This window comes from Carettochelys insculpta, chromosome 23 (assembly GCF_033958435.1).
Source record: "Carettochelys insculpta isolate YL-2023 chromosome 23, ASM3395843v1, whole genome shotgun sequence".
Lineage (NCBI taxonomy): Eukaryota > Metazoa > Chordata > Testudines > Carettochelyidae > Carettochelys > Carettochelys insculpta.
The window spans coordinates 16,967,532-17,039,620 of NC_134159.1; the positions used below are offsets into that span (position 1 = coordinate 16,967,532).

At 42.9% G+C, this 72,089-nt stretch overlaps 2 protein-coding genes across 2 annotated transcripts; one reads left to right on the top strand and one right to left on the bottom strand.

Annotated features, from left to right (window-relative positions):
- Positions 1–3,479: 3,479 nt before the first annotated feature.
- Positions 3,480–38,082, top strand: CALML6 (calmodulin like 6). The gene is made up of 5 exons (XM_074975800.1): positions 3,480–3,596; positions 30,370–30,544; positions 30,718–30,862; positions 34,787–34,887; positions 37,825–38,082. The coding sequence occupies exons 2-5, from the start codon at positions 30,421–30,423 to the stop codon at positions 37,869–37,871; spliced, it is 417 nt and encodes a 138-aa protein (XP_074831901.1). The 5' UTR covers positions 3,480–3,596; positions 30,370–30,420; the 3' UTR covers positions 37,872–38,082.
- Positions 38,083–50,205: 12,123 nt separating this feature from the next.
- Positions 50,206–56,998, bottom strand: TMEM52 (transmembrane protein 52). Its single transcript, XM_074975584.1, has 5 exons — positions 56,799–56,998; positions 56,382–56,425; positions 55,400–55,444; positions 52,140–52,309; positions 50,206–51,503 (listed from the first exon to the last, which is right to left on the bottom strand). The coding sequence occupies exons 1-5, from the start codon at positions 56,850–56,852 to the stop codon at positions 51,184–51,186; spliced, it is 633 nt and encodes a 210-aa protein (XP_074831685.1). The 5' UTR covers positions 56,853–56,998; the 3' UTR covers positions 50,206–51,183.
- Between the last annotated feature and the right edge of the window lie 15,091 nt (positions 56,999–72,089).

Below are 72,089 nucleotides of genomic sequence, written 5' to 3' on the forward strand. Positions count from 1 at the left end.
GATGCAATGCTCATGAAATGTACAGTTTCGCGGAAGTGAGTGCCAAGATGGCTTGGCCCTGACACTAGATTGAACCATTGTATGTTTCAGAATGCTTTGGAAACTCGACTTTAAAAATAAGCCAGTTTTGTGTTATCATAGATGATTAGTACTTATAATAGAAGAAAATGGAAGGCTGAAGAACCTCAGAAAGAGACCTCTGAGCGGCACTAAGAAGGAATAGTTAAAGCTACATAAAGTAGACAGAAGACTCTAATAGTGCCCTTCCAGTATCTGGGAAAATACATTGGTGCAGCTATGTGAAGAGCAGAAAGAAAGTTGAGACTAGGTTCTCAGGCCACCACACCAGTGCAGTTGTGCCACAGTACTATTTCTAGAACAGACAGCTGAAGCCAACATGAGCAACAGTAGCTATGCTGGTGGGGGGAAACACTCCTCCCAACAAAGCACAGTCTATAGCAGTGCTTCAGTTGGTATTCTCTTCATTGCAGATGTTAGGTTTGCGCTTGCTCTCAGATGCTTCCAATACACATAAAAAGAAGAAGTGTATTTGAGACCCAGGCAAGCAGCTGGATTCAACATTATCAGACAGAGGAGATTTTCCAGGTTGGACCATGCATCTAGTGAACACAGAGATCATCTGCCCACTAAATTCTATGCAACATAAGGGCCTCTTGGAAAATGGAGAAGAGCAAGTTGAAAGGCAGGTGCTTTATCTGTGATTTGGCTAGCATATATGATCCGAGAAAGAGAGAGACTAAACTGAGTGGCTAGGCCTGGTGGCTGGGAAAGTACTTCTTTAATTTCCCCATATTACAGTTGGGGAATTACTTAGGATTTATTTACATTAGTGTAAAAGAGAGCAGAATGTGGGTTATTGCCCATACCTCTCCTACAGTTTTTTTTTTTCCGGAGCAGTTTACGGTGTATCAGCCAAGTGTTCTTTTCTGTAGTCTGGTCTACAACTTAAGTCAACAAAGCTATGTCACTCATGGTTTTGAAAAATTTATACCCCTGAGGCTATGTCAAGGGAATAAAGTTGAACTTTAAATTAAAGTCAACTTTATATCACTAGATTTTATAAAGTCGAGGGTGAGTATCCACACGTTTAGAAAACTGATATAGTGTGTACCTTTGCTAAGTTCGACATTGTCAGCAGTGCATTGCAGGTATCTATCCTCACAGTTTCTGCACCCCCATTGCATTCTGAGCTGCTGTGCCAGTGTGTTATGGGGAAAAAAATGTGCTGCAAGTGGTTGTGGGTGTCTGATGTCATCATTCCAGAGTGCATTGTCCTCGCACCCTGCTCCCAATGAAAACAAACTGCCAAATGCATTTTCATGCCACTTTTCCACAACCGCCACCCAGCACACACCATTACAAGGCTAGCAGGCCAGTCCTGAGAAATGTAAAATGCAGAACTCAAAATCTGATGTTTCTATTTGGAGCTATTGAAAAGTTGTTTTTTTGGTATTGTTGAAAAGCTTCATTTTGATAGTTTTATTCTGATTCATTTCATTTTGACCCAGTAGCTCTGCTGTGATGGGGGCAGCTGGAGAATCCAGCAGCCGAATGAGGGAGGGCAGCTGCATGGTGCAGAGGGCAGCCAGAGAGTCCAGCAGCTGTCTGGTGGGGGAATCAAATGGAGGGCAGCCAGAGAGCCTGGGCTGATTCCTGCTTCCTGTTCACCTGGGGCTTGTCTACACTTGCACCCAACTTCAAAGGGGGCATGTTAATCATGGTGATGGAAAATTACTAATTAAGTGCTGCAATGAATACACAGCACTTCATTAGACTAATTCTCCCCTGTGGCAACTTTGAATTATCAAACTTCGAAGTGCCGGCATGCATGTAGCTGCGGGCACTTCGGAGTGCCTGCGCTACTTTGAAGTGCCTTTACTCCCCGAAATTCACCGCACCACTTCATAAGTAATCTCCCATCGCCCTTATTAACATGTCCCCTTTGAAGTTGGGGGCAAGTGTAAAGCCAGCCCTTCAGAGCAGCAAAGGTGAAGTCGATGGTCAGAAAGGACACATTGGGGGCATTACGGGATACTTCTGAAAGCTAATAAAATCGATTTGAATAACTGTGTCTATACTAGCATGAAATTGACCTTGTACATTCAAAATTGGCATTACTCCTCATTAAAAAAGCTGGAGTAGAAAAGTAGATCTTAGAACCCCTTAAAACCAAGCTAAACTTGACCTAATGATATTTGTAGTGAAGACAGGTACATTATAAAATTGACCTAACTTCCCTAAAATTGACTTTATGCTCTAGTGTCAACATAGTCTGAGAGATGTAGTTAAGCCAACCTAACCCCCAGCATAGACACCATTAAATTGAAAGAAGAATTCTGCTGCCTCTTGAGCAGGTTCATTTACTACTGCAGAGCTGTGCCCCTGTGATGCTTATAGCATGAACATGCCCTTCCTCACATCACCCACTGATGTCAAATAAGGCAAATCACTTGAGTGAATCATGCAGAACTGGGAAGGAGGGGATGTGAGAGAGGAGGTTGGATGTTCTTGCTCTTTGGGAAAAGGGTTGATAGGAGTCCAATGGGAGAATAATTGGGAAAGCCACAAGGAGAGATTTAACTTTTGTCATGGGCCCTGAGTGTTGGCATTCAGTTGAGGAATGAAACACAGGAAACACTTAAGAGGGACAAACACTCAAACCAGGATGGGTGGAGGCTGCTGTAGCTGTGTTTGGTTTGTGGTTTTCTGTCTTCTGTTGGGGTATGCCTGGGAACCTGCTTCTGAGCATAGAGTGCAACTGTAGATGAGTCCAGGACACATTAAGATACTGCATTGATTGTTAGAATTGTGTGGGACCTTGGTCCCCAAGCAAGGGTGAGACTTTAAAGTGGTCTTGGTGAAGGGCTAAGTCATGAGATAAAGCAGACCGCTGTAGAGACAGAGTAGTTCAGTGTTTCTTAAACTTTTTGAGACCACGGAATGCCAATCAATATTTTTATGTGGAACACCTATAAAATTTTCTTTAAAATATTGTCAGACAAAAACAAAGCAAAACAAAATGAGCAACATATCAAGCAAAAACAAAATGAAGCAATTTAATCGGGTATCATAGCAATGAAGAAGTAACATTGTAAGTGGTTTTAATAATACAAAATATATACCATCAGTGTATGAGATCAAAAAAGTATCAGATGTTCACAGCACTTCCACAAGTTGTTCACTGAACATATTTTAAGAAATACTGGAGTAGTTGGTGTAGGGCATCAGATGAGAATTGCTTGCTGATATCCAGAGAATCACTCTTCTAAAATCTACATAAGAAATTTAAAGCTATGCAAGGGAATGTGAGGGTTCCTCCACCATTCATACAAAACTCTCTGCCTTCATTTCATCTCCTGTTTTGCCCCTAATGTTTGGAGAAACCTTACATGTTTACTGTAATCACAGAATCACAGAGCTGAAAGGGGCCTCAAGAAGTCACAAGAGTCCAGCCCCCTGCTTAACACAGATCAATTCCAGCCATGTCTATGTAAAGTTGGGACTTAAAAACCTCTAAGAATGGAGAATCCACCACCGCTCTAGGCAATGCATTCCAGTGCTTCACCCCCCTCCTGGTGAGTAGTTTTTCTTAATATCCAAATGCTACAGGACAAAGTGGATATGGCTGCAGTGAAAGCTGTGAGTTGAGGGTCCAGGGTTCAAGATTTTTCAAGTCTAGCTCCGGACTTTTAGGTGGGCCATTGCACATCTCTGACTTGTTTTAGCCCTTTTTAAAATGGAGATGATAAATATTTATCTCCTCTCAGTCAGATGCAAATTCATGTGTTTTTTCCCACTGTTGTATATACGTTTCTCTCTCTCTAGCCTCAGTTAATCCATAGCTGTTTCTCTCTCTTCTTCCATTTTACTCTCTTTTTAATGCAGAATGTGAATCCAATGATGTTAGAGTTTGCACCAAAAGCTTTCTGAGACTGTTCAAAATGGGACAAATCAAGTCTTCTCCTTAACTACCATATGGAGCGAATTGGATTAACCTTGTCTATGTTTTCACACTCACCCCTTTACCCCCTCCTTCCCGCCAGTGTGGGCTACCATCACTTACTCTGAAAATCCCATTGACTACCCAGACAAAGCATTCAGCATACTTGCCTCCATACCATTTGAATAATGAAGCATAAGCTGTGCTTTGAATAGACATCTGTGCCTCTGTAGGTTGGCCTGGTGTGGCTGTCTCTCTCCAAGGCAGGATGTTTACCTCACTGCAGACTGGGGTTTCTCCTCAGTTACTTTTCACCTTCAGGGATGTAAATTCCCTTGTGATGAAACTGTTACAATGGTGGGGTACAGCCAAGAGAAAGAATGCAGCTTTCTGGATGTCCTCTATCAAGGGCAGAAATTTCACAATACTCTTCAGAATACTTTATTAAATAAATTATTCTTCAGGATAGCAGGTGAGTGGTTGTATCCTGGCTTTCACACTTAGGCACCCTGATGCCATCTCGTGGAAGAACAGTGGAATAACAGTGATTGTATATGGGCACAGAGAGGTAGCAGCGTTAGTCTGCATCTTCACAAAGCAACAAAGCAGTCATGTAGCACTTTAAAGACTAAAAGATAATTTTTTAGGTGATGAGCTTTTCTGTTCAATGAAAGCTCATCACCTAATAAATGATTGTGTTAGTCTTTAAAGTGCTACATAACTGCTTTTTTGTTTTGTATATAGGCAAGAAGCAATTGTTCTCAGGCCATGACTTTTTATTTTTAGGGTCTTCTGACTAGCTAATAAAACTGATACTGCTAGTCTAATGGCCCTTATAGCTACCCAACTATCTTCTATCCGTTTCTCAAAGTTCTGAACGTTCCCCCAGTAATTACCCCTTCCCTCTTGGTATTGTGCTGTGGCAACTGTCTTTCTACCTTGGGACATTCAGGAGAAGCTGCTGCACTGCCAACAGCATTGTTGACTATCCCAAGGGTCTGAGTAGAGCCACAGAGCCCGTAGGACCAGCTAGACTGGACTCCCATGTGGCAGGTTTGAAAACAAGCTGCAGAGGCTGCTGAACAGTGCAGTGGATTATATATTGCAGAGCACGGCTCAGAGCCCTCAGAAAAAAAACAGATAAACCAATTTGTTCAGATTCCAATAGGTAAACAAGTTGAGTGGGGAGTGGTATTTTCGATCCAGATCTGCATTTGTCTACATTTTAATGTTCAGGTGTTAGGCTGAATCTCAGGATATTTGAGTCCCAAAATGTTAGCAATCTTACATGATCAGCTTCTGTCATAAAATATGTGCAATCTGATCAGGCAAGTTGCCACTGCTCCTGGACCTGCTTTTGTACTTCTCTCCCTTCAGCTTCTTTCCTCTCCCAATACATAGTCATGTTGTGTGATAAAGGCATCAGATACTGGGATTCTGGAGTCTTTTACTTACTCTAACAATTTCTTTAGGTTTCTTTGTGTCTCTCCATTTCCTTTAAAACCAGTGCTATTGTTCTGACACAAGCTTTACTGGTGCTTTGGCTGTCGTCCTCTCTTTCCCATTTCTTTTAATTCAGCTCCCTAATTCTGAATACCGTTAACTTAGCTCTTATGACTATCTCTCCTTACTTTCCCTAATGAAACTCTGTCATCTATAAGCCTTCTAAAAATGGGTTTTAGTAACCAATTTGCTTGGAAGCTAAACTTTGCAAAAGCCCAGCAGGGATTTTTGCAAGTATAAAAAGTGGGAAAGGCATCTAGTGTATCTCAGAGGTGCCTTTTATTCAGAGTATTTCCCTACTTCCCCCATCTCTCTAGTGATTCCTATAAGTTAAGCAGCTGTTGCCTGTTTGTAAGGCAATAGTAACTCAAACCTCAATTCCTAGATGGGGAAGCTCTCCAAGTTTATGTTTGTGGCTGTAATATGTAGATAAGAATAGGTGAGATTAAAGCTAGAGAGAAATAAGGGGCAAATCTAAAAAGAGAACATGGGATGTTTCAGATGTCCTGTTTATTCAGTGAATGAATAATGTATGATTTCAAAGTATCAAAACAAAAAAGCAGTCATGTAGCACTTTAAAGACTAACAAAATATTCTAAATGGAAGGTACCTGGTTTCTAGCATATAAGGAAATAGTAACATACTTTAATGTGACAGAGAGATAACTGTTTTTTTGTTTTGATAGAATACAGACTAACACAGCTATCTCTCTGTCACATTTCCAAGTATGTTACTATTTCTTTGTACGCTAGGAACCAGGTACCTTCCATTTAGAATTCTAGATGAAGGGACGAAGAAAGCACAAATATAAAGTCTTAAAATGGAAGGAAAGCTGAGTGCAATTTTTCCTTAGGTTTCCCCTGCCTCCCACAGCAACAGATTTTATACACTAGGGGCAGATCCTCAGCTGGTCTTAGTTGTCATAGCTCCATGGTTACAGTTGCCATAAACAGAATGAGCACAGCTGTCTAGGTTGTTCTCAGAAATGCTTTATATTAAGAATCCATATATAGTTTGTAAAAGGTTAATAAATGATTAATCATTTATTAAAATATCTCTCAGTGGTTACAGATGCCTTACAATTGTAACCTGTAGGTGAGGTGCTTATATGGCACCCAGCATTGTAGAATTTATTCTCACAACACCTTTGTGAGGTAGGGTACAGTTACACTAGGAGGTTAGGTCAAATTTGTTAAGGTTAATTATTTTAGCACCTGACTTTGTAATGTTGAGGGTGCATGTCCACACTGGCATATGAAATTGATGGAGTGCATCCTCATTAGGGTGGGCAGTTTCAACTTTGTCAGAAATGCACTGTGGGTACCTATCCCACAGTTCCTGCTGCCCCACTGCATTGTGGGGTAAGTTCTGAGCATCTGATGGGACAAAAAGGTACCATAGGTAGTTCTGGGTGTGTGTTGTCAGCTTTCCATAGTGCTCTTATCTCCTCCACTTCCCTTTGGAAAGCAATGGCAAAAAGTGTTTTTTACCCTTTTTTCATTGGGTATCTGTGCAGATGCCATTGCAAGGCTAGCATGGAACTTGTCCAGCTTCAAACTGTTGTGACAAGTATTATGAGTGCATCACAATATGGTGCTACGGTGTGTGCAGAGCCCAAGCATCCTTCAGAATGATGGAGACTGACGAGGGCATGGATATACACAAATGTGCAACACTGGAGAGGAGGAACGGGGAGATGTTGGCTGCACTCAATGCTTTGTACACGGTTGAGCGCAGCTTCTGGTGCCATGAAACAAGCTTAGACCAGTGGGACCACATTTTCTGCAGGTATGAGAGGATCAGCAATGGCTATAAAACTTCCACATGCATAAGACATTTATGGAACCCTTGTGAATGGCCTTCCCCTGTCCTGAAGCACCAAAATGAGATCTGCTCTGACAGTTCAGAAGCGTGTGGCAGTATCTCTGTGAAAGACTGCAGTGCCAGACAGCTCAGTGTATTTGAAAAACAAGACAAAACAAAAACACATGCACCCTGAAGGGAAAAAAGGGATGCAAAATATCTCACAAAAGTCTGTGTCCTTTGGCAGCCTGTCTGCCTTCTGAGAATGTATTGCACTATGTGTCTGTCTGTCATCAGCCTATTATTTCTTGTTTCATTTGTAGGCTACTGGAGAGCTCAGTGTCTCTGAAAAACAAGACAAACAAAAACACACACACCCTAAAGGGAGAAAAGGAAGTGATGCAATGTTGAACCACTGTATTGCTGGCTTTGAAACGGGCAGCTTTTCCACCATCCCTCTAAGTACCTGAAACACTAACTAGTAAGCATGTATATTCTAAAAGAGATGCCAAATATCTCACAAAAGACCTCTTTTTTTCCTTTTCCTTAATGACCCATCTTTCCCCAGAAAGCAATCTGCACTTGTCATGTGCTCTTGCATTTTACTTCTTAATATCACAATTGTCTAACATTCGTTTTATGCCACGCAATCAGAGCTCAATAAGGAACAAGGGAGAATCGGAAACAGAAACTTTTCCCAGGGGCGTTTTGATGCACCACAGTCCAGCCTTTTTGTGTACTGGATTTGATTTTTAAGATGTAGTATTCCATAAAGCATTTATTGCCTTCTCCATTTTTATAGACCATAATTCTCCTAAGATGCCTTCTGTTTCCATAATCCACTCTCAATCTTATTCAACAGCTTTACTCACAGTTTGAAGCTTAGTTGCAGGCAAACTAAGGAGCCTGAGGCATTTACAAAAAAAAATTAGCAAAACACTCAGTGAGCGAGGATGTTTCCAGCAGATAGGGATGATTAGAAGTAGAGCCAAGGAAAAGCAGAGTGCAAGAATCTGAAAAATGGATGTCTGCCAGCTATTTTTATTTAAGGGACCAGATTTTGTGTGTCCCACTCATCAGTGTAGTAAGCTCTGAATTTATTGCCAATTTTATATTTCTGTCTTAAAGCTCCACGTCCTGAAGTCATGTGGTCATTTGAGAATCTGATTTTTTTAAATGAAACTGAAGACACTTGGGGTTTTAGCCCTTAAAAAGGGCAAGAATAGCTTCACCTCACAAAAACCCTGAATTTATTTATTTATTAAAATTTTCATGACTATCCAATCAGATAAAATATTTAGGGCTCATAATACTCATAATATTGCACAGAACTGTGGCACTAAAACAAATCTTTGGTTGTGAATTACTGCAGAGAAGATTTGGGGTTTTTTAACTGTGTGTATGTCTAAGTAGCAAAGAACACCCACACTGGCTTATGCAGCTGACGCAGGCTCCCAGAGTTTGGGCTATAGGCTCTTTCATGGCTATGAAGACTTGTGGAAAGCCTGAGCTCAGAGACCATCAGATCTCAGAGGTTCCTAGAGCCTGTGTCCCACTTGAACGTCTATAAACAGCCCTGTAGCTTTGATCCCACTAGTCCAGGTCAGCTGTCCCGTGCCAGCCACTATGTAGACATACCTAATTTTCCGGGACCCAGAGAATTGTACCTGTGAAGGAGATGCAAGGTGAGAACTAAAATCCTAGTTCCATTTTGAAGTAAATCAGAGGGTGCCTTCCTGATTTCCAGAGGACATGTTCTCAGCAGAGATTGAAAAGGGACCAGCACTTGGCTATAACGGGAAAGTTGCTGAGAATCTCCTATTGCTTTTAAAGTCGTTAGTAGCTGAGGTTTCATCTCAGGAGGTTCTCCTCACCTGCAGGCTTAGGTCCATTGTACTTTGATTAAAGAGGAGTAAGTTGCATGCACAAACTGCTGCAAGTATGCTCAGCAGAATCTAGCTGCCAGCATCTTGATAGATCTATGGAACCCTCTGTGTTCTTTTTGTGGGGTGGATGGGAGAGATGCAGCAGGAGTTCACATTAACTCTATTGGGCAGTGCTAAGCATTCTTGGGACATAAGTGATGAAACTAGGAGTGCAGGGTGGGTTGGGAAGAGTGGGGACGGCCACACCCCTGACTTGAAGTGGTTTCCATCATCTCCAACATTTAGAGTTTGCTTCACTAGTTCTCTGAACCTCCACTGTACAAATTGTTCCAGGAGCCCTGCTTTGAGATGTCACAGCAGGCTTAGGTTCTAAAGCAAGTTTGGGGGTTTCATTCCTTCTGAATATGGATTCAAACAGTTCCTCTGCTCTGCTCCATGGCAGTGGGGGCTGGAACTGAAGATCAAATTGCTACTTTCTCATAATTATAGCTATTTGCCTTTTGAAGCAGTAAAAAGCTTCTGCTTTCCCATTTTGTTAGAAAGCGCATGCCTGATTCTCCTCTCAGCATAATATTATGCAAATGTTTGGAGCTAATCCTGATTTAGGGCCTGATCCAAAGCCCACTAAAATGAGTGGGAATCAGGAGCTTATGCTGCTTAAAAAGCCCCTTGGATCGAGATACTTTAGTAATTTCACATAGGCTTCCAAACAGTCTTTGATTCAAATAAGGAACAGAAGTGAAAGGCTCCGTATCCCATTACCAGAATTCCCTGAGCCAGACAGTACCAGAAGCACAGTGACATTTAGTATAATTTCAGCATTAAACCCACCCTCAAGTCACAGCTTCCATATAAAGCAGATGCTGTGCATCTTTCTGGAAGGCCAGCTCATGTTTGGCTCATTCCTTCATCTGCATATTTACTTTTCCCACTTACAGTCTCCTTCAGCCACTGATTTGCTTGATTCACTGGTATCTTTCCTTTCACAGCACTTGCCATTTGCTCTGTGAGGATCCCCAGTTTTTCATTGTGGCTGCTTACTTGGTCAGCTGGAGCTGTCTTTGCATGTAACATTTCAAGCAACTGCATTATCACTAAATCACCATTCCATTAAAGGGAAAAAAATGAATAAACTTCACACAGATTAACACATGCTCCTGCTCTGACACCCATCTGTGTGCCATGCTGAACCTCATTAGCTGTTACACTCCTCTAAGGAGCAGTATCAGCAGATTTCAGTCAGAACAGCAGGAGAAAACTTATTAGTGGCTTTTCATATCAAATAGCACCAATCCCCTGGACAATATACTTAAATAAACTTGCTCTTGAACCACTCCCTTTATTTGGCATTAACCTCCAAGGCTCCTTCTCCTGGGACTGGCATCCACCTGTTTTTCAATGGCCATTTGGGGAGTGCTGGCAGATTCTGGAAGGAACAGGTGGTGAGACGTGGGGTCTGTCACTTTTTTCCTCTTGGCAGAAGGTTATGACCAGGAGACTATTTTCATAAGAAGATTTACAGCAGCTAAACTATCTTGGGTTTAGCAAACTAGCAGTGTCATAATCCTGAATACTGAGCAGATAGCTTTGCTGTCACTGTAAAATAAGATGCCTTGTCCTTTGGTTGGATTTGTAGATGAGTATTTCTGAAGAGTGGAGGGTGCATGCTAAAACGGGTGAATGTTGTACCAGACCTGGCCCTTGTTACATCAGCCACCTATTCCTTTGCAAAAATCCCTTCATATTTGCAAAGTGGCCAAACAACAAACTCTCTTCTGTGGTCAATCTCTGATAATACACAATATCTTACATATGCAAGATATCGATGTATTAAACCCCTTACCCTCCCTTGGGGGAGAAGGTCAGGATCATCCCAACTGGAGAAAATGAGCTTTCATGGGTAAGACCTACTTCCTCAGATCTGGAGCAAAAATGATAATACACGGCACATATATAGCAGGAAGTGGGGAAAGGAAGAAGAAGAGAGGAAAAAAGAGTGGGTGAGAGTTGGGGTGGAGAGTCACCTATCATTAACAGGACCTGTAGAAGGAGTAAGTTAAGTGGGAGGTGTGCTGTTCCTGCACATATCAAAGATGGGGAATGGCACACATCCCACTTAACTTAATTTACTCCTTCCACAGGTCCTACTAATGACAGATAACTCTTCTCCCCCACTCTTTTTCTGCCTTCTTCTTTCTTCTTTTCCTCCTCCTGCTGTATATATGTGCCCTGTATTGTCATTTTTGCTCAAAATCTGATGAAGTGGGTCTTACCCACAAAAACTCATTCCCTAATAATAATCTGAGCTAAAATTTGGCTCAGGACCCAAGGACTGTACCTTTTGACAATATAGAATTAATCTAACCTGGGTGTGAGTAGCCACAGTGACAACCCTGCCCAACTACCTGTATTCTCACTGATGCGTCACTCCTCTGTGTGGCCCTAGGATGTCTAGTGGCACATCCAGAGATTCCTTGTGCTGCTTTAAATTGAGCTGCTTTATAAATTTTTCCCAGTAAATTGTGGGAGCAATTGTTCTTGTGGAGGAGGAGAACAGTGGGAAGGCATTGGAGGATTCTGAACAGTCTGGTTAGTTAGACTGCATTCTCATTACGAAGCAGGTGGATTACTAGCCTAAGCAAAAGTAGCAGTTGCACTTAGCTTATGGGTTGAGAGCAGCATTGCACTTTCATGAGAGGGTTTTGTATGTGGACAGAAGTGGGGAGGCTTACAGGCAATTCCTGATACAACTCTGCACTCTCAAACATGGAGCCTATTCCCACAAGGCACCCATTCACCCCTTGCCCAGAGGATTCCTCCTACGTAGTGTGACTACATTTCCCTAGGCCAAATACAAGACACCTGGCCTCCAGGGATGGGAGGCTATTGTCCCATGTCAGGGCTCCCCAGTAATGGGGGCTGCAGCCCCATGATTGGACACCAGGGATGGGGGCTGTACAGATTCCTAGCAGGGACCACTAGGGATGGGGGCTGTATCCTCCAGGAGGGGGCTGCCAGGGATAAGGAGTACAGCCTCATGGTGGAGCTGCCAGGGATCGGGGTTGCTGCCCCACAGTGTGACACGACAGATGGGGGCTGTGCAGCCTGCTGGTGCAGGGTGCCAGGGAACCAGCTAAGCATCCCATGGAGGAGATCCCCACTGCTGCCCCGAGGTTCAGGGCACCAGGGAAGCAGCCAGTCACAGAGGAGCTCCCCAACAGCAGAGGTTGCCTCCATGAGATGTAGGCCAGTGGGGAACTGAGAATCTGCCCTGCAGAGAGACTCCCCAGCAGTTGGGGCTGTGCCAGGGAATAAGGCAGCCCCTATGTGGAGGGATTCCCTGGCAGTGGGGACTGCCACCTCAAGGTGTGGGGTGCCGAGGAACAGGAGCCCTGCAAAATAGAAGACAGTTTGCCCATTTTCTTAAAAACGTCAGAATGCCTGTAACAGGTTTTAAGTAAAGACTGTCCTAATAAAAATGGGATGGTCATCCTACTCGTAAGACACTACCTTAGTAAATCCTGGCAATCACTCACAGATACCACCAGCCTGCTGACAATCTCCCTGGTGATAAGACACTCTTCTTCACATCTGTGGATACAACCTACAGAACTCAATGCTGAGATGAGGATATTGTCTCCTTCAATGCATACATTTACCGCAACAGTCACAGCTCTGCCAAGCTGTTCCAGTTAATCCCTCCACCATTCAGTAGTCATTCTTCACCATTCATTCTTTCCCAGCGTGCAGGCAGTGAGTGCTGCACGTAAGTGCAGAAATTCATATCTGTGAAACGCTACAGAAGTAATGGCATATTCCCCAAGCCTGATTCTTATGGCACCCCTTTTACTGATCCATTCCCATTGGCTATTGCCAACTCATAGGGTCAGACTTAGAGTTGTATTCCTGGCACTGCCTGTAACTGAACTTTGTATTTACTGGTTTGCAGATATTTAAATTTAGTCAGTCTCTACAAGTTTAAAGAACAGGGGTGCCCACTGGGCAATCTTAATGCTGCTTAACGAAGTTTGGGGGCACCTGAAAAACAAAATGTATCAGCTTTTCCATGTCTCTTCTCTCCTGCACCTCATGAAACAGTTTTCCAAGCACTGTCCCACTTGTGAGGGCAGGTGCAAGCACCTCAGATGACTGGAAGCCTGGATGTATTATCAGCTTTATTTTGTTTCCCACACAATCTGTAGTCTACACTACATCATAACCACTGATGAAGTGTTATGTAGTGGTTAGAGCAGAAAAAATGAGAGTGAGGAGTCCTAGATTAAATTCTTGCCTTGCTCTAGAAATTTAGGCCAAACTTTCAAAAGCACTCCCTAATTTGGGGATATTACAGTGTTGAGAGCACCTACCACCTACCTTTTACAACCAAAATCTATTGGCACCCCTTATAAGAGATTTTTTTGAAGACATGAACTTTAGCATCTTTGTGTCCCCATTTATCCAAAAAGGGAATAGAAACCTCCTTTTTATGCATTTCTCCTGTATGGTACCAGCTGCTATTATTATTTGTTATTTGTATTACATGACTGCCTAGGAGACCCGCTTATGAGACAGAAGCTCATGGTGGTAGGAGCTACATAGGCACAAAACAAAAAAAAGACCTTTGCCCTAAACTTTACACACATTTCTAAGAGGCACATGCAGTAAATAGGCTATGTTCTTGGGCTCAGATGAGATTTTTTGTTGTTGTTGTTGTTGCTGGCTAGAGGCTCCTCACAGCTCTGCAAAGTCAGGTGGGTAGGTAAATATTTATTGTCCCCATTTTACAGGTGGGGGAACAGAGGCAAAAAGGACAAATAACTTGCTTAAATTTGGAAGGAGCAGTGTCGTAGCTCTGTGCTGGGAGTTCCTCCTTCCCAGTCCTGTACTCTTTCTCAAATGCCTTGGTAGACCTGAATTCTGCCACTGCTGAACACATAAGTCTTACAAACCTCTAAGCAGGTTTTGTTCAATGCCCTGAAATTTCTCTGCTATCAGTGCCTAACAGATTCCTTAATCTGTGTGCTCGTAGAGCAGAGCAGTTATGGCACATTTGTCCAATTACTATATAATCAGTTCTGGCAATTACAGTACATTCAGTTCTGGTTCATTGGTGCTGCTGTTCACTCTCCTCCATGATGAAGTGATCTGCTCCAATCTCTGTCATTTATGACAGCTTGATTTGAGCAGTTCAAGCAGAATGGGAGGGGAGGTTTCCTGGTTGTAGGTATCCACCTGCCGAAGCCAACAACGACAATCAGGGGTAAAGCATTTTTTCCTTCTAAAAAATAATGCTTTTTCTCCCACCTCATCTCTCACACAAAGGAGAAATCCAGTAGTTTATATAAGAGCTGAATGCATCCCAACACAACTGCCACAAATATCCAATCAAATAAATGATTGAATTTGCTTGACTTGTGTGAAGGCCCCTGGCTCACTGACTTCCTAGTAGTCTTTTAGACTACATCTAAATGGCGTGCTGCTGCTGGTAGGATCATGCAAATGAGGGCACTCGACCATGCAAATGTGGCACTTATTTACAAATTGTGCACCTCATTTGCATAATCTTGTGTGATTGTTGTCCTGGCAGAGGCTTCAGTTGCCACAAAACAAGCTGTGTAGACAAAATGAGGGATAAGGGACTGTCGACAAAGAGGGTTTTGGACAAAAGAACCCTGTCTATGTGCCTCATTTGCATGACCCTGCCATCAAGATCACGCCTTGTTGATGTAGCTTTAGTGAACAGGATTATAGGCAGGACTTTGTTTCTAGACACAGGCTGTTGTATACACCTATCAAAGAGCATTGATGGAAACTGAATTGTGTATCTGTGAATCCAAAAGATTCACATTGGAAGTGTGATCCCAAGAGCCATGTTCAGCCAACCAAGGCTCAGAAATACCACCATGTGACAGTTCATTCACAAAAAATTACGCAACCCACCTTGAATTTCAGATGCTTGTGCATAAGTTAAAGATCAAGAATCATCTCAAAGTTATTCTGGTAATAAATTTTTGAAATAATTTTTCAAAGTAATAAGAGAAAATTGTCATGTGATTGTAGATAACTTGGGAAAAGCTAAAAAATTGCTGTAAATTATACATTCAGCTTGAGATATGAGTTTAGTTCAGATCCTAAACTGGTGTCATGATGATTTATGTTAAGTGGTATTATGCTGATTGAGGATCTGCCCCAGTATTAGGTGATCCTTTCTTCCTAAAGCTCTTTCTGAAGTATGTAAATACACTCTCATGTCATCCACTGTTACATGCAGCCACCTCTGGGCTGGAAGCTAGACAGACTACTAGTGCAAGCCAATTGCAAAAAGTTGGTGGAAGATGCATGGGAAAGGAAATACTGTTTCAGTCAACACAAACAGGGCAAATCCTACTTTTATAAACAACTTCAGATGATGTTTTGATTCAGAGAAAATGTGATTTTGGCTCTAAACATCTTTTCTGAAAATGCTTTGCAAGATAAGCTATATGAAACTCTATCGCCTATTTTGCCAAAATAAAGGAATGAACCCTATTATTATATGCATTGTGAAAGCATCTTGGTCAGGAGCCCCACTTTTCTAGGCAGCATAGAAACTTGTAGGCTGGGTCTACACTAGACAGTTTTGTCAACAAAAGGCCCTTCTGTCGACATAACTCAGGGCATCTACACACTTAAAGCATTCTGTCGACAAAGTCTCAACAGAACTCTGCATTTTCTTGGACAGTTCATTCATTCATTTGTGCCATGATGATTAGCGTAGGCGATCATGACCCTCCACCCCTGTCTATTATGAGTACTCTGGAGCATCTCCACAGTACTGTGACAATGCAACCATGAAGTGATACTATCCAATATTTTCGCATGTTGTCTACCTTGTCCTCGCTTTCCATTATACCTTCCTGTTGTCACTAAATCTTCAAGTGCAGACTTTCTAATTATATGGCCTATAAATTTTGCCTGCCTTGTTCTTATCCTGTTTAACAGTGTTCTTTTGCTGTTGGCTTCATTTAAGACAGACTCATTCGTCCTTTTGGTCGTCCATGAGATGCACAACATCCTTCTTAAAAACCATATTTCTGTGGCTTCGATGTACTTCTCAACTTGTTTACTGATAGTCCATGATTCGCATCCATACATGAGGACTGGTTCTACATAACATAGTAGCACTCTTTTCCTAATCTCCAGTGATAAAGATCTGTTTGTGAGAATGCTTCTCATTTTCTGAAATGCTGCTTTTGCTTGAGCGATTCTGCATTTCACTTCAGTTAAACACCTACCATCGGATGTCATATAGGATCCTAAGTACTTGAATTTAGTCACTTGACCAAGAACTGTTCCATTTGCTAATATCTCACGTGTTGGCAGTACCTTTGTCTTTGTAATAACCATTACTTCCGTCTTCGAGATGCTCAGCTTGAGTCCCTTCAGCTCACTTTCTTTATTGACAACGTTAACCAGTTCCTAAAGATCTTTTTCACTTTCTGCTATTAAAATAGTATCATCTGCATACCTCAGGTTGTTGATGTTACAACCTCCAATGTTTAATCTTGGCAGACCTTCTATTTTGCGCATTATTCTTTCACTGTACAAATTAAAGAGATCAGGTGAAAGAACACAACCTTGTCTCACTCTTAGTTTTATCTTCACATATCTTCTAGGGTTTTTTCTGACCCTGATGGCTGCTGTCTGTTCCCAGTAGATGCTTTTAATTACTCTCAAATCCTTCCCATCTATATCCAGTTCTTCCAACAGTTTCATCATTTTTTCATGTTTCTTCATTCAAAATGTTGTAAGAAACATCAGACTTGATCTGAAATTGCTCCAAACAGATAGAGAAGTTCGAGATCAATTTGCTTCAGCAGTCAAAAATAGATTCAGCGCCTTAAGAGACCTAACTGATATTAACAGACAATGGGAATTATTAAAAGAATCCATTGTTACACCTGCAGATGAAAACATTCCAAGAAATAAAACCATTATTAAGGAGAAGTGTATGACTGAAGAAATTTTGCAACTCATGGAAGAAAGAAGAGTAAAGAAGAAGAAATCTTCTGAATATGAAAAATTGAACAAAGAAACAAAGTTAAAATGTGCAGCTGTAAAGGAGAACTGGTTAAATGAACAGTGTAAGGTAATTGAACAGCAACACGGAAGTGATACAAAAGAGATGCATATATGAATCCAGGAGGTAACAGGAAGGAAAACATGTTCATCATCTGGCTGTCTGAAGTCGAAGAATGGTAGTATAATAATGGAAAAGGATAAAATTTTGGAAGGGTGGTCAGAATACATTGCAGAACTCTCTGATGATGAGAGAGTAGAAAAGCTGAGTCCCTCTAAGTATGCAGATGGTCCACCTATACTCAAGGAAGAAGTAAGAAAAGATTTGAAATGCATGAAAAGAGGAAAAGCGCCTGGTCCGGACAAACTCGCAAGTGAGATGTTGGAAGCCTTAGAAAACTTTGATACTGACACAATTACAAAACTCTTAAATGATATTTACAGTACAAGGCACGTCCCAGAAGATTTATCAAGAGCTGTTTTTTTATTGCCTTGCAGAAGAAAGCATGTGCAACTGAATGTGAACAGCATAGGACAATCAGTCTCATGAGTCATATGACCAAAATTCTTTTGAAGATTATTATGAACTGGATTCGAAATCAAATACAGTCTGAGATCTCTGATGAACAATGTGGATTTGTGAAAGACAGAGGTACTGGTAACGCAATCTACATTTTAATGTCATTAATCGAAAGAGCACTGGAAGTTCAAAAGGACATATATTTGTGCTTCACTGATGATGAGAAGGCATTCAACAGAGTAATACCTGACGAAATGATGAAACTGTTGGAAGAACTGGATATAGATGGGAAGGATTTGAGAATAATTAAAAACATCTACTGGGAACAGAGAGCAGCCATCAGGGTCCTCGACAATATTATCCCTCAAAAATTCGAAGCATAACAATCTCTGGACATAGTACTGTTGACAAAATGCAGTGTAGCCTCTTCCGTCGACAGAGAGGGCTTCCAGTTGCTGGGTAGCCCTCTTTGCAGACCTGCCATTCCGCTTTCTGGCACCAGAGGGCAGTACAATCTGGCAGTTCTCTGTGGACAGGGCAAGTTGTGCCTAGATACAATCTGTTGACAGAGTACTGCGGAGATTTCCCTGTCGACAGATAATTCTAGTGTAGACATAGCTGTAAAGAAACAATCCCTGTTTCAAAAGACCAGAATTGCTGAGATCAGAACATGAGTTCTAGGCAGTCTAGGTATTTCAAACCTCCTGCTCAATCCACAAAGCCCACTCCTGAATAGTATATAGAGTATCTCATTGATAAGGAGAATGTATTTTGCATAGTGAATAAATGATATCTGGGGGCGATTGAGCAGGCAAAAGCAGGACATGGGATGTCTTCTCAATGCTTCCACTTGCATTTAGTGCATACTGATGTTTCACTTTGGATGTTGCAGGTTTATTACTTAATGTTCTCCAAAGATTATATTGGAGTGATCATAAACACCATTGTGAATATGCCACTTTGATATTGTTAACCAGCTTTACTATAATGGGGCATGAACTTAAATTTTATGACAGACCCTAGGTATAATTTGCACTGAGCTATAAAGGCCTTCAGTTATTGAGACAATTTATTCCCTGCCTGCATTTCCAGCCTCATCAAGCATGTGTTATTGTTCTGCAAGCTGCTGACAGCAACGCAGGCGCAGACCTGCTCCAGCAGCATCTCTTCCTTCCCATCACTGACCCCGGCACAAGGCTGGCAAATCACAGCTGTAAACAACTGACAAAATCAAGCAAATTGGACAAATGAGAGGAAAATTGTATGCTGAAAAGGAAAAACGTAAAGGTTCTGAGAGCCCTTCATTGGCGCTGAGGGGATTTCTCTAGCAAATACAGGATGGGGTTTTACCCTTCATCTGAAACACCACATGGGGTGACAAAGTGTGTGCATACACACTAGTGATTTGTAGAGAAATTAGTGATTAGGAATGAAGGCTGGACTGCAAGCTCAGAAGTTTAACATCTTTTAGCCAAGCTGTGGATAAAGTTAGTTTATGGAACCATGTCTATCACTTTTTCAAATTAATTATATGCATAATATTAGCACCTAAAGAGGTCTCAACTGAGACCAGAGCCCCTTTATGGCAGTACAGTATAAACACAGAGACATTACTTGCTAAACAGATGAGACAGGATGGGTGGAGAAATCAAGACCCAGAGAAGAGGAAGTGACTTTTTCAGGGGCAGCTAGCAGGTCGGAGGCAGAGCTAACACACACACACACGTGTTCTGTCAGAGTGTAAACTCTGCTGGGTGCAGACTGCATCTTCATGGGTGTTTGGCCAACATTAACACCACAGGTCCTGGTCCTGACTGAGACATCTCAAATCTCAACAGACACATAGGCAGAAGCAGGCAAACCTCCTCACCACACTTAATTTGGGAGGCACCCTTTTGGAGCTGCCTTTCTTATGAAGTAAAACCATTTCCCACACCAGGGCTGCAGGTAGTTAACTAGTCCCAGCAGCCTTTCAGAAAGCATGCTTGGGATCAAGTGGAATCTGGTCTCAATGGCCTCACCAAAAGTGTCCCACCATTGCTAACTCTAATACAACTCTAGCATAGTGCTAGTTCTGGCACTGTAAATACTACATCAATTAGTCCTAGCTCAAGCTGTTAAAACAACATGGTGGTTTAGAGTCAGCCTGTCTGCACCAGCGGTTCCAATACTATCAACAGTGGGAAAGGTTCAGACTTCCCTTGCATAGACAAAGCTAGAATCACTTCCTGTAAGAGTGATCTAAATAGTTTTTCCTGTCTTCACTAGCACATAAATCATTTTTAAAACTCGTGGAGAGGCAACTGGAGGGGTTAACCCATCAAAAATGGCTGATTTGTATAACGTAGGTGGACTTAGAAATAAAAGGATTGTATAGCATATTTCATCCTTGGTGTTTCTTCTGAATCTGCAAACAAGAGGGTTGTAAGTGGGCTAGTAGTGTCCATTTTGTAAAATAATTTGTCTAGAGATACATATCTTGTACATGCAGGGGAGCTGCAAATGGTAAAAGTGTTGGAATAGAAACCAAGCTCAGAACGCCGGAACCTAATTAGGCTTAAGTGCCTTGTCCCCGACCCCATCTCTAACACAAACCATCCTAAACATAGAGCCAGATGGCTAGGCTTCTCCTCCTTATTTCTCAGAGTTCCGATTGAGCTGGCCAAATACAATTAAACCAGATTCATGGCCATTTAAAAAGGAAAAGTCTGCAAAGTCTGAAAGCAGCCCTGGCTTTCTTTTGTTGAAAGAATACATCCCTGACCTGGTATCAGAGAAGAGCAAGGTCCAAGAGCCATAAAGCAACGTCCTGTTGGTTGAACTATTTTTATTTCTGGTCATAAGGTTATAAAAACATTGGCTGGGTCTACACTACAGAGTTTTGTTGAAAAAAACAGGGAGCATCCGCACTACAAATGCATTCTATAGAGCATATGTTGACAGAATGTAACACTTTTCCTGGCAGACTTCTGTCATGACTCTTCAAGACGTAGCATCTCTGTCGATAAAAAATATCGTAGCTGCTCCAGGGAGCCCTCTGTTGACATACAGGGCTTCTAGTTCACTGGGCAGCTCTGTTTGCAGAGCTTCTGGCTGGCTGCTCTGTCGACAGAGAGCTGGGCAGTCTGGCCACTCTCTGTCAACAGAGAGCATTGACAGGGGGAGCCTCAATTAGGTGTGGATGTGTTCTGTCGACAGCGGTTCTGTCAGGAAATATCTGTCTACAGTGACTTCTGTTGACAGAATGCTGTAGTGTAGATGCAGCCATTATGTTTAATATCCCTTTAATGTTACTGCTTTCCTAACTTCATGTCCTCAGGCCCTGACATTTATTTCATTTTCTTTCTTTCTGTTTGAATTCAAGCACAAAGAGACCATCATTCCAAGAGGCTTATTCTTTCAGCGTGGCCATTTCGAAATTTGGGGCTAGTGTAGACGTAGCCCAGAATCTGATTTTAAGAAGAGCTGAGCACCTGACATCTGCACCTGCAGTTCAATTCAGTAGGTGCTAGCTGCTCAGGTTCTCCATGTCTTGAGATGGGCATCCTGAAATTGAGACTCTTCAGATCATTAGCCATTTTGGAAAGGGTTTGGCCCACGTGACTCATCTGCGGTTACAAAGCTGGATTGTCAGCCTTGTATACATTATTGATGTGTCACACTGCTTTCTTCACCTTTTAGAATACCAACACACCAGAAAGGTGAAGAATGTAAAGAGAAAACTACCCTTAAAAGTGGATGTTGGCTGTGAGCTGACAGTCTCATGTACTAAGCAGATGTAATTAGAAATAAGATTCTTCCAAAAATAGAGTTCCCTGTCTTAAGCTCTTGAAGCCATAAAAGGTTTCCCAGAATCTTCTGCCCCCTGAGGAATGATGGTCTAACCCTCTTCTATGATCTAAAAAGGAGAGATCACTTTCCTTCTGGGGCCAGACACTACTACCAGTAGGTTACTGACATCTTGTCCAAGCAGTCTTCCAAGACACTGCAAACATGGTGAGTGCACAGTCTTTCCTTACTATCCCAAACTGTAATGATTGGAACATTTTTCCCAGTACCTGTGATATTGATTAAATACCTTTTAACCAGCCTGTCCAGGATGTCATGTGAAAACTTATTGCAATAAAGACCTTCTTAAGACAAACAATGTCAAAGCAATGGTGAGCAGAACTAGCAGACAATAGACTCATATTTTGTTAATTGTCTCATCTAAAATTATTTGGACATGATTGAATGACTACCTCATTAGAGAATTATTGAATTTTTTAGTATGTCCATTTAAATTTGTTTCTCTTGAAAACTTAAAAAAGTGTTTAATAATTAAAGCATTTTCTAGGAAAAATGTGCAGGATTAATTCTTTATGAGTGGAGATGTGGTGATCCTGGAGCTTTCTGAAAGGTTATTTAACACCAGCTCAGCATGTACTGTATGTTTCACAAAAGGAAAGGATGCTGTTTTAGACATTCAGAGTTCAGATGACTGTAGTGCTAATAAATAATTACTGGCATTTATGCTGTCTTGTCCAAAGATCTCAAAATACTTTAAAAGTTGACTAGAAAAACACTACAAACACAGAGAGCACTATTCTCATTGCTGAAATGCAGTCACCTCTGGGGTAGAATATTGTGGCTGTTTAACAGTACACAGCAATATTACACAATACTTTGATAGAAACCAGGAAATATCCTGTCATCATCATAATCAATAACCGTGGGCTCAGTGCCTGTTGGTGTCTGATGCCTCTCTCACTATTTTGCAGTTAACTGTAAATACAGGAGAAAATTACTAAGCTGGAAGAAATGAAACAATAGAAATCAAATGAATTGTTCCTTTGTATTAAGGGTCTGTTCTTGCATCCATTGACCTCAACGTGCAGAATCAGATCCTGAATGAAAATTGGCCATTTAAGTTCCAAACACCTGCAGCAAATTACCAGGGAAACAGCCATTTTGGGGGGAAATAGTAGCTGACATACATGAATAATCATAACTGCATCAAATTAAGTGCACTAAAATAAATAAATGTGCCCAGGTTTGGTGGCTTCAAAAATATATGTTTCTTTGTTGGGTTTCACTGCTCTGCCTTTGGCTCTGTTAAAGATTTCAGGGACTGTAGAGTCCAATATACATACTGATGGTTAAATGCGTTTAGCATCAGGACACAAGCAAAGAACTAGGAGATCAATGCATCTTTAGGCCTAGTTTCTCCCTCATCAGAGAACAGTGGAGCAGGAATGGCAGACAGAGCATTAGTTTCCATTGCATGTTCCCAGCTTTGGTCAGATAATATTATTTACAATTAGGAGGTCTCTTTTTAATTTGGTTTGTCTCCAGTTGGGGTCCAAATTCATAAACATTAATAACATACACAAGTTCAAAAATCCCATATTTTTCCCAGATTTGCCCTTTTCAGTACAAGATGAAGCAAGCAGCTGATTGTAAGTAGTTACGATGAAGCTTGCTGCCATTTAGGATATTATGAGCATTTGGAGAATCAAGAGAGGCTGCATCAACTAATGATTAGAGCATGGTACTGGGCTTCCATCTCTGACATCTACATTGGTGGTTGTGAAGACAACTGATACGTATAAATCACATTGATCTCTTCAGAGTGTAGATGATAGATAAATGCAAAGTATTATTTGCACTGTTGGATGAGAGCTCCTTGTTTGCTACAGGAGTTGAGGTGGATTTCCTGAATCCCTCATTCACAGTCTCATTCTCTGTTGACACAAAGGCAGCATCTACACTTGCATTCCTCTTTCGAAAGAAGCATGCAAATGAGGGAGATTGAAAATGCAAATGAGGTGCAGAGTTACATATCTGGCACCTCATTTGCATATTCTTCTTTCGAAAGAGCTTCTTTCAAAAGAAGAAAAGCGTGAAGATGCTGCTCTTTTGAAAGTAAACCCCATCTTTGAAAGAATCCTTCTTCCCATAAAAAAGGGTTTACTGTACTTTTGAAAGAGCAACGTCTACACTACTTTTCTTCTTTTGAAAGAAGAATGCGCAAATGAGGCGTCAGATATTTAAATCTGCACCTCATTTCCATTTTCTATTTCCCTCATTTGCATGCCTCTTTTGAAAGAGGAATGCAAATGTAGACACAGCCAAAGTGTTTTCAAAATTTCTAAGGTGAGAAAAGCCTTTTAAATGAAGATTTAAATGGAGAACAGCTGCCTGTATCCTAGCATCTGCTGGTCCTCTTAGGAGCTATATGGTGATGTTTGAAAGCTGCTTAATGCAACTTTCCATAGGAACTAAAATTTAAGAGATGTGGAGAACATAATTCTGTCTTTGCTACCCACACCCAAAACTCTCATTGACATCTATTGCCATATGCGGACAAGAGAATCTCTGCAAGGTCAGGACAGAATAGAGGATCTGCATGGGCATAAGGACAAGTAGGAATGCACAGGGGAAAAATCATATACATTGCACATTATTTATAATAATCATAACTTTAGCCCCAGTCTAGTCCTTCTCATTTTGAAGGATTGATTACAAAACCTTCTACAGACCACTATTTCAAAGGACCACTCACTTTTTACCTAAAGGCCAGAACGTAGCGGTAACATTAGGGAGAAAACTGGCTGGCAATCTCAGCAGTGCCAGATGAACTGGAATTCATATTTAAGAAGCAGACTGTTAGGAGGGGAGTGGAGGCAAAAGTAGGAAAATGTATCATAGTCTCACTATCTGAAGCAAGCAACTGGTTGGGGGAGACTATTTAGAAAATAATAAAATACTCAATTTCCCTCCAGCTAGGAATGCAGGAGCCATACAGCAAGTCTGTGCCTTTTCTCCACACTATTTGAAACCACATTTTCTTTTTTCATTTCCTGCACAGTCATCAGCTCTTTCCCCAGGATCTACCTTGGTAATGAGGAGGCATGGAGATCTTTCTTGCCCTGCACTCTGGACCAGGGGAATGATGCTATAAACTGAAGTTCTATGGTGAAATGCAGGATAGATTTCTATCCATAACAGTCACTTTTAGGCTGGCTTTGCAGAGCTGCCCAGTTGTGAGGCCGACACAGCCCCTAAACACAGATGTATTTGGGCAAAGTATTTGGATCCAGATCTAGATCTGGATTTGAACAGCCCTTTGGAAACCGAGAAATGGATCTTCTGAAGTCTTGCATGCAATGGAGGCTTTCTGGGGTATCTCTCTGCAAACGTTACCTCCACTAGGATCTGTCAGTCCCCAGACTGGTTTTGGTGATGACTCACAAACAGAAAGAGTTGTAAAAATGAAGCATTCTGATGAAGGGAGATCAAACTGGAATTATTATTCCTTCAACCCCCTTAAATAGCCACCAGCCTCGCTCAAGTCAGAGGACCTTTGGCAGTTGCAAAATTGAGTGTTTGCATGGCCATTTCCTGTTGGCAAACCCATTTTCATCATTGATGTAACTGTGAAAGTCACTGAAAAGTGCAGCACCGCCCTCTAGTGGCACCTACTGGATTTGTTGTTTGCCCAACTATGTCCCGTCGTTCTGTGCAGCACTGTACATGTGGCGAGGAGTTTCACCCCAGCAGCTTTGATAGGTTCTGTCTCTTACTTAGCTGATGTTCGCAGCGATAGAAGATGCAAGATAGAAACACTCAGTGACTAGTGTCAGTATTTACCACTCTGGAGAGACATTAACATGTTCAAAACCAAACAAAATAGAAAGCAATTGGTGATTATTCAAGCTTTGTCGAGTAGGATGTAAGAGGTATGTTGTTAGAACAGTTCAGCTGTCTTGGGCAACATTTTTACAAATAGCTCAGTGGTTTAGGCTCCTACATCTCATTTTTCAAAAACTAGTTTAGCAGTTAGGAAATAGTACCTCTGTTGCTTTTGAAAATGAGACTTTGGCTATAGTCAGTTATTCCCCATAGCATCTCTCTATAAACTTGTCTACCAGAATCTTCCCTATAATCTCTTGGGTTCCCCTTCAATATCTTACTTCTATATTGCCTTGTCTTTTAGAAAATACTCATAGATGTATTTGGCATTGCCTGCCTCTTTAACTGAAGTAAATTTTTGAAAATAAATGAAACATAGTCATGCTTTTTTCAGTTATAGTCTTTTTCAAAAATGAGGATGAAGGCTGGAATGAGGGTTCAGGGGTGAGGAGGGGCTTAGGACAGAGGGTTGGGGGGAGCTCAGTGCTGGAGGACATGCAGAAGTCAAGGCAAGTGGGAGGTATAGAAGTTAGGGAAGGGGCCTCACAACAGGAGCTGGGAGATGTGGGGGTTACTGTGGCAACTCTTCCCAAGTGCCGGGCAGCACTCTCCAGCCAGCAGCCCCTCTTGAGAGGGCCAGTGCTGTGCTCCCCAGCCAGCAACTCCTCCTGGGAGGAAGGAATCCAGGGCTGCATGATTGTCGGATGGGGGCTGGGGCTTTGTGGGCTGGCCACAACTCCAGCTCCTGTCCCCACTCCCCCAACTGACCTGCAGCTTCTCCAGGCGTCTTTGCTTGAGGTAGTGGCCACCTGGTCCTGCAGCCTGTTGGGGGCAGGGTAGTGGTCTGCAGAGTGACTCCAGCCTCCAACTGCCCCCCAGCCCAGCACCAGTTGCAGGGGGACAGCACTTTGGGGGCTATCCTGAAAATTCTGCAGCCTGTTTGGTGGCGTGCTCTGGGGCCTGGCCAGGCTCCAAGAGCTGGCCTCCTCCAGTGCCTCCTGCAGCCTACAGGCTGTCTAGAGAGGATCACGCTCTGAGGGGCTGCCCCACCAAACCTCCCTCCTCCAAGGCCTGTAGGCTGTTGAAGTGGGGGTGAGGCTTTCCCCTGCCTCCAGTGGCCCCCATTTGTCCTACAGGCTGCGAGGAGAGGCTCTTGAAGTGGGTCCCCAGCCTCCTGTGGGCTTCCCTACCTCTGCAGCCTGCAGGTTGTTGGGGGGCAGGCTCTCAGGGCTACCTCCCCTTTTCAACTGACCCCCCTCCCATTCAGCAGCCCCCTTGCAGCCTGCAGGCTATCTGGGGGCTGGCCCCCCTCCAGGTGTCCCCTGTTTACACACTCTCCAACTGCTCTCCCCCACTCATTCTGCAGACTGAGTGGGGCCAGGCTGCAGAGGCTGCCCCTTCTCCAGCTGCCCTTTCTCCAGTTACCTCTCGTGGTCTGCAGGCTGCCCCGCTCCAGATGCCCCCCACAGCCTGCAGGTTGTTTGGAGAGGGCCAGGCTCTGAGGGCTGTCCCCTTTCTCTGGCTGTCCCCCATTCCAGCAACCCCCCTCCACATGCCTGCAGGTTGTCTGGGTGGGTGAGGTTCCGAGGGCTGCCCTGCCCTTCAGCACCCCCTGTGTCCTGCAGGCTGTCTGGGGGCTGCCCCATTCCTATCAGCCTTCTCTGCAGCCTGTAGGCTCTCCATAGTGGGGCTGGGGAGGTACTTACACAGCCCTTGTGGTCGGCAAGATGGTGGAGCCCCCCACCCTGCTGGCCTCTCTCTTGGTGCTGCACCTGCCACCAGTAGCTACTTTCAGTATTACATCCCTCCTGTCTGTGCCTCTCTTTTTTGCCTCTCTCCTCCTTCTGTACCCTCCCTTTCCATGTTCTGGGAAATCCTTAGATTTTAGGCATTTCCCAGTTTCCAGGCACAACCAAACCCAACCTTAGTTAAAGTTAGGGTAAGAGAAAGCTAGTTCTTATACAGGGGTTAACATGATGGGGGCACAAAAACCAATGACTAGCAAAAGTGAGTGAGCAAGGGAACTTTCAAGAAAACTGAGAGGCAAAACACTTAAAGCTGATAAAGGAAATCCTATTTTCAGTACACACAACAATTACTCCGTGGAATTCACTGCTGTAAGACATCCCTGAGGCAGAGAGCTTAAGAGGAGTCAAAAGAAGATTAGCCTTTTATCTGGATAACAAGAACACCCACAATTACAGCAATATCAGACCAAGATGGTCTTATCTAAATGACATTTACTTCTCATGCTGCCGGGAACAAATCATTTTGTTAGTGTATAAAGTGCTACAAGTATCGGAGGGGTAGCCGTGTTAGTCTGGATCTGTAACAGCAACGAAGGGTCCTGTGGCACCTTATAGACTAAAAGAAAAGTTTTGAGCATGAGCTTTCATGAGCAGCCTGCAGACTATCTGGGGGCTGGCCCCCCTCCAGGTGTCCCCTGTCTACACACTCTCCAACTGTGAGTCTGTGCTCACGAAAGCTGATGCTCAAAACTTTTCTGTTAGTCTATTAGGTGCCACAGGACCCTTCATTGCTGTTAAAGTGCTACAAGAAAGCTTTTTACTTTTGTTCAGGGCACACCTCAACTTCCAACTGAGGGGACTGAAGATGAAATTTCACCTGTGAGACACCTACTCTTTATTATCCACTAAGAGCACTCTCACATCTGATTGAGGCCATTGTTAGAGATATAAACTAGATGGAAGCTGATCTGATATGTCTTCTGGGTCATGCAACAGACCATAGCTACATAACATAGTCATCAGCGTTTGTGCTCTAGTAATACCATCTTTAGCTATAAGTAAAAGTAGCAGAATGTTATAGGCTCTGAGGCCTGCTACTTTAGAGAAACAAGCACAGAATTCAGAAAACTAAATTCCCCCGCTGGGTTGCTATAACAAAGTGGAAAGTGAGGAAAGTGTGTCACCTTATCATTTATAATCTGTCAGTGAGGAGGACATAGCACTGCTTTTAGGTACAGGGACTATTTAAAAGTGTTGTTTGTTGCAATGACTGAAGGTGGGCTATCATAGAATCATAGACCCATAGGGCTGAAAGGGACCTCAGGAAGTCGTCTAGTCCAGCCCCTTCCTTCAAGCAAGATCAACCCCAACTAAGTCGTCCCAGCCAGGACCTTATCAAGCTGGGAGTTAAAAACTTCTACGGATGGAGAATCCACCACCTCTCTAGGCAATGCATTCCAGTGGTTCACCACCCTCCTGGTGAAGTAGTTTTTCTTAATATCCAACCTCCTCCTCTCCTTCTGTAGCTTCAGACCATTTCTCTTTGTTCTGCTATCTGACACCACTGAGAACAGTTTCTCATCATCCTCTTTAGAGCTCTCCTTCAGGAAGTTGAAGGCTGCTATTAAATCACCCCTCAGTCTTCTCTTCTGTAAACTAAACAAGCCCAAATGCCTCATCCTCTCTTCATAGGTCACGTGCTCCAACACCTTAATCATTTTTGTTGCCCTCCACTGAACCTGCTCCAGCACATTCACCTCCTTTTTACACCGGGGGGCCCAAACCGGGACACAATATTCCAAAGGTGGCCTCACCAGTGCCGAATAGAGGGAACAATCACTTTTCTAGATCTGCTGTAAATGCTCTTCCTAATGCACCCTAATATGCCATTAGCCTTCTTGACTACAAGGGCACACAAGGGCACACTGGATTGGCAGAGGGAGCTTCATTTTTAAGTCATTAGCTCTGGTCCCTGTGCAGTTGTTACCATAACATATGTCAGAAAACAGTCTTTCAAAAGCCATGTCAGATCTTTTTTCCATCACGGTTGCTTTGAAGAATATGGGGCTACCATTTAAAAACAAATACCTGAATGCTTGTGGACAGCAGCTACCTCCTTCAGCTATGAAGCTGGCCTCAGCAGAAAAGATCATCAGTCATGTTCTTATTATCCAAAGACCAACTAACTTTCACCCCATCCTACTCACTAATTAGCAGTGCTTGGCACTCAGACTCACTTAGGCTGGGTCTACACCTGCCACCAGCTTCAAATGGGGTATGTTAATCAGAGAGATGGAAAACTACTAGTGAAGTGCTGTGATGCATATACAACACTTCATTAAGCTAATTCTCCCCGGAGGCAACTTCCAAGTGTCAAACTTCCAAGTGCTGGCATGCATGGAGCCATGGGCACGTCTAAGTGCCCACGCTACTTCGAAGTGCCTTTACTCCTCAAAATTTTGAGGAGTAAAGGCACTTTGAAGTAGTGCGGGTACTTCAAAGTGCCCATGGCTACCCACGTGCCGGCACTTCAAAGTTTAACACTTAGAAGTTGCCACGAGGGAGAATTAGCCTAATGAAGTGCTGTGTATTCACCGCAGCACTTCATTAGTAATCTCCCATCGCCCTGATTAACATGCCCCCTTCAAAGTTGGGGGCAAGTGTAGACAAGCCCTTAGAATTCTTTTGATACTGGAAAGCTGTTCTGTTAGATAAATGTTTTTTGATAGCCCAAATTTTTGCCTGATCTGAGAGATCTGTAACAATTTCAAGAGTCCCAGCTTTCAAATTATGTATAGAATAGTGTACTTGGTGGGAGGGATAGCTCAGTGGCTTGAGCACTGGCTTCATAAACCCAGAGTTATGAGCTCAGTCCTTAAAGAGGCCATATAGGGGTCTGGGGCAAATAGACTTAAAAATAAATAAATCTGTTTGGGATGGTGCTTGGTCCTGCCAAGAGGGCAGGGGGACTAGACTCAATGACTTCTCAAGGTCCCTTCCAGCACTATGAGTTATGACTTGTGATTCATGAAATATCAGACCACAAATATCACTCTAGAATATTCTTTTGTATATACCCTATTTTCTGTACTTTTGGTTAACCCCTTGCCTGATGACCCCACTGGTTGTGTTTCATCCTGTGCATTGCTGAGCACATCTAGCTAGAAAATTACTAGAAGTTGGCATGGACTTTTTGGTTTATTCCTTTCCACACAGACTGAGACACTGACACCAGAAAAGATAACAGAGTACAAAGGCGTCTTCGAGATGTTTGATGAGGAGGGTAATGGGCTAGTAAAAACAGAAGATCTGGAGAAGCTTATGAGCTTGATGGGAATCAACCCAACCAAGAGAGAGCTGGTGACAATGGCAAAGGAGGTGGACAAAGACAGTAAGAACCTCCCCTGTCCTAACTTTTACTATATTTCCTACCCCAAAACCACTATGTTAAGCTGCCCAGGCTCTGTGTTTCACAAGAGGAATTCATAAGGCAGGACAGACCCCAGCTAGACTGCTTGTCAAACTAGCATGTTAATGTACCCCAGTGCTTTGTTGTTCTTTTAGATAAGGGCACCTTTAACTGCGACAGTTTTCTGGTTTTGATGGGCATTTATCATGAAAAAGCTAAAAACCAAGATGAAGAGCTGAGAGCAGCATTCAAGGTCTTTGACAAGGAACACAAAGGGTACATTGATTGGAATACTCTCAAGTAAGTAGCCGGCTTCCAGAAGGTATGAAAATATGGGCTTGATTTTGCATAATGCTGAACATACCTAACTCCCATTGACTTACAGGTCAGGCACAGGCCATGCCTTTAAATAGAAAGAAGACTGCTGAAGCTTTGGGAGGGCAGAATGCGTTCTGGGATCTCAGCACCGAATCAATGACTGAGCTTGCCACAAGATACCAGATTGACAAACTGACTGATTTAGACCCTGAAAATTAACCTGAGTGGGCCCAAATCGGGTCCAGAACCTCCCACATTGCTCTCCTGCCAGTGCTGTGTGCTGCTGCCCTGGTCTCTGGCCCCAGCACTAGCCCTGTGGGGCTTGTGCTTGATGGGAAAATTTCTGGGTGGGGTTAGCGCTGGAGTAGTGGCATGTGGTGCCAGCAGGAGAGCAATGCAGCAGGGCTGCCTGCTGAGCAGTAAAGCAGGCGGGGAGGTAGGGCCCCCATTCCTCCGCTCCCATTTCCAGGGCCTTGGATCCCTCCTGCGCCCCCTTCCCTTCCTGCCTCTCCTCCAGGGCACTAGATCCCACCTGCCCCCACTCCTCTTTCTGCCCTTGGCCCCAGGGCTCCAGATCCCTCCTTCCCCTTCCTGCCCCACGCAGACCACTGGATCCGTCCCATCCCCTCACAATGGCACTTTATCACTCTTTCACACTCAATCGTTCCTGCCACCCGCCCCGCCCAGGGCCATCCCTCACACTCCTCTGCCCTCCATCATTGCCCATCCATCTGAAAGATGGGCCCATCCACTTTTCTTCTTCTAGCTACGCCACTGCTGTTCAATGTTTCAAAAGATCAAAGCCCATCTGTCTGAATGTAAACTGACATCCAGATCTACTAATGTTTCGTTCCAAAGAAAACACGATCAACTGAAATAGTAATCAGAGCTGGTGAATAATGGAAATAAAAATTCTTATGAGTCTTCATTCAGATTTTTAGGTTAAGAAGTTTAGTCTGTGTTGCAAGACTTTTTGTTATCTTTCCAAGACTATGTTAGCAAACATGTTTACTGGTAAGAATGTTGGCAGAAACAGTAAAATGCAGGAAGACTATTTTCTGAAATTGTGAAATCAAATTGGAAACTTAGCCACCCCGCATGAACCAAAGATACTATATGATCGATCAAACCAGTCATCATAGCTCAAAGTTTGAACAGTAAATGAACAAACAAGGATCCAAGAATCACAGAAATGTATTCAGTTTGTCATTTAAAACAACTAATATTTTGGAGAAAAATCTTCAAACCATCAGAAGACAAATCTGTGAACAGAAATTAGTCAAGTAAATCATCTGTTCGGCTCTAATAGGAAAGAACATTCTCTAGACTACGTCTTTAGTGGGCATAAAATTACATCTCTCCCTTAAAGCTGTTTTTCACCAGCTGGCTACCAGTATAGCCAGTACTATAAGAATAAAAGAAAAAGGCAACGTTAAAAGAAAAAAGAATTAAAAATTAAAGAAAAAATTAAAAGATCGCTTCATAAAAGTAGCAAATGTTTCTACTCTTCACTTTGACATTAATGTAGATTTCCCTATTAATATGAAAAAAGATATCTGTTAGGCTGGAGAAGATTAATACATTTAGTTAACTCAAGGTCATAAGCAAATATTCCTCTTGTTAATCAACATTAATCAAGCTCCTGTTCAGAAATGCGTAAAAGAGAAGCCATGTAGCGTAGAAATTTTTGTATTTATCATTCAAACATAAGATTGCAGACTGTTTAAAAGCCTCAGAATTTAGCCTTTATCAGGAAGGAAAGCATTCTTTAATTTAAAAGCCTGGGATTTGCCTCAAAGCTTCAAGCTACCAAAGCTGGCAGAATCAGGAGCTACACAGTTTGTACTAACTACAGCCTACAGCAAGTTCTGAGAGTTAGTGCAGGTATCAGACTCTTGCAGAGTCCTAAAACAACCCTTCATTGTTATCCACTCGGAAGGAGATGAATATATTAACCATAAATCCACTGGGCTTAGAGGTATGATAATCTATGATTTGGCCAACAAGGCCAGAAAGTGCTCAGCACCCAGTTGTTTCACCTCAGGGTCAGATTTTCAAAAGATTTCAGTGTGTTGGATGCATTTCTTTGTGCTGGGTTCTTTTGAAAATCTCTCCCCAAGGGTGCTGAATGCTTGGAAATGTGGCCTGGAACTCCTTGGAAGACTTGGCTTCAGACCCCAGCCTGTGCTCTTGCGGTCTAATGATTTCTATTTTCATAGAATCAGAGAGCTGAAAGGAACCTTAAAAGTTTAAGTCCAGTTCTCTGCATTAATGGCAGGACCAAGTGCCATAAACCACCCCAACAGGTGTTTGCCTAACCTGCTCTTTAAAACCTGTTGTGATGGAGATTCCACAACCTCCGTAGCAATTTATTCTAGTGCTTAACCACCCTAACAGGAAGTTTTCCCCCAAGTCCATCCTATACCTCCATTGCTACAGTTTAAACCCATTGCTTCTTGTCCTATACTCAGACATTAAGGAGAATAATTTTTCTCCCTCCTCCCTGTAAATGCCCTTTAGATACTTGTAAGCTATTTTCATGTCACCTCTCAGTCTTCTTTTTTGCAAACTCAACAATCCCAGTTCTTTCAATCTTCCCTCATAGATCATGTTTTCTAGACCTTTAATCATTTTTGTTACTCGTCTCTGGACCTTCTCCAGATGCTGTTGCTTCTGTTATTTTCTCAGTTCACATGATGTTTCAACAAAAGAAAAAAGCTTTAAATATAACCTTGACATTATTTCAATTCAACATTGAACATTATTGCTGCCTTTATCCCCCTCACCCTTCCCAAAGGGAAAGTTTTGAAGATAACTGTAACAGTTTTGAAGATATTTCGTGACAGTGAGATTCTGACTGCTTTTACTTTTCTGGTCTGTGGATCATGGATGTGCTCTGATGATAAAAATTGCCTCCCTAACTTTAAATTATTCACCAAACACATGCCCAGCACTGTTGCTGGTACACATTACAACTCAGAAAGCAGAACATAGTAAGATGGGATAGGGGCAATAATATCCAGTACTCTTTTGTGTCTTATAAACACAAGATAATAGCAACCTTTACAAAGCCACAACAGCATCAGGGATACTTGGATAAATGTGTATGTGTTTTCTTATATTTACCAAACCTCTGTATGTGGAACTATCATGCCTTGGTGAATTAGGTTTCCTTTCATGCTGAAAGCTGCTGTTAGCTGTACATTTGCCCATTTCTACAGATACAGGACTAATTCTGTATTGGAGAGTTTGTTATTAGCCATTCCGGACTTTATTTAGGAACAGAATTTTCAGACTCATGAGCTAATACCATTGGTGAGATTTCAAGAACTATTTTTCGTCACTAAGTGGGATCACAACATCTCAAGTTTCTGTTTGTGCTGAGATTGAAAATAGACAGTACTCTAGAATAGATACTGTAAGGTACAATCCTTGCCCAGATGTCTCAGTAGGCCATTAACAACCTCTCATTTTTGTGATACTGTGTGCAGTCACTTGAATGTTTATTGCTGTTATTCTATGCCGGTTTTCCATTAGAATATAAACAGCGTACACCATGGGAATGGCCTGGCAGTTAGAGTAGGGAACTATGAAGCAGGATTTCTGGGTTTAATTACTCATTTTGCTACACTGGATATTTTGTGCCTGAGATTTTTCAGAGGTGCGGATCACTTGCAGCTCCCGCTTACTTTAAATGGAGTTCCAGGTGCTCAGAACTTCTGAAAATTAGGTCATATGTGACCGTGGCCAAGTCACGTCTACTCTATTCCTCAATTTCCCCACCTTTAAAATGAACCTAAATACATCTACCTTTGAGCATCAACAGGAAGACGTTCATATTTGCAAAGTGCTTTGAAATTCACATATGAAGGGCAAAGTAGTATCAGATTTGATTTGTATGTTTAGGTATGTCCTGATGAATGCTGGAGAGCCTCTGAATGAGCAGGAAGCTGAACTGATGATGAAAGAAGCTGATAAAGATGGAGATGGAACTATTGATTATGAAGGTATAGTATCTGCACACAAGACTCTTTGACAAATATAAAGTACACTGGGAAGCTTACTCCTAACAGCCTGTGATCAGCAGTGTTGGATCTTTCTTGTCTCTCTCAGAAGCTTTGCTCACGAGAGGAACCTGTTGTGACTAAGTGGGTATGTTCCACACAGTGTCACGGAATTGTGAAAGGGGTGTGTGGTCTGCACAGGGCTCGGAACTCCAGAGTCCTAATGCTGGCTTTGACACTGATTCCCTCCGTGACTTGGGAAAATTAATTTAACTTCCTTTGTGTCCCCCAATGACTTCATGTGGCCCTCCCTTCCCCTAGTCTACCTTCCCTCCCCCTCCCCCCGACCAATAACAAACTATTATCCTCATTTCTTAGGAGGGCTCACAAAAGTTAATTAGAGAATATTTGTGAACTGGATTTAACATGATAAATTTAACAAGATTTTCAAATATGAACAGTGATCATAGTTGCCTGCATTTTGGGTACCCAACTTGAGACATCTTAAAGGGGCTTGATTTTCAAAGGCCAGGTGGTCAGCCCTGTCTGAAAATCAGGATCCTTTCAGGTATTTCAGGCTAGGATACCAAATCACTAGTCACTCTTGAAAAGAGTTTGGCCTTTGTGCGTGGTACAAGTTCTAAATAAATGTGACTTCAGAGCTGCTAGTCTAGCACCTTTCACCAGAATTAAATTAACTTTAAAATAATTAAGGAAACTGAACTCTCCAGTTAGGTAGAAATTCTTCTCACAAGAAGAAGAATAGGGACTGAAGAATCATGTGTCAATGACATAATTTATATTATAGCAGAATTCAAAGATATGTCTGCTCCAAAATAATTGTTCTATAGGAAATTTACTCTCTGTGTGAAACCATTTATTATTTCTGTGCCTTCAATCTTCAAACTCCACAGAAATCTGCTGTCATTCCCAATGTAGCTAGAAGTTTTGGAAAAATATCTGTTCATGGTTTGGATTGACATTATTGACTGATCAATAAGTGGTTGAGTTTAATGCATACACATTGCATTTTATCTGACCATTCAGCAGCAGGTAACTGAAACATACAGCAGAAAGAGATCACAATACCAACCCGTTATCGATATATCAGGCTTCTTGGAAAGGGTTTGGATTTCTTACAGAGATTTTGGATGGCCTACCTCACTGTTTTGTATTAATCTAGGATTGCTTTCAGAAATTTAGTATTTCTCTGTTCTCTGGTAGAAGATGAACAGAAATTTTGTTTTCATTAATAAATATGCTCTAATAATACTGAGTCCTTATACTATATAGCTCTTTAGAAACACAGGCATACATGCACCAGCTCAGACATGTAGTTCATCTTGTCTATTATCCTCTGTCAGAGGGTAGCACCGGCTGCTTCAGAGGAAGGTGCAAGAAATCCCATAGTTCAGCTTGCCTATTTAGAGAGTTTCTTCCCAAAGAGGTTGGCTTGGGCCTTGAAGCATAATTTACACCCCTTTTCATCCTTGGGATGTTCTACAAAAATCAGGTAACCCCAACATCAGACTACCTCATTTTATAGATACTCTCACAATGATGTGCCCAAGGCCAGAAGAGGACCCACATTCAGATCGTGGGAGCTCCTGGCTTTCAGCCCTGACCTTAGATTATTGGACCACATTCCTTTCCTCAATATAATCCAGCTGCTCCCTGTCCTAACATTCACTTTCCTGTTCTTCCTACTCCGGTGTCTTCTTGATAGCTCTCTGGTTTCTACTTTACCACCTCAAACATGCCAGTGAAGCAGAAGAGGGAGAAGACCCTTAAACTACACAATGGCCTGTACAAGAAAAGGGATAGCAGAAGGGTTCAATGTGCAAAGCTTGGATTCAGGTCTGGATTTCCCTAAGTCCAGATGCAAGAGCATAATTCAGGCCCAACTCAAACTGTTTTTATGTTGATGTGTTTAATTTATACCACCCTGCAATTTTCCACAATGTGAAACTCTCTCATTACCACAGTTGTTATGTAACCAATGCCAGGGGAGCACTCTGGGAGAAGCAGAGGCAAATCAGGGGTGAAAGACTTATCTTTCATAATGCCTGACAATTTAATTAGCTCCTTAAAGTTCATTACAGGCCAGCACAACTTGTCTTGACATCCTGATAACACCAGCTTGACACAAGCCATTTTCTCACTGAACAGCTAGAATGATAAAAATGAAGCCAGTGGGCCTGTGTTGCTGATGGTTTATTTTTAATTGTTGTGGCATTTTACTTGAGGTGCCATGTAACTAAGGTTCTGTCAGTTTCATACTAACAGTTCTCTTCAGGTGAGAGCTGAGCAGGCAAATTCCCATGGAAAAAGGAAGGTGAGATCATTGTGATATGTGCAAAAGAAATTGCTCATGCCATTCTTTAACTAGAAGGAAAAATATTATTGTATCAGAGGCCCACCTCCCACTACAGTTAGCCAATAAAGACTGATAAAAAATATACCTAAGGCAGTTCAAAGACTCCCACAGACTTGAATGGTCTTTGGCTGAGACTTTCATCTTTTCTGTGGAGTAGTAATTGACATTAGTAATGACACTAGACAACACAGTGCATTTGCAAAGATCCCAGTGGGGCCTGTTCTTCAATGTCAACACCCTAGTGACTTCAGTGGAGCTGCATCAGAGAATATGCCCTGTGGTCTGAGCATTGAACTGGGAGACAGGAATGCATGTGATGTAAGGAAAGAGGGGATCTCCTTCAACTTCTGGAGCAAATCACAACTTTTGGACAATCAGATTTCAATGAACAAATCACTATTCAGTCAGCAAGAATCCAACTAGTGTGCCTGTGCTTGAGACCCGTCTTACTGAATGAACATTATAAAAGTTTCCTGCAGTGCTCAATCCACTCCATGGCTTATGCCAGCAGCACAGTTTGAAGCTAATAAATCCTCCCTTGTCTTTGGTTCTCTCCCTCTCAGAGTTTGTGGCCATGATGACTGGAGAATCCTTTAAGCTTGTTCAATAGAGTCCTGCAAAAGAACCCTATCCTTTGTTACGAAGATCCTTCCTAGTCACCCATGCCTGCAAGGGCTGCAGTTACTCTCAAGATGCTGTGATCTCAAGATGTTTCTGAGCACCATTCATACATTACCCAAACATGAGTAACTTTACCTGGCATTCGCAGCAGGAGGAAACTACAGATGAGACCAGAGCTGAGAGACTCCTCTTACAGTGGGTGTGGAAGCTTTTGTAGGACATATTTCTTTGTTCAAGGAAACTATTTTAGGCCATGAAAATCACACACGAGCCATGGTTTATGTTCATTAATAAACTTTATAAAAATTCTTTTTCAGTACGGCTTTAAAGGGTCATATGAGAAGAACATAGCGTACTTGGGAAAGGAATGCATGTGCTTTGCCAGGGCTCTCACTTCTCCTGTATAAATCATTCCTGGGACTGAGAATTGCTTGAGGTCCACACCTACTTTCATCCACCTCAAAAAGAGTTCACACCTTCGTTAGAAATGCCTAAACTTCACTTCTGCACAGCAGATTAAATAAAGCTACACAAGGGCGTATCTGACAACATGAGTCACATTAAGTTGAACTTTAAGCACACAATAATTCAGAGTTTCAAGTGGGCATGGAAAAATGTAGAGAAAACCTATGAAATGATGCAGTCGGGTCTGGGAGCAAATGAAGTAGCCTGTAATGCTGCAACCTGATTCTGAACCAGAGCATGGCATGCAAAGGAAGGGCACTGGACTTGGGGAAGGCAGAGGGGAATCCTTGTAACCCTGCATGTTTGCTCCAATGTACAGTACAAACAAGTTAAAGTAAGCTTTAAGGCAGGAGAAATCACTAGGGGCTTTGTCTGTTCTGTCACATGCAGTGTTCATTGTGGGCCAGACTTTTAAAGATATTCAGGCACCTCAAGGCACAGGCAGCACTTCTGAAAATCCCACTTGGTGCCTATCAGCTACTTTAGATCCAAATACCTTTGAAAATCTGGCCATTTACTCCTATATTTTCAAATGAATTAAAAACTATTTTTCTAACCTATCTGTACCTTACTCCCTAGTAATTGTTCCATAAAACTTTTCAAATTCAGTTCTGCCATTCAAAAATTACTGTGGGGGGAAGAGAGGAAAAGCTCATAGGATCTTTGTCCAAAAGATTCTGCTCCGTGAACTGAACACAGTGCTTATTTCTGCCGAGAACTAGGACTCTTCTTCCTGCCTCAGCAGGTTATTGAAATGAAGATGTGGAATGAAGATATTCACTTGAAGAAAAACACTCAAAAGACAGCAGTGGTTGTGGTTTTGGACTAAGTTGAGAAATGTTGTGTTGCAGAGGTTTAACACAAGATGTGATTTTAAATTGATTTAGTTACTATAGTGCAAATTCCTGTGTGGACATTCTTATTTCAATTGAAACCAGATTTTTTGCAGTTTAGGTAAAGTCAGTTAGGAATCAGCTTGAGCTAAACCAGCAATAAGCCACTCAATCAGAATGACAGTGTCCAGTTTTTATACCAATTTTAAGTTAAACTGTCTCAAGACTTTCTTTTGTAGACAAGGCATCAGTCATGGTAGGAACAAATGCTATCTCACAAGAAGAGTAAAACAGAGCTCAATTGGCAAGTGAGGCAATTCAGTGGGTTTTCAGAAACCATTCTTTTCATGCTGATTCACAGACTTGAACATTTGGCATCTACGAAGCTCAGAGATCGTTGGAAGTCTGACTGACAGCCTTCTTTAGCCTATTATGTATGTGCAGTGCAACAGTGAAATCAGTCAGGGATTGAGGCCTCCTTGTCCTAGGGTAATTATGAATTGGGTCCAGTATTTTCCATATTACACAGCCCTCCAGTACATATTAGTGCAAGCAGGCACTGCACACACAACTAGATTTCACAGACACCTCACTTTGAGCCACAAAACACTGTCCAGCCAAGTCCTTCTCTTACTACAGCAGTCTCCAATCATATCCTCAAATGACTCCTCAAGATCACCACACTGTATTTGGTCAGTGAGCAAATGTGACTTGTCTCTACCAGCTCTGAGACGACATTAAGAGATCACACAACAACTTTCTCATGCTCAGGGTAGGATATCTCTAGATAGCTTGCACCTGTATGCTCTTCTTATACAACAGGAGGCCTTCACTCCATTCTAGCAGTGCAATTACAGGAATGTTGCTTTAGAGCAGTGGTGGATAACCTGTGGATCACATGCGATTTGTCAAGGTAAGCCGGTGGCGAGTTGCCAGACAGGTTGTTTACCTTACTTCCACAAGTACAGTTGCCTGCAGCTCCCATCAGCCGTGGTTTGCCGTTCCTGGACAATGTGAGCTGTGGGAAGCAATGGTGAGCAAGTTCCTGCTCTATAACCCATAGCCATCCTCCTTTTCTTAGGAAACTTGCCCTGTGCCAATAACTACTAGTCTGAATAGAACCTTTGTACAAACATGAAGCACTCTTCTTCTGATTCCTAATACCTCACCTTTATTTACTAGCTTGGTTTCTCCTTTTAACCCTCTGGGGATCTCTATTCGTTCACATTTTTAACTTTATACACATTCATCTCTTAATAAGCAAATATTTTTTCAAACTATGTCTGCGCTGGTTTCCAATGAGCACATTGTTTTCCTAAGCTGCCCTGGGGAAATTCCCCAGCTTCCTGAAAGCCGCCAGCTTCCACCAGACTAACTATAGGATAATTGACAGCAGGTTTTAATACTTCTTCCCATTATAGCCACAAACCTTCAGTGGTGGTAACTTCCTAACATTTGTTTGTTAATGAAGCCTCCTGTGCAGAGCAGGATACTGGCTCTTTTGGGGATAATTTTACTTGCCTACTTCACAGGGATATTGGGAGGGTTCCTAACATATTATGGTTCAGGTTGTGCCAGGCTGTATCATCAACAAGCACACAAGTTGCCCTGAAGAGTGATATGGAGCATCTGGCTAGCCCTTCGTACCTCAGCACTGGGCAGTAGATTGAACTGGCACAGGAGCTCTCACCTCCCTAGCCAAGGAGAGTGGGGGAATCTCTGGCGAGGGACAAGGAGAGAAGGAGGAGCTGCAGTCTGCATGTGACCTGGGTATAGGAGCTAGAACATGAAGTGAGTTGTGAGCTGCAGGCATCAGTCGTACAATGTGGCGTGTGTGAGCAGACCCCAGTGCCTGCATTGAGCCTCACAGACTTCAGCAGATTGTACGCAGGGATTAATTTGCATATGGTATTTTGCAGAATCAAGGCCTAAATCCAATTGATAGTCTCCAGATCACCAAAGCTCCACCTTTTATGGTGTGTCTCAGCAGCAAATCATAGGACTGAAACTGCTGTAGAGACTGAGTACACCTGATAGCCCCACCCTCCAAATCAGACTTGAGGAACAGTAAAGTGGAATGGAGGAAGGTTGCCCTGCATGGCCTACTTTATGTAGTTCAATGGTCCATGCCCACAGAACCACCAGTCCCTACTGCTTTTGTCCTTGCAATGTCTCTGTGAGGCAGGGCATTGCTATTATCCCTATGCTACAGATGGAGAACTAAGACACAGTGAGAATAAGGCCCAGATCCTGAAAGATATTTGGGTTCCTGATTACCATGAATTTCAATCTGAGCCTAAATGACTTTACCAAGACCATTTAGCAACTTTGTGGCAGAACAGGGTACAGAGCCTGAGCTACATGTGCTTTGTGGCCAAGTGTTTGTTTAGTTTAGATTTCCAGTGTGTCAGTGTGCCCAGTCCTCTAAGGCCATATGTCCAACCAGTTCTGAAGCAGTAGCCACTACAGCAAACTAGCCACAATATTCTGAAAATGTAAATAACTTTGTGAGACTCTCTGAACATACCAATTCTTGTTTTTTTAATGCCAACAGAACACTTCAACATTGGTTTTAATCAACAGAAATAATCAAATTTCACAGAAATTCAGTGGGATGCTTGGCAAGCCGATATCTGGTCTGTGCAGCATATTTAAGCTATTCTGTGAATGGATGGAAGTCTCCACCCAAGAGGTGTGTCAAATTAATTGAAAGTGGCTTTAGAATTCACGAAGATCTTCTGAACTTTTTTTTGTCTCTGAAATTTTTTGTTTTTTTATTTAATTTGGAGTTGCTATTGTTCAAGCCAACTAACCACGCTCACCTGGACAAATAGCCACATGAGGCTAGCAGCTAGCATGTTGGACACCACGGTCCTAAGGGATCCTCTTACTGACCAAAATGTTAAGATCCACAGAAGCTAAAATGAGCTACAAGAACATGGTAGAAGGTACAAATGGCCCCCTCTCCATTTAGCAAAATCTAGTTATACTTAGGATAGCTTCACAATGACCAGAATTAAAATTAGCACATTACAGTTCAGTATGTAACATCCTGGGCACATCCTATTACATGCATATACCTCATCAGGACTGTGGGACAGGCAAAAGAGGCACACCACAGAGAAGCTGTCGGATTTTAGACTTCTGCTAGTGCAGAACTTTGGGAATTTTCGCTGGTGCTACCCACATACGAAGACTGCAAACACAACCAGTAACTGTACTAAGAGACTTTTGAATTTTTTCGTTTGAGAAGTTGTATGGAAAATGGCCATTTTCTACCCAAAAAAAGGGGGTGGGGGGGCCTGAAAATTTCCCTCTCTTTTGCTATTTTCCAATTCATTCAAGAAAAAAATAAAACCTGATAATCCCCAAATTGGGAATAGTGGGAGCCACGGTGTGTTGTCAGATCGGTTCTGCTCAGTTCATAAGTCAGCATTGAATCTCAGTGCTTTGAATTCAGGAGCTTCCTCTTAACCCACATCATATTATGTTGAATTACTCTGTACAGTATCTTAAAACTTATTTATTAGGTAATGAGTGTTTGTGAGTAAGGAAATGGTTGTTACCCACAAAAGCTCATTACCTAATAAATAAACTATTTAGTCATTAAAGTGCTATAGAACTGTTTGTTATTTGTGAAGCTATAGATTAACACAGCTACTCTTCTCAGTCTGTATAACAGTGTTAAGTAAGAACATAAGAATGGCCATTACTGGGTCAGACCAAAGGTCCATCTAGCCCAGCATCCCATCTGCCAACAGTGGCCAGTGCCAGGTGCCCCAGAGGGGAGTGGACCGAAGACAATGATGAAGTGACTTGTCTCCTGCCATCCATCTCCAGCCTCTGACAAACAGAGGCCAGGGACACCATTCCTATCCCCTGGCTAATAGCCTTTTATGGAGCTAACCTCCATGAATCTATCTAGCTCTTCTTTGAACTTTTTTATACTCCTAGCCTTCACAGCTCCTCTGGCAAGGAGTTCCACAGGTTGACTGTGCGCTGTGTGAAAAAGAACTTTCTTTTATTAGTTTTAAACTGGCAACCCTTTAATTTTATTTGGTGTCCTCTAGTTCTTATATTATGGGAACAAGTAAATTATTTCTCTTTATTCATCCTCTCCACACCACTCATGATTTTATATACCTCTATTATATCCCCCCTCAGTCTCCTCTTTTCTAAACTGAAAAGTCCCAGTCTGTTTAACCTGTCCTTATATGGGACCTTCCAAATCCCTAATCATTTTAGTTGCCCTTTTCTAATCCCAAAGTATCTTTTTTTGAGGTGAAGAGACTGCATCTATATGCAGTATTCTAGATGTGGGCATACCATAGTTTTGTAAAAGGGGAGTAAAATATTCTTGGTTTTATTTTCTGTCCCTTTTTAAATAATTCCTAACATCCCATTTGCTTTTTTGACTGTTGCTGCACACTGTGTGGATGTTTTCAGAGAACTATCCACAATAACCCCAAGATCGCTTTCCTGATTAGTTGTAGATAAACTAGCCCCCATCATATTGAATGTATACTTGGGGTTATTTTTTCCAATATACATGACTTTACACTTATCCACATTAAATTTCATTTGCCATTTTGTTGCCCAATCACTCAGTTTGGTGAGATCTTTTTGAAGTTCTTCACAGTCTGCTTTTGTCTTGACTATTTTGAACAGTTTAGTATCGTCCGCAAACTTTACCACCTCGCTACTTACCTCTTTCTTTAGATCATTTATGAAGAAGTTGAATAGGATTGATCCTAGGACTGACCCTTGGGGAACACCACTCGTTACCCTTTTCCATTCAGAAAATTTGCCATTTATTCCTACCCTTTGTTTCCTGTCTTTTAACTGGCTGTCAATCCATGAAAGGATCTTCCCTCTTTTCCCATGACAACCTAATTTACACAAGAGCCTTTGGTGAGGGACTTTGTCAAAGGCTTTCTGGAAATCTAAGTACACTATATTTACTGGATCCCCCTTGTCTGCATGTTTGTTAACCCCTTCAAAGAATTCTAATAGATTAGTAAGACATGATTTCCCTTTACAGAAACCATGTTGACTTTTGTCCAACAAATTATGTTATTCTACGTGTCTGACAATTTTATTCTTTACTATTGTTTCACCTAATTTGCCCAGTACCGACGTTAGAGTTACTGGTCTGTAATTGCCAGGGTCGCTTCTAGAGCCCTTTTTAAATATTGGCATTATGTTGGCTGTCTTCCAGTCCTTGGGCACAGAAGCTGATTTAAAGGATTGGTTACAAATCACAGCTAATAATTCCACAATTTCACTTTTGAGTTCTTTCAGAACCCTTGGGTGAATGCCATCTAGTTCCAATGATTTGTTACTGTTAAGTTTTTCTATTTGTTCTAAAACCTCCTCTAATTACACTTTAATCCATGACAGTTCCTCTGATTCATCACCCACAAAGGATGGTGCAGGTTTGGGAATCTCCCTAACATCCTCAGCCGTGAAAATTGACGCAAAGAAATTCTTTGGTCTCTCTGCAATGGCTTTATCATCCTTGATTGCTCCTTTTGTATCTTGATTGTCTAGGGGCCCCACTAGTTGTTTAGCAGCCTTCCTGCTTCTAATGTACTTAAAAACATCTTGCTGTTACTTTTTGAGTTTTTGGCTAGCTGGTCCTCAAAATCTTTTTTGTCTTTTCTTATTACATTTTTACACTTAATTTGGCAGTGTTTATGTTCCTTCTTATTTACCTCACTAGGATTGGACTTCCACTTTTTAAAAGATGCTTTTTTATCTCTCATTGCTTCTTTTACATGGTTGTTAAGCCATGATGGCTCTTTTTTAGGTCTATTACTATGTTTTTTAATTTGGGGTGTACATTTAAGTTGGGCCTCTATTATGGTGTCTTTGAAAAGTTTCCATGCAGCTTGCAGAGATTTTACTCTAGTCACTGTACCTTTTAATTTCTGTTTAACTAACCTCCTCGTTTTTGTGTAATTCCTCCTTTTGAAATTAAATGCCAGAGTGTTGGACTGCTGATGTGTTCTTCCCACCTCAAGAATGTTAAATATTATTATATTATGATCACTATTCCCAAGTGGTCCTGTAATAGTTACTTTCGGGACCAGATCCTGTGTTCCACTCAGCACTAAGTTAAGAATTGCCTCTCCCCTTGTGGATTCCTATACTAGTTGTTCCAAGAAGCAGTCATTTAAGGCATCGAGAACTTTTATCTCTGCATCTTGTCCTGAGGTAACATGCAATGTGGGGATAATTGAAATCCCCTATTATTACTGAGTTTTTTGATAGCCTCTCTAATCTCCCTTAACACTTCAAAGTCACTATCATTGTCCTGGTCAGGTGATCGATAATATATCCCTACTGCTATATTCTTATTAGGAGAGTGGAATTACTATCCATAGGGATTCTATGTAACAGTTTGATTCATTTAAGATTTTTACTTAATTTGATTCTACATTATCTTTCACATACAGTGCCTTTCCACCACCCACACAACCTATTCTGTCCTTCCGATATATTTTATATCCCAGTATGATTGTGTCCCACTGATTGTCCTCATTCCACCAGGTTTCTGTGGTGCCTATTATGTCAATCTCCTCCTTTAATACGAGGTACTTTAGTTCACCCATCTTATTAGTTAGACTTCTAGCACTTGTGTAGACACGCTTTAAAAAATTGCCACCATTTATTTGTCTGCCCTTCCCTGATGTGTTAGATTATTTTATATGAGACTGTTTCCTGTCTGATCTGGTGCATATTATATAATCTCCCCTCCTCCCTTTCTGACTAAAACCTAGAGAATCTTTATCAGTGGACTCTTCACTAAGAGAAGTCTCCATCCGATCCACATGCTTCTCCGCACCAATTGGCTTTCCCCCGTCTCTTAGTTTAAAAACTGCTCTATGACCTTTATAATGTTTAGTGCCAGCAGTCAGGATCCACCTTCGTTTAGGTGGAGCCCATCCTTCCTGTATAGGCTCCCCCATCCCAAAAATGTCCCCAGTTTCCAGTAAAACTAAACTCCTCCTCCCTAAACCATCATCTCATCCACCCATTGAGACTCTGAAGTTCTGCCTGCCTACCTGGCCCCTGGCCCTACTCTGAAAGCCACTACCATATCCTTATTGCCAAATGCAGTGTTTGGGGCCTTTACTTTAGCAATTTAAGAAGGGAACATACAATAGAAACAACAGGAATTTTTGTAGATAGAAGAGATAGGTTATGAAAAAGGCAGAATTAACTTGTGCAGCATTTCAGAACTTGTATGGCTTTCTTCAAAAATAACATTACATGCCAATCATCATATTGGCCTGTTAGAGTGGGCATGTGCACTGAATTGTGTGTCAAGCTCCAGAATCATGAATGCTAGCTGCCGGCCACAGCACTGGCTGGAGAAATAAGATACCCATCGTACTGGAAATATTTTGACAGCCACTAGAGAGCAACAGTTTCCTAATCAGAGCATAACTATGAAATAACTTAAGATCCCTACTGGGAGCTTCCTGCACATTTCCAGAAAAGGACTGCTGCCAGGCTTGAGGGTGTAGACCCACGGTGTCAAAGCAGTTCTGAAGCAGTAGCCACAAGACCTCTCACAAAGTAGGATGGCACAGTCTTACCTTCACCACGCTTGCCATGAGCCATCATTGCTAAACCTAGTTATTTTAATATCTAACCTTTTTCATCAGTGGAGCTCAACGCACTTCACAAAGATCAGTATCACCCCCATTTTACTGATGGGGAACCTGAGGCATATATTGGCAACCCCAGATCCATAATGGTATTTGAGGCAGCTAACTGCCATCAAAATCAAGTTGGATGATTGAAGTTGAAGTGACTAGCCCTGTATCACCCAGTAGGCCAGTAACCCACTCCACTTCCTGACTCCTTGTCCAGTACTGTATCCACTAGAGTAGATAGTCTAGCGTGCTAGAGTAATTCATTGGGCAAAAGGCAAGTTGCAAAGGAGAACAAGAAGACTGGCTGGGAGATCACTCGTCAACACATGTGAGAAGGGGAGTCAGCAGCGGGAAAACCTGATGAGGACTCTCAAAATCAATTAGCACATAAGGAGGATGTTTAAGAACCTTTTCCCATCAAGGAAGTCACACTATGAGATGGATAGCCACATCCCTTATGCACTGCTTGCTTCTAAGGCACGGGATTTTGTGGACCAGCTAGGCTACAAAACGTATGGGCCATAAAAACTTGAGCCACTGCTGCCCTCACTAAGCAGCATTTCTCCCCTCTAAGGCTGTGGAGACTGCACTCAGGAGACCCGTGTTGATTTTTCAACTGTGCCCATGGACTGGCTGCATAACCTTGGATGAGTCATGGCAGCTCAGTTTACTCACCGGGAAGATGGGCATAAAACCACCAACCTCCTTGGTAGATAGCTTTGGAGATCTACTGATTAGAAACTTTGATGAAAGAGGTAACTGTAATTCACAGTACTGGTTGTACCTCTCTAGTCTGGTACCCTCAGGACCTGACTAGTGAGAAATGAGACAATTTGCCGGACACTGGGAGGTCAATATTGTCTAGCAGCAAAACCAACACTTCCACTGCCTACTTGGCTTTCAGAAGACGTTTAGGTGTAAATTACAGCTAAACAGCACAGAACAAAGAGTGAGTTATAAACAAATTTTACAGGACCACAGGAAACTTGGCCACACCCATGATACATAGTCATCTGGCTAACTAAAATCATTCTGGATTACGGATGTTGCTGGATGAGAGTGCTGGATTAGATAGGTTTAACCTGTACTGTTTCCCCCTCTCCTTTTGGAATAAGACGTACCAGATTTTAACCAGTTTTAAAACTGTTTTAATTGGCGGGGAAGGGGGGTAGGGCCAAACTGACCAAGTAAACAAACAAAACATTTGAGCAGTCTCTCAGCATTTAAGGCTTCACAGAAATGTCACTTTACTTAGCAGCAGGAAGTTATGCTTGTGGTAAATTGTCAAAGCAGGCCCAGCCAAGACAGCAAACAGTAACTGCAATGTATCAATATTTGTTGTAGAAAAGTGCAGCATAGAAAGAAGGGAACGTGGAGATGGACGCTAGGTTGCAAAGCACTATGGGACCCACTCCTGTGTCTTTTGTAGTCCACAGCTGAACTTGGACCTCCAATGTCAGCAAGATCAGGCCTGTGCTCTTTGCTATGTCTGCAGCTAAGTGGAGTCAGTGATGTGGTCTGGCCCTGTACCATTTAATCTCCAAGAGAGAATGCAAATTGAGAAAGAAGTCAACTTGGTCAGCAAGTGTCAGTCAGTCAGTGGCATGTGCCCTGACAAAGGCAGTCACAACCACACTGATACCAGGTACAGGTCAGGGTCGGTATCCTTCTCCCTTATTAAATATCTTCAATAACTGAGTTAAGGCAACTACAAAATTCCCCTCTGAACTGGAATCAAACAAGTAATTTGTGTTAGGGTGTTTTGTACGCAAACTTCACAAAGCCCTTCAGCCAGGAGAGTTTCAGATACTCATGAACTCCTGTTACCAAACACCACGATTTCTGTGCCAGTTTGCAGATGTGCTGAACCAAGCACAACTTTGGCTGTTGCCAATGGGAACTGCACAGCTAAAGTACAACTCCTCCTTGGCAGCTGTAGTTCATCTAGTTATATCTTCGCCGGCTGGCAAAAGCAGAACTCATTTTTGCAAAGCAAGATATATGTTAGGAGCCAGATTCCACCTTTTTCTAAGAATTCTGATATTTAGGGTTTGGTTGGTCCTGAATTTCAGTCTGGTCTCAGAAGGCTTCTCACTCTCTTTGATGGCCGAGGAAGACTTCTGGAGTCTTCTACAGCCCCAAGGCCCAGCAAACACCTCTGTCAGAGCAGACGACAGCATAGGAAATACAAATTAACACAATCACTCTTCACACCGCCCCCCCCAATCTGCTGCAATTGCAGAAATTGGATCAAAACATGTTCTCTCTTGGGAACAAGAATGGAAGTGGGAATGGCACAGGACCCAGACCATGTGCCATGGTTCCTTGTCACCTCTTAGCATAAATGGGATGAGAAGATGCTAAAATGACTTTGCAACACTTAAACTTGCCATTATAGTCCAGCTGGAACACAGTCATTCCTTCCTAATGAAAGGCTAAGCTAAGAACCCTATAAAAGCTGGGTGTAGCTAAAGGAGAAAAATGGAAATGTGAAAGATGACATGCATTGCAAAGTGAAGATTTTTTAATTGATGACACCAAGGCTTCTTCCCTTTGTGCCATGCATCCAAGTAGCAATAAACAGCTTCTCAGAGCAGTGCAATCATGGTCTCCACAGACCAGCGACTCATTCATAAAGAAACCAGGACTGTTTTCCCCTCTACATTTATTTCCTGGGACTGCAGTTTCCCCCCCAAAGAGGATATTTTTCAGCAATAAGCAGGCCTTTGTAACTATGTTACAACAAACTATTATTGAGACTAGTGTGGCTTCTCCCTTTTAGCCTTGGCCCTGTGTACAGTTCTGATAGTTCAATCATTACCAGTGGATAGGGCTTCAGTTCTCAAATAAATAGATACAAGACAGATACTAAAAATGCTTACTGCTGGATAAGCAACAGCAGGGTACCTATTTCACAGGGATTCTGCCGAACAGAGTTGTTGCAATTGTGGCTTTTCTGACCTTCACCTTTTCTTTCACCTGAGTTTACCCTGTTTTCCTCCCTACCACCCACAACTGCAGCGAAGAAGAAATAAGAGTATCACACTACCCCTGGAAAAAAGTATCCCAGCAATCAGAACTTATTCCAGGACTAGGATTTCTTGAACCTGCAGGTGTAAGGAACAGATGGTTTATATGGTTCCCATGTACACGCACAAAAACTGTTAGTTCCCAAGCCCCACAGTTCCAAGGACATACACAGTGGAGGTGAATTGAGCTACACGTGAAAGATCCTGCCAGCGCTCATTTCTATTGCTCTATGCTTCGCACATTTCTTTGAAGAGTTTCCTGTTGGACACTTTTCTCTGCAATGCTTAGATTAGGTTACTTAGATCTCACAAAGGCAAACAAACAGTTTCCTTTAAAAAGTTAACATTTTATTCATAGTTAAAAAAGATCAGTTGAAATATAATAAAATAACAAACATAAAAAAGGCCAGGCGCTACATCTTTAACTTTACCTGAAATTCATACTGCTGGCTTTTTTTGCTGACAGAGCATTCAGTGTTTACCAGATCATTTAGTTATTCAAACCCATTGGGTTCAGTCAGCAAAAAGAATGAACACTTAAAACCAAACCATGTATTGCAAGTTTTATTTTGAGGTCAATTTGCAATGTAACTGAGAAAACACAGAGCAAAAACAACAAGCCTCCCCTTCACTCCCCTCTTGAAAATGGTATTAAAAAAATGACTTGAGTCTCCCATAATTGGCACATAAGTCTTTGCCCTTACCTACCCCCACCACGTGCAAACATTGCACATTTCAATTCATGAATGATAGTCAAATCCTTGGGTGCTGTTTTCTTTCAGTTTAAAGAACATCCACCATTACGTAGCAACGAGTTCAGTGCTTCAGCAATTTGCTGGATAGTTAACCTTCTCAAAAGAAGGGACGAGCTGTAGAAGCTCTTGAATTTGCATTTGCTCAAGACTCCCTTTCTGCCTCAAGTTTGGGAAACATCACCTTCTGTTTAGGAACAATGCATTTGTCTGCGTCATTCTGGCATCTAATGAAGGCATCTCTATCACAGTACCATGCCCCTGCTCTTTTCATTGCCATATCAATACAAGGGATTATTTTTCATTGGCAGAACACAATCTGGCAGCCATGTATCACCCGTTCAGGGTATTTATAAACTGTTGTCTTCCTATTCCGTTTAATACCCTTGATGCATCAACAGATTACTGAAATTGCAGCAACATTCCTCCCTCATGACTGATGTCCCTAGCAATGATCGGATTATGCATTGTCCCATGGTTACATAAAACCAAACTTTTAATGTCTTTTGTGCTTCTCCAGCTCCTTGTATTGCTCTGTCTCCCTCACCTCTAAATGAACTAGAGTTGAGGTTGGCCTTGTACTGCAAGCTGCGGTTCTTCTGAGCTTGGCTGTGTCTCCAGTTCAATGGCCATAGGATCAGATGAATATTGGTGCTCAACTGGCTCTTCTGGTGCCACAAATTCAGGGATGTCATTTAGCTTCTGGCCCACCAATGCTGTCTCGATGTAGGGCTTAGCCATTTTGATGGCCTCATCATATGATGGTGGCAACTCCAGGGCATAGAGGCTGTAGGCTGGAGGAGACATGGTGCTTCTATCCATATCCCCAAATGGAAAGGGAAGTGTGGCACTCTGGGGGTATTGCAAAGAGCTGTATGCTGTAAAGAGAAGGCACAACAGGGCTTGATCAGGTGAATAAAAGGCATATTTGTAAAAAGGTCTGACACTGTTCTTCCAGTGGCTTAATGCATCTATCACTGTGGCATCAGAGTACAGAGGAAACCCACCCAGCCTCACCCAGAGAGCAATCAGGAGATAATGCTTTTGTGTAGAGCCAGTTAGTTATTACAATGAGGCATCTGACATGAGTACATGCTGTCACCCAGACACCAAGAGACTTATTAGTTGGGCTTCCACCATTCAGGTTTTATGTGGTAGCTCCTGTAAGGAGGAGTTAGTAGGAAGTGGAACAAGATGGCAGGGCAAGAAAAAGGTGTGTCCAAGGACATGCACAAGGCCAGTCCATCAGGGATTTATTTTAACCTTAAAAGCACAAAACCCCAGTTGCCTTCTGCCACTTGCTTACTATGTAGCCACGGGCAAGTCACTGAGCTTCTTTACCTCTGTTTCGCCCTCTATAACATGTGGGCTGATATTACCTCTTAGGACCTGAGATGTTACTTAATATTTGCTTTGAAGGTGTGAAGTGTAGGAGTATTACACACTCAAATGCCAGCATCTCCAGAGTTAAAGCCTGAAGCGCCCCTGAAATATAGCTCATCTTGCACACTCACAGGTTACCGTGCTGTGGGCAGTACTATCTCCATCAACAGCGATGACTGTCATATCATAAGGGTGTCTAGGGAAGGTTTGAACTGGGGGTCTTTTCTTCCGGCAGCAGAACTTCACACAGCTCGCTGTGATGCCACATAGCAAGAGCGTGAACACTGTCAGTAGAATCAACCTAGGAGAAACAGGAAGAGAGAACCCCATTGATTTATTATGGATGCTTTTCCTCCTCCATGAATGAAGAGATTTAACTTCTAATGCAGCTCTTCGCAAGGCCTAGCTTACCTACCAAGGAGTCTTGTTTTTGTTGATGCCAGCATAAGAAAAGACACTAACAAAAACAATCAGCTTAATGTGTCCAAGCTTTAAATACTACCAATCACCAGATAACATGCCTGAGTCAAGAAGGGTTTAAGTTTAAAAAAAAAAAAAATCACAGGCCAGACTTTCAACTAGCGCAAGTGAACTTGTCTCCACTCACTTTAACTGAATTCAGTTGAGTCAGTTTATTAGAGAGTCCTTGCAGGATCAGGACCTGCATTTATAGACAAATGTAGAAGTTGTACAGCGTGGTGTGTATCTGTATGTTGCCAACTCTTTACCTGTTGTATAACCTCATACTATATACTGCCTAAGTCAGTATTTTACAGAACAAATTAAAGCAGTGCAAGAGCTTGGACATGAAAGGCGCTCTCTCTTCCCAGCATTCCCATCTGGACTTCTACACAATACCAAATTTAGATCTCTGAAATACCAAGGGCTTGTCTACCCTAGCCCCCTCCTTCAAAGGGGGTATGTAAACGAGCCTGAGCGGTTAACAGCAATGAGGTGCTGCACTGCATATGCAGCACCTCATTAGCTTAATTCTTACTGCGTGAACTTCAAAGTTTTGGGAGTAAGGGCACTTTGAAATTGCGCAGGTACTTTGAAGTGCCTGTGGTTACATGGCTTGCTGGCGCTTCGAAGTTAGCAATTTTGAAGTTTGTGTGGCAAGAATCAAGCACATGCAATGCAGCCCCTTGTTGCTATTCACTGTTCAGGCTCATTTACATGCCCCCTTTGAAGGCGGAGGCTAGTGTAGACAAGCCCTAACGTCCTCAAAGTAGTGCATAAGTGAGATTTAATGGAGCATAGGCCCCTCCATACAGGGGTCAATTCCACCCAATATACCACATGAAGAAATCTAGGTTTTGGTGTTTCTGTCTCCCTTCTCAACTTTAAATTCTGGAATTTTTGCCATTTTTGAAAGTGCTGTTGGATGCATTGTGTTCTCATAAGCTAATTAAGTTATAAATTGTGGCACAATGGGACTCGTACAAAAAAACTTCCTAGAAATGATGTTAAGAAAAAAGACCCACGATCACAGATTAAGTATTTTTATGGTACTTTGGAGTGAACTGCCCACAACAGCTGACACACCAGACTTTTGTGTTCTGATTATACAAGAGCATCCTTTTCCCATCTGCAAATGTGCATATCAGTCAGAAGAAAGACCTCAACAATATTCTGCTTCCTTTCTCTTTCCCAACCACTTTAAGGATAATACTGACAAGTCAAAAACATGCCTCCAAAATAATTCCTTCTCAGCACTCCTACACTACTAAAGCTGACAATGTAAAAATAATTGAAATTACTGCAGGGGATGTTTAAATCCAAATAAACTGTTTTCCTCTAATTTTAAGGAAAGAACATTTGTTAGTATTACAGTGACATACATAATTCTTCACCCACGAAATCTGCCATTAGGGTTCCGAACTGAATGATGGTTGCCCCAAATTCCATACCACACCCTTTAGTACTCCATGGGAATCCAATGCCTTCCTTGACCTAGGGGACCTGAACCACAGCTCCTTGTACTCCAAGGACAACTCTTATGAAATTGATGTTTTAGAAAAGCCACGTTCCAAGCCAAGTTTCTTTGCTGATCAGAACAGAACTTTGTTTCCTCAAAACTAATCTCTGATCAGAAGCTGTAGGTTCCTAAAGTTTCAGGACATTTAAGGTTACTTTAAAAATAAAATGGAGAAAATTCAGAACACAGCAATGACAGAAGAGGAAATAATCGATATGCAGTTTCATTTTATAGTTTAAAATCTTGCTGGAACTTCATAATGAAACATTCCACCTGACTGAGTGGAATATGACCTCATCACCAGCCAACCAGATCCTCCTAGCAATTCAAAGAGATAAGTGGAAGATAAACCTTCATTTTTCTATGGTCTAGGAGGGACCTTTGAGGGAAAAGATAACGATTACACGGCTATGATTACGAGTTTTACTGCTTGTAAATGCTGTCACAGCCAGAGGACAGCACCCTTCAAGCCAGTCCACAAACGTCAACTAATTTTTTTAAACAGTTCTACATATCAATTCCTACCGAGGTTTAGCATATTTGTAGAAGCCTAAAAACTGTCATAACATTAGCCAAATTGCACTGAATTCCCCTCAAACTTTACAGCCTACATCTTGACATGTACAGTCTGTAGCTGCAAGCCAAGGTGTAGGTGGCAAGCAATATAATGGAGCAACTGATCTATTACAAAGTGTTTGCCTATTTGTTTTCTCTCCTTGTTAAGTTGTAAAACTCGTCTAAAAAAGGGTTCAGTCAATGACAGGGAGCTTAGCTAGCCATGAAAGAAAGAACTTCATAACCAAACCATCTCCTCTGCCATAAAAGGGAGAGAGGAATAAGCATAATCTTAAGCAATCCCAAGAACTGACAAGTCCACCAATGCTCTGCTGATCCCCTTACAAGCAACAATTCAGCAAGTTGTCTGTTGCGAAGGGGGTGTCAGCAAGTTTTCTTTTTAGAAGGGGTTGTTCTCTGTAAGCTGAGCACTCTGTGGCCACCCAGCAGAGATTCATATGTGGCCCCAACTGATTAGCAGAGAGCCCACAGCCAGAAGCATGCGCTTCTACTGGAGGTGCGCATCCACACATGCCTCAGTGCACATACAATGTATTCCACATCGTCATGGAAAAAATTAGAACACTGAAGCACAGTGGCTTTAGAGTCAAGTAGCTGCAACATGAGAGAGCTGTGTCAATGGAATACTCATCTAGGAATGTGTCCCACATTTCACAGAATTACTTACTTTCTGATCGAGCTAATCTGGGTTGTATTCCACTAGCACCTTTCATTTAGCCACAGGCAGAGTTGACTAAGCATTTGAGAAGCATGTCTCTATCTATCCATTCCCACTATAACTTGTTCACAGTATCTCCCAAACATCATGTACGATAAACAAAATATATCTGAACTTACCAAACATACCACAGGCTAGTCCAGTTGGAATTAGGCCGAGCACACCTGCAAATGAAGGTGGACAACTAATCTCAGTCTCTACTTTCAAATTTTGTTTTGTGACAAAGCAACTAAATTTTACAGTAGTTGCACAGCAGAAAAGCCAACTAACAGTTTAAGAAAACGAACCTAAAAACGAACTCTGGACTTGGTTTCCTAAAATAGCTGTAAACAATTTTAACTATATGTCTATTAAAAACAACTCAAAGCTGCAGTGAAAAGTGTAAAACAAGCTGCTTACTCCTCGTCATATTTGTTAGTTTTTGGATACACAAACTATTTAGATTAAGGAAATCAGGCACTGCAAATCACTTGACCTCTTTAGATCCATCTTAAAAATTACCATCAAAGGCAGCTTTGTCATCCTAAGCTATTCTTACAGTAGTTTTGCCATGGTTGTAATACAAACAAAAATGCTGTAATGGGAGATGCACATAATGCCAAAAAGATGACATCACTTTTGCAATAGCCAAATCGCCACACAGGCAGAAAAATATGGCATTCAGCTTGTGGAAAACCAATTCATGCATCCAGTCAATGGACTGTATTCCTTCTTTTGTGCCATTTCAGCATAGTGGGAATAATGAGAAGATGAAAATTGAAGAGTTACTTAATAGCTGATTTTCTAGTGAAGATTTTAGAACCTGCACTTTTTACTACAAAAAGAGTTCAAATGAACATGAGATGGCAACACAGAGTCAAGTTTAAATAAAAGTTCTTTCACCCCAACCGCCCAAGTAGATTGAAAGGAAAAGAAAAGATGAGCTGAACTGGCTTCACCCAATTCGGGCTGTTATTGTCCTAGGCAAAGACTTTCCAGCGAGAACAGATAAGCAGAAAGAAGTCCAAACAGCCACCTAATTATAACTCAGAAAAGAATCCCACCGTGTACATGACTAAAACAGCTGCAGAACTGTGCCTTAGCCAGAGCGCTTTTACTTACTGATCGTGCCCGGCGCAGGTACTCTGGGAAGAGCAGAGCACCGCCTGCAGAAGGAAAGAAAGAATCCACATCAGACACAAACCCTGAGCGTACAGGGCAGCAGAGAGCCTAGATTCTCGGAGGCCCTGGCCTGGCTAGCTGCTCCCAGGTTTGTGCTTCGATTTACAGCTCGTGCGCCCGGCCTCCCCGCGCGTGTGCCAGAAGTAGAAAACCCCACCACGCCGGCCTCAACTGGGCGACCAAACTCCAACATTCCCGCCGCGTTGCCCGAAGGGCCAACAGGTTTTAAAGCCATGGGAAAGAGTCTTCAGCCTGCTGTAGCCGGCCAGCCCCGTTCCCTGCGCCGCGAGCCCGCAGAAAACAACAGGCGCGAACGCACGTGTCCCTGCCTGCGAACAAAGAGGTCCCCGGACCTACCTGCAGCAGCAATAAAGTCCAGCACGCGCAGAACCGCTGCATCTTGCCAGCCATGCCCCAAAGCTGCCGGGGAAGGAGGATCAGCTCCCCTCCGTCCAGAAATGCCTGTAACTGGGTGTCTCCAACAGCCCTGCAGAGATCAGGTCTTGCAAAGCTAGAACCTACTTGGGCTTGCACCGAACAACGTTCCCTGCAGAAGAACGAGCAGCTACAGGGTAGCTTGCCGCTTCTGGGCGATATTTATCACTCTCCCTCCTCCGTCTGCTGCTCACATTTCTACGGCGACCCGCCCCTCGGAGGAAGACCCGCCCTGTCCTTTGCTCGTTGCCTGGTTTCTTGCAGCAAGCGGGGAAGTGGGGGAGGACGCCGACAGCGTCTGCTCTGCACGCATGCGCCGGCGGCGGAGCGATTTCAGGAGGTTCTGGCTGCGAGCGCAGTCGCTTGGTCGCTGCAAGCCCACTCCGCGGCCGCCTCACCTAGGGCCTGCCACCGCCGCCGGCGTGTGTGGGGCCTCCGCTGGGAGGGTGCTTGGTGCTCTCCTAAACTCTGGCTATGCCGTGGGTGCCAGGTTTGTACGGTTTTTGATGGTGCCTAGGACGTGGCCAAGTCCTGCCTTGTAATCCCACATGTGCATATGTATGAGAGTTACAAACGGACTGTAAACTAGGGTTACCAGACCAAAGGGGGCACCTCTGAGAGGGAGTGGGTCGATATCTACCAAGGCACGATGTACTAATGTGTTATAGCATGTCTTGTACATTCATACATTGTACGTTGGCAGATACTGATATCGATACACTCCTCAGCGGTGTCCTCTTTTTTTGCAAGGTCAAATACGGCAACTCTGCGGAGACAGTAAGTGTTTAGCAGTTTCCCTAAATGGCACCGTGAGGAGGGTGGCAAAGATTAAGGGGTTTGGTTGGGAGTGAGGCCTGGGATGAGGCGGCGAGGTTTATTGCAGTGCGCAGTAACGTTTATCACTGTGTGGCATGCTTCAGTACACGTTATACTTTCGTGGCACCCCTAATTTCATGCCTGTGAGTTGCTGGAGCTACTGCTGCCGGCACCCCAGAGTGGTAGACAGCACTACTTGCATTCAGCTCTGAGGCACAGTAAGGGCCGCTTCTTGGAACACCAGTATGCTATGGCACACCAGTTGCAGAGCACTGAACTAGTCCCAGAATGGGGTGGGGCAGTGGAACCCAGGAGTCCTGGTTCCTAGCCTCTGCTCTAACCACTGCTCCCAGGACTGGAATAGAACCTGAGAGTCCTGACTCCCTGGCCTCTAACCACTAGACTAGACTCCCCCCACTATGACAGGACCCAGCTCCCTGCTAGGCTAGACTCTCTCTCCCTCCTTCCAGGGGGTGTAAACCTGCCTGACCAGGATAGAACCCAGGAATCCCAGTTCTCAGCCTCCCTCCACTCTAACCACAGGTGGGGGAGGGGGTAGGGGATTGAGCTCAAGAGTCCTGGTTTCCTACCTCCCTGCACTAGACTTCCACCTGGGAATGGGATGGGGAGGGGGATAGAACTCAGGAGACCTACTTCTCAGCCTCCTCCATTCTAGCTACTAGACTCCCACCCTACTCTGGAGGTGGGGAGGATAAGTTCAGGAGTCCTGATTCTCATCCTCCCTCTGCTAGACTCCCCACCCCTCAGGGAGTGTGGGGATAGAACTCAGGTCTCCTGGCTCCCAGCACTAAGATGGACTCCCCCACCCCTTTGAGGGTGGGAGTAGAACCCAAGAGTCCTGGCCTCCACTCTTCCTCCACAAGACTACCACTCCTTCTTAGGCAGGGAGAAACAGAACCCAGGCTTCTTGGCTCACAGTGCTAACCACTAGACTAGACTCCCACCCCCTCTTGGGTAGGTGACAGAACCCAGAAGTCCTGACTCCTAGACTCCCAAGGGGTCATAGCACCCAGGAGTCCAAGCTCCCAGTCTCCCTGCGCTAGACTCCTGGGTGAAGGTGGGGAAGAACAGAACCGAGGATTCCTGGCTCTCTCCACTCTAACCACAAGAATGCCATGCCCTGCTGGGGCAGGGAGGAGAACCCAGATGTCCCAGCTCTAACCACTAGGATTGAAGAGCAGATGAGTTTATTAGTTAATTCGGAGGTGAATGGTGCAGTGGAAAAAGCAAACACTGGTGATGAGACCTTTTCTTGGGAAAAGTGTCCTGAACATACGGGTGAAGAAGGGGTGGAACTGATAAAAAGTTATGACTGTGTGAAGTAAAATTAAGATCTGTCTGCAGGAGACAGCACTTTAAGACATGCATGAAATTCCTTGTAGGGGCTGCTCAGATGCCTGGCTACATGTATTTGAGGGCTAGTTTGAACTAGAAATGCTAGAGCAGCGCAACAGCACTGTTGCAGTTATAAGGGACATGTGGCAGTACTCAGGAGGTGCACTGTCCTCCTATGCCTCTGCCAAAATTGTAATTGCAAAATAGGGTGCCCCTACATGACCCCCTTCCCCCACTGCATCAAGCACCAATTGTCCCTAGAAGTAGCTGTGCCACTGAAGTATATCTGGTGAAAAAGTTATATGCTCACAGGACAGAGGTCTCCTGCCAGCATAATAAAATCATCTCTGAGAGTGGCAGTAGCTCTGTCTTTGGGAAGAGCTCTCCTGGCAAATAGCACTGTGCACCCCAGCAGTTAGGTGGTTGTAAGCTTGGCTATGTCTATGTGGCAGAGCTATTTTGAGTTACCAGAGGTATCCCTAAATAGTTACGCTGTGTCTTTGATATGCACCTGTTATTTCAAGATAGATTTTTAAATAATGGGCATGCTGTTTCAGTATCCCTGTACTTCTCATTGCAGGATGAGTAATGAATGCCTTGAAATAGCGCAGTATTTCAACATTTGGTGCTGTTTAGAGAGCACCAAATGCCAAAATAGCCTATTTCAAATTACACTTGAAATAAGCTATGCAAATTGCTTAGCTTATTTTAAGTTTGTTCTGCTGTGTGGACAAAGCCCTACATTGCTCAGAAGGGTGGTTTATGCATGCCTGAGCAACATAATTTATTCCAGCATAAGTGGTAGTGTATCCAAGCGCAGAGTATTTGCAATGGATGCACTTTCACAAATAATAGTCTTCTAGACATTTTAACATAACATGTGACTAATACAAACTGTCCTGTAGCAACATAAAGACTACCACATTTATTAGGTCATGAGCTTTTGTGGGTAACATCCACTGATATGGTTAGACTCAGGCTTGATGAAAGTTTCTTGTTTGAAGTATGGGTGGATTTCAGAAACATTATGGCATCCAGAGGGAGAATAGTTTGCAAGTGCCAAGGTCTCAGCATCCAGCCTTAGGATGGAAACACTTGGTAGAGGTATTCTGTAAGTCTTATGAATCAAAAGTTCTTTGGGGATCACGTCTGGGATGTGTGATTAAATGAGGCATTTTCCTGCAGGGTCACCCGGCTCATGAGATTATTGCTCATGCAGGAAGTACTGCATTCACTACGTGTTGGGTAACCTCTCAAAAGGCGGTAGACATGCAGAATATATCTAAGTGACGTAGGTATATTAGGATTTACTGCATGTGTCTTCACGCTCATTGCTAAAAACAACAAACTAGATGTTGCTCTCGAAGAATTAAAGTGTCAACGTGACCTAAATTCCTGTTATAAAGAATGGGGCCAAAGGCAGGAAGTTCAGGCCCAAACTTCCCCAAAAGTACAAAGACACTTGGATCTGGTGATCCCCTTTGGATCCATCTTACAATGATGAGTCTGAACTTCAGATTCAGCTCTGGATCCAGATCCAAACTGCACTGGATGCGTAGGACCAAGTTTAGGATTGAAAGAAATTTGGAAACAATGATCAAAATCAGACCAATATCTAACACATGGATTTTGCATATTGCAGCCCTTCACCCCGCCCCATCTGAGGCTTCGTCTACACTAAGGAGATTAATTCAAATTTAGGTGTCTTAGGTCAAATTTGTAAGTAATCAGTCAACACTACAGGGTTCATGCCACCAACTTTAAGGGCTCCTAAGGTCGACTTTTGTATTCCTGCTTTTTATGAGGAGCAATGCCAAATTCAACCTTGCACAGTTGATCTTAGGGTAGTGCAGACAGAGCACTGTGAAATTTGACATTTTTGGTTTCCCGGATGTCCCCCATAGTGTACCAATGTGACCACTCTGGCCATCGCTTTCTGCTCCACTGCTCTCCAATTGCGCAGGAAACAGCCTGGGAAAATTTGATTGTCATTTCCTGTTTGGACAGTGGGATGACCAGAGGAGGCAGTACACTTCAACAGCACATCTGGCTGTGAATCACCAGGGTCTCAGATGAGCTCTAGCATGGAGTGTTCAGGAGATCCAGGACCTCATTGCTGTAGGGAGATGAATCTATGCTGGGAAAAAGCAGCAAAAGAAATGGAGACATATAAGCCAAGATCTCACAAGGCATGGAGTAAAGAAGGGTACACCAGGGATGCTTAGTAGTGCTGCATGAAAATAAAGGAGCTCAGGTAGTTGTACCAAAACAAAGGAAGCAAGTGAATGTTCAGGTCATCTCTGCAGCTGCGTGGGATTTTTAGGAGTGACCCAACCACCATCCCTAAACAGTTTGTGGATACCTCTGAAGAGATTCATTCCTCAGGAAGCCTCTGGCAACATCAAGAGGGACTTGTATGAGGAAGAAGATGACAGTGGTCACCAGGCGAATGGAGCAGCTAATCTTGCCAACATCCAGGAACTTTTTTAAATTTTGCATCTCATCCCTCTGATGCTGTGAAGGACACTTCTGATGAGTTCTCATTTTTAATAATGCTACAAGTTGGTTAAGGCAGTTGGGTGTGATCTGTGATGGGTGCTTTACCTACACAGCCTGGGGCCCCCAGAACAGCTTGTTAATGTGTTTGGGGACAGAGTGCTGACCCTCCTAGCACTTATCCATGGAGCTCTCAGACAGATACGCTTTAATTCTTCTTACAAGATTTTTGGGGAGGCCTGCTTTATTCCAGCCTCCTCGATAGGACACCTTTCCATGACAAGCCACCAGCAAGTTATCCGAAGTCATGGCAATACAGAGCAGTGCAGCATAATGACCAGCCTTGTGCCCACATTGAGTCAGTATCCATTCCTTATCCATTTTCCTTATTATAAGCAGTCTGATACCTCTTTTTGCAACCTAAAAGAGGGAATGGAGATTTACAGGCTTTACTGGCCAGCACACATCATTCAGGGGGCACTACCATAAGAGCAACAGACATGACTGCCATGTTTCTGCCTGGTTATTCATAAACCTGTTTTTGAAAGCCTCCCTGATTAGCAGCATCCCTTGCTGTGGTCTCCTCACTGCCTGGTGTCTCGGTGCTCATAATTACTTGCCAGGTGATCTGCCTCAGCCCTACAGCCTGGCATGAAACTTTTCGCCTTTTGCTGTCACATAAATTATGAAGCACAAAACAGGCTGTCAACACGAAGGGAATGTTGCCTTCACCAAAGTCTAATCAAGTTAGGAGGGTCTTGAATCTGGCTTTGAAATGGCTAAAAGCACATTCTCCTACCATTCTGCACTTGCTCAGCCTGTAGCTGAACTGCTCCTTACTGTGCTCCAGGCTGCCTGTGTATGGTTTCATGAGCCAAGGGAGCAAGGGGTAAGCTGGATCACCCAGGAACCACTACTGACATTTCCATATCTGAAATGGTTAATTTCTTGCAGTTCCATTTTGCAGCTTTCTGAACAGCCTAAAGAAGTGTGCATCATGAACCTTTCCTAACCATCTCAAATTGATTCACCCTTGTGGCCCACCAACACTTGCAACACCATGGAGAAGTATCCCTTGCAGTTTATGGTCTGGTGCCAAGATAGGAATGTGCATTCTATCTATCATCCTACCACAGTTAGGGAATTCCATCACAGCAAAACCATCCTCTATATCCTTCACATTTCTCAGAGTCACTGTTGTTCATAGCAGAAGGGTATTCATTGCCTTTGCTACCTGGATGACAGTAGCCTACACTATACATTTGCCCACTCCGAGTTGATTGCCCTCTGACTAATGACTTACTGGCATTGCAAGCTTCCACAGATCTATTGCCAGACACTTCTGAACTGTCAGATCAGGTCTCATTTTGGTATCACAGTGCTTTAGGTTGGGGGAATGCAATTTACAAAGTTCCATGAAATGGCTTTACACATGTGGAGGGCTGATCGTTCTATACCTGCAAAACTATGGGTCCCACCAGTCTAAGCTCATTTCATAACACCAGAACCAGCACTCCATAGTGTACAAAGCATTGAGGGCAGCCCGCATCTCCCTGTTCCTCCTCTCCAGTGTCTCACATTCTTATATGTCCATGTCCTTCTCGGAGTCTTCATCGCTCTCATGGCTGCTTAGGCTCTGCACATACTGCAGCACAATGTGTGAGCTGCTCATAATGCTTGCCACAACTGTTTTAAGCTCTACAGGTTCCATGCTAGCCTTGTAATGGTGTCTGCCTGGGTGTGATAAAAGGGCATGAAAACACTTTTTGGAGTTGCATTTTAAAGGGAGGGGAAGGAGACAAGTGCCCTATAGGATGTTGATGACACATCTCAGTATGACCCATGGCACATGTCTTATCACATATTGGGACAGAAACCTACAGTGCAACTGGGAGCAGGAACTGTGGGATAGATACCCACGGTGCATTGCTGACAACTTCAAACCTGACATTGTTGATGGGGACACACTCCATTGACTTTATGTGCCATTGTGGATGTGCACCTTTGACTTAACAAAACCGGGTGCTAGAAGATCAGCCTTAACAAATTCAACCTAATTTCCTAGTGTAGACATACCCTGAGTTCTACCCTTACTTACATGAGTACTTCCACTGACTTAATAAATGTTGGACCTGATGCTGATCTGATGTGAACTGGAGTAAATAAGGTGTAACTGTTGAAGTCAGTAGAGTTACATTCCTATAAGAACAGATGAAAATCAAACTTGGCTATTTAATTCAGTCTGCTCACACAAGTAAGGGCTACAATATCAGACTCAGGATAGTGATTTAAATGGAGGTATTTAATACAGAAAAAGGGGGAAACTGCAACAAGACAGAATGCCTGAAAGTTCTGATGAAGTGGGTCTTTGCCCATGAAAGCTTATGCTCCAAAATATCTGTTATACTTCTTGTTGTACCTGAAAGTTTGTTACAGGTAGATAGCAATCTCCAATTTCATCATGTACAGGGAGACCTGTTCCACTTAAGGTATTTGCATTGTTGCACTGATGTGCAGTACCCAGAATGTAAAAGATTTCCAGGAACATTGCTGTATATTCACTAATGTTTCCCATTGAAGAAGATGTTCCAGAGATGTAAAATTTAACTTGTGAGCTTGAAGCTTCCACTTAGTTTCACGTGAATGACTCCCTGGGGGCAAAGGGCTATACCTGGAGTTATTTAGAGCATTTAGCAGACAGTTGTGGTGGGAGCAGAGCTCTGATCATATGAATTTGAAGATAAAATTTTCTTTTCATCCACTCCCCTGCTCTCATTCTCTAGGTTAGATAAACAGCCCCACCTATATAGTGTATAGACTAGCATGGCTTCTTCTCTGTTACTGTCCAGCCCCACCTATGTTAGTGGTGTATGTCTTGATCTTGTGAGGTGCTGAGTACCTTCAGCCTCCATGGAAGCCAATGGGAGAAGACAATGCTTAGTACCTTCAGCAGTGGAAGATGCTCAGCACCAGACAGGATCAGATGCAAAGTAAACCAGACCCATAAATAAACCTATCTTTTGTGATTACTTAGGGCCACCTCCTCAGAATCTGCTTCCTCCACATTAATTATTGTTCATGTGAGTCAGATCTCTTCGAAATATTGGATGTGACGTGTACATGTGGCAAGTCCATGAACAAGTGGGTCTGTCCCACGAAAGCTCACCATCTAATAAATTATTTTATTAGTCTTTAAAGTGCTACTGGACTGTCTTTTTGTTTTGATAGAATATAAACTAACATGGCTATCTCTCTGTTACTACTCAGCAGATAAACAGTGGTGCCTTTATTGTACCTTTTGTGTGAAGAACTTAAAGTATTTGATAAACATGAAGCTTCACATCTAAAGAAGTGGGTTTTACTAGTGGGCTCTCTAATTTTTTCCATTAATGGGCAGAGTAAATTTTGTTATGTGCACCAAAGCATGTGTGGATATGCACCACTAATGGGACATATGGTGCCAGCTATGGGCCCACTGCTAATCATCTGTGTGGTACCTGAATCATTCCTGAATGGCCACCCAAACACTCAGCTTATAGGGAACTCTGGGTTTTACCCATGAAAGCTCATGACCTGATACATTTGTTCGTCTCTAAGGCACGACAGGATTGCTTGTTATTTATGATACTTCACAGTGCATCCAGAGAGAAACATAAGGGCTATTTACTATTTTAGAAGATGGGTAGAATTGAGGCAGAAAAGTAAAGTCATTTGTCAAAGGCCATAGAGCCAAGAATAGGCTGATGAATCCTTAATTCTTAGGTGCAGTCACCAGACTATCCACGGCTGAGAAGAAATAAGTTACTAGTTTTCTTACTATGCCATTCACCTAAAGTCTTTTCTCTTAACCCTTAGATCTTTTGTCTTTTGCATATTATTATTATTTGTGCTAGTCATGCCAGAGTGTCTCATAAGAACTGGATTCCTGTGATGCTAGCACTATACAAATGAACAACATGAACGAGTCCCTCTCTGGAAGAAATGACATTCACGAACATGGTACATGTTTTTGTACTCTTCCTTAAAAAAGACTCTGAACAGAAAACCATATAATTTCATTCCTCTCCTGCTGAAAATGGAACACTGGGAACTTTGGAAAAAACATTCCCTTTGGAAGTATATTTGTTATAATTTGCATTTATTGCCCCTTTTCATTTATTTATGTAAACTGGGAGTAATTCTGTTGAAATCATGGGAGATATTGGAAGGAAGGTGAGAGTAGAGTCAGATGCAATTCTTGTTGCCCACTTACTCACTTGTGCCAATTGCTTAAGTGAATGTTTTGATGCACACAACGGTAATCATAAGCATTGTTGCATTCAGAGAAACCACTGCAAAGCCATAGACCAGGATAGAGAATGAGTCTGTGGCAGATGAAAGAATGAGAAGCAACTCCCCTGTGTGCATGCCAGTGTGCTCAACTACAGAGATTAAAGAAAGGGAAATATGTGAGTGATTGGGAAACACCACAATGCAGGACTCAATTCAGGCCTGGTGCCAGCAAGTGCCTCCTCATTAACTTGCACCTGCTCATTCCAAGTATGTACTAGACCTGCAAAGCTTACCATGGGTTGCGATTTTCTCATTAAGGGCAAAATTGTGCCCTGCCCTTTTGCATTTGTACGGGTGCATAGGCGAGAGAAAGGACTCACTGTCCCCACCTTGCACAGGGCACTCTGTGGCTGTGTTGCAGCTCCAGGTCTGGAACTGCAAGGGAAGAGGCAGAACTTAATGCTGTCCTATGCTGTGTGGTAGCTTATGTTGATGTCTGGTTGTGCAGAGGGCAGTGGAGCAAAAAGTACTACAGATTATTCTCATCACCCCCAAGGCACATCTCCTGGAACAATGCATGCTGAGTCCTACTGCTGAGCCATTGTCTTCCATCTCAGAGCTTCTCATGGAGAACTTGCCAACATGCCACCCTTTAATATGGCTGCTTGCAAGCAATATGTTTAATACTAGAAGCACAGGGCTGGAAGTCAGGAATCTTATTTTTAGTCCTGACTCTGAAGGGCTAGATCACTTGGGGTTAGTCACTTCTCATCTTTTACTTCTGTAAAATGGAAGAAATGAGCCAAATCCTGGCAAATGCTAAGCCTCTGAAATTCCACAGTGAAAAGTATTAATAAAAAACAAAAGTAATTAACTATATTGATGCAAAGTAACAAAAGCATGATATGTAGGGCTACGTCCAGGACCGGAATGCTGCCTGATGCTCCAGGGCAGGACCTGCCACCTGCCCTTATTACCAGGAGCTACACGGCATCCTGGGGCAGGGGGAGGGGGGCACACATCCCCACTGTGGCGCAGCATCAGTATACTATGTGAGGCGGCAGCCCCTGCTGGAGGAGGAGGTGGCAATCCCCACTGGAGCTGGAGCCAGACTTAGAGAGACCAGCAGCCTCATCGTTATCCTGGACCTGGTCACCAGCAGCCAGTCCATGTCCTGGTCATCTTTGGAGCTGGCCCAAGGGTCCCTCCAGTGCGTATCCCATGTGTTACATACCCCCAGTCTTGGGGGGCGGCGCAGACAAGGTGTACTGCAACTGTCACTTGGCTGGCTGGGCGGGACCTTGCGCTGCAGTCTCAGCACATGGAACCACATACAGTGAGAGTGTGTGCCATCCGGACCCAGCAGACAGCCTCTCAGCATGGGCAGCATCCTGCTGCCAGCTTCATGGGAGGCCAGACAAGCCCCAGGCCATGGAGGTGGGGCCCTCCCAGCACCTGTGATGGCTGGAAGCAGGCTAGCCACAAGGTTGCCAGTCTGACCCTAGACACATCGAAGCATGCAATACTCGGCACATGGGCATGCCCACAGGCAGGAGGCAGCACCAACTCCAGTGGACAGTGCTGTGAGCTGCAGGGATGTGCGTGGGCCCCAGGGAGAGCGAGGCTGCTCCAGGCTCACCGGCCACCCATGAGGGAACCCTTCTGTGGCTGGATGCCTCCCTTGGCTGCTAGCCCATCAAGCAGGGGACGGGGGGTTGCAGTGGTCAGCACAGTCCTGATGGTACTGTGAAGTCCCTGTGCAGCAGGGCCTGCTGTGTAGGCCACACATGGCTCTGTTCCTGGGACATCCCTGTCTCTTGGTCCGGGAGGTGTTGGTCAGTGCTCATAGTGGGGAGCATTTCCTTAGGGGCTGCGTTGCATGAATGACTCACCATCTCCCCTCCTTGTCTTCCTTATAGCTGGACACACTCCAGGACTGGAAATTACATAGATCTGAAGAAGTGGGTCTCTCCCATGAAAGCTCATCACCTAATAAATCATTTTTTTTACTCTTTAACGTGCTACATGACTGCTGTTTTGTTTTGTTAGAATACAGACTAATATGGCGACCTCTCTTACTATTCATCATGGTCTGAAGAAGTGGGTCTGTCCCACGAAAGCTCACCTAATAAATTATTTTGTTAGTCTTTAAAGTGCTACTTGACTGCTTTTTTGTTTTGATAGTATATAGACTAGCACAGCTCCCTCTCTGTTATTATTCACCATATGGAGTTAGAGAATAATAATTGGCCCTATTCAGAGTGGGCTTTTTAAAAGGCTGATTTGTCTGGGAACACACTGTTGTACAATTTCAGGGTGTAAAGCAAGCTACTTGACTGAGGAGGTAGCAGTTGTAAATTGTTTTGAAAGCCCTCTGGTATGAACATTTACAAAGTCTGTTAAAAGACATTACCTTTACCTTTACCTTTATTCACCTCTTGCATTCTTTCCTCAGGGACATGCTAGAAGAATACAAGCCCCTGCAGAGGAAATGGGGTATCATCATTAGAATAAATACCAATATCCTGTTTCATGCTAAATGTACTGAGAAGGCTTAAGGTTCAGGGATGGAAGAGAGAAGACATTCTCTGCTTCTAGAGCAAGCCTCTGGGCTTAGCTTCCACACAACCGAAGACACGCTGATGTACACCTGCAAGATGGACTAATCAAAGCAGCAAGAAAATATTATCAAGGTGAGCAAATCAGAGAGTAGAGGGACAGAAGGGTCGGGGCGGGGGAGTCAAGAATTAGATGAAGCCAAGTAATATTTTTCTGATTTGTCAACCTTGATTACTATTTTTGGTTCTCTGTGCCTCTAATATTGAGTCTGTTCTGGTATGGCTATGATCTGAGGAAGTGGGTCTGTCCCACGAAAGTTTATCACCTAATAAGTTATTTTGTTAGTCTTTAAAGTGCTACTGGACTGCTTTTTTGTTTTGCTGTTTAGATATAGTTCTTAGCCCAGGTCTACACTACACATTTGGATATATTAAAAAAATAAAAATATACGGAGATACCCATGTCATAGAACTGGAAGGGACCTTGGGAGGTCATTGAGTCCAGTCCCCTGCCCTCTTGGCAGGACCATACACCATCTTCCAATTTTTTTTTTCTCAATCTGTTTGCCCAAGATCCCTAAATGGCTCTCTCTCGGATTGAGCTCACAACCCTGGGTTTAGCAGGCCAATGCTCAAACCACTAAGCGATCCCTCCCCCCACATTTTGGTATAACTACCTTGTTTATTAGTAACAGAGAGGAAGCCGTGCTAGTCTATACACTATCAAAACAAAAAGCAGTCAAGTAGCACTTTAAAGACTAGCAAAAAGCTCACCTAATAAACCATTTTGCTAGTCTTTAAAGTGCTACTTGACTGCTTTTTGTTTTTACCTTGTTTAGGGGTATGAAACAACAGTGTACTTGATTTGTTTGCTTTTATTGTCTAGATTTACCAAAGAGTAAAATCAAGGCCCAAATTCTGCCAACACTGACACACATACTCAGTCCTTGGGACTACTCATCTGCCTAAAGCAACATGCAGTTAGTAGCACTGGTTTTTAAACAAGCAACATAAATCCTGGCAGGATTTGGGCCTTGACTTTTGCTCTTTAGTAAGTCTAGACAATGAAAGCAAACAAGTCAAATGCACTGTTGTTTCTATTCACTTTCTGAGGGTAATGTGCTAGGAAGACAGACAAGATGGGTGAGATATTTTTTACTGGATTAACTTCTGTTGATGAAAGAGACAAGCTTTTAAATTACAGAGAGCTCTCTCAGGTGTGAGAAAGGTACTCTGAGTCACAAGTAGAAAAGCAAGATGGAACAGATTGCTTAGTATAAGTAGTTAGCATACATTTGAAGGGACCATTCACAGTGAAGTGGCACATTAGTTAACACTTCAGCAGTCTTAGAACAAAGAAGCAAGAAGACATGTGGCACCTTATAGAATTAACAGACATTTTGGAGCATAAGCTTTCGTGGGCAAAGACCTACTTTGTCAGATGCATGAGTGGGGGCTTCTAGAGGAACCCTCTGTGTCACTATCCAAAATGTTTGTTAGTCTATAAGGTGCTACAGATCTTCTTGTTGCTTTTGAAGATACAGACTAACTCGGCTACCCCTCTGATACTTAGAACAAAAAACATTGACAGATTGTTGTAATAAGCTACAAATCCCGTTGCTTTATTAGGATCATGAATTTTAGTGTTAAGCAAAGTTAAGAATTCAAGCGCCCAGGCTTGCCTTCTGAAGGTGTGTGCTGTTCCTTTGAGGATGGGGAGTTAGGGGAGTTAGAAGTTAGCAGAGCAACCAACAGAATTGCTGGGCCCCAGGCAAGGTGAGTGGGGGCATCTCCATGTCCCCCAGAAAGGGCAGCTAGGGATAGCCCCTCCCAGAGTGTGCCACCTAGGTCTCTGGCAATGATTTAAAGGACCTGGAGTTCCAGTTACCATAGTGACCATTCTGTGAACAGCGTTCGGTCTAAGGGATACAGTGCTTTTGTCTTTTGTTTTTCTGAGTGAGTTCATTCATAGTGCAATGGATTGTCTGGTTTCACCTCACAGTTCTTGTTGGGGTATTTGGTGCACTGGATGAGGTATACCACATACTGCGATAGGCATGTGCAGGATCCATGGATCTTGAAGGGTGTATTGTGAGGAGTAGTGATCACTGTAGTAGTGGAGATTTGTCTACAGCAGGGGTGCATAAAGTGGGGGACAGGTCCCTCAAGGGGGGGCATGAAATTTCACTGGGGGGGCACAACACAGTCTGCAGCTGGGTCTCAGGCTCATCCATCTCATTAAAATTTTGAAATATTTTATTGTTTTTATGTATGTGTATTCACATTTGTAGACCCATTTATCAAGATTTTACATATGTATTTTCTTACACATGCCAGAAGGGTGTTTTTCCAATGACAGTAACCAACATTTCCATTGATTTGGGATTACATTAGAGAGGTTTGGGGGGCCCTGCTAATTACAGGGACGAAAAGTGGGGCACGACGTAAAAAATTTGCTCACTACAGTTTACAGATTTTGCAACTGTTGTTCTGGCAGGATATGGTGCTGCTTTGTGTTGATGAGGTTTGATCTGTGCAGAGCTTGCTGATGAACTTGGTGAGGCTGGAAGCTGTTTGGAGCCTCAGTAATGGTTTCTTTCAGGATTTGGTCCCCATCATAGGCCTCTACAAAGGTCAATTGCAACTTGAAAGATTTAATACTAAATGGTGTTGTAAATGCACCTCATAGAATTGATTATCTCCTCTTGAAACTTCACAGTCATATCATGTGTTTCCTGTACCCATCAGACACACGGTATTGCATGTAAACAATTTTCCTGTCAAATGGCATAGTAGTATTTTGCAGGAAAGGGTAACTGGATGCATCTCTAAGGTATCATTTGATTAGGTAGAACTCCAGATTAGATCCAGACCAAGAAATAACTTTGCAACCCCATATAGTTTATGTTGAATTTGTTATTTTTGTGTGCAAGCCAATTCCTGCTGGATTTTATTCTACATGTGAGCCACTCCTGTTCTATTTATGGCTGAGTGCTGCTTCGCGTGAAGTCTGGGAATGTTTGACAAAACACTCCCCCCCCCCAAAAAAAAACACTCACAGAGGCAGGAAATATTTCAGACTGTCTTCAGGGTGTAATTCTCCACCTCCAGGAAGCCAAACAGTATTTAATTATCAAATTCCAGGAATATAAGATTCAACTCTTGTTACATTTAGCTGATAGCTGAATGATTGCTATTCTTTAAGTGTCTTGCAGAATGTCAGTAGTATGTTTGTCCAGAAGTATTATAACTTGACTGACTCTTAATGCACCCAAGCAAAAGCATGGTTCTAATATCCAGCTAAATACCTCATCTTGAAGGCTTGGATGTACAACTTTTTAAGCATCTGAATTGCCTCATTGAAGTCAGTAGCTTACCGTAATTGGCATCAGTGTGATTTTTTGTGTGCATGTATATGTGCGTGCACTCAGTCTCTGTGCCTTCAGGTCTCATTATGCAGCCCAAAGCAACACACATGGGGCCTGGTTTTATACCCTTTATCCCTTTTGCTCACATTTTGCAAATCATGACTGGGTGCAGTTAATGAGATAACACTAGTTGATTAGCCCTACTTTTCCAAATCAGCTTCATATTCTGGTTCTCATGTGCTAGCATAAGGCTGCTGTGTTTAGGATTTCAGTACTCCAGAGCTGATTAGTCTGATCCAACACCCACTGATGTCAGCAAGAGCCTTTCTCATGGATTCCAAAGAGCC

Bases quoted from the DNA above. Each gene is read 5' to 3' on its own strand.
- CALML6 (XM_074975800.1), top strand. From the start codon at position 30,421: ATGTTTGATGAGGAGGGTAATGGGCTAGTAAAAACAGAAGATCTGGAG. The intron at 30,863-34,786 runs GTAAGTAGCCGG...TTGTATGTTTAG, and splicing joins ATTGATTGGAATACTCTCAA to GTATGTCCTGATGAATGCTG. The intron at 34,888-37,824 runs GTATAGTATCTG...TCTCCCTCTCAG, and splicing joins TGGAACTATTGATTATGAAG to AGTTTGTGGCCATGATGACT.
- TMEM52 (XM_074975584.1), bottom strand. From the start codon at position 56,852: ATGGCTGGCAAGATGCAGCGGTTCTGCGCGTGCTGGACTTTATTGCTG. The intron at 55,445-56,381 runs GTAAGTAAAAGC...CTTCATTTGCAG, and splicing joins ACCTGCGCCGGGCACGATCA to GTGTGCTCGGCCTAATTCCA. The intron at 51,504-52,139 runs GTGAGTGTGCAA...TTCTCTTTACAG, and splicing joins TGCCCACAGCACGGTAACCT to CATACAGCTCTTTGCAATAC.